Source organism: Coloeus monedula (assembly GCF_965178545.1).
Source record: "Coloeus monedula genome assembly, chromosome: 13".
Lineage (NCBI taxonomy): Eukaryota > Metazoa > Chordata > Aves > Passeriformes > Corvidae > Coloeus > Coloeus monedula.
The window spans coordinates 14,720,127-14,787,958 of NC_138793.1; the positions used below are offsets into that span (position 1 = coordinate 14,720,127).

At 53.9% G+C, this 67,832-nt stretch overlaps 5 protein-coding genes across 10 annotated transcripts in view; 2 read left to right on the forward strand and 3 right to left on the reverse strand.

Moving 5' to 3' along the window:
- Window positions 1–5,575: 5,575 nt before the first annotated feature.
- On the reverse strand, window positions 5,576–32,528 carry CNGB1 (cyclic nucleotide gated channel subunit beta 1). Its single transcript, XM_082290119.1, has 33 exons — window positions 32,396–32,528; window positions 32,068–32,125; window positions 31,879–31,936; window positions 31,643–31,763; window positions 31,371–31,410; window positions 31,150–31,216; window positions 30,985–31,066; window positions 30,580–30,613; window positions 30,114–30,255; window positions 29,933–30,008; window positions 29,352–29,388; window positions 25,811–25,967; window positions 24,929–25,088; window positions 24,366–24,532; window positions 22,793–22,922; window positions 22,399–22,441; window positions 19,695–19,827; window positions 17,014–17,109; window positions 16,454–16,611; window positions 16,123–16,296; window positions 15,228–15,436; window positions 14,328–14,378; window positions 14,128–14,214; window positions 13,708–13,772; window positions 13,156–13,278; window positions 11,959–12,100; window positions 11,573–11,732; window positions 10,864–10,961; window positions 10,691–10,774; window positions 10,206–10,324; window positions 9,461–9,607; window positions 8,849–9,044; window positions 5,576–7,561 (listed from the first exon to the last, which is right to left on the reverse strand). The coding sequence occupies exons 1-33, from the start codon at window positions 32,483–32,485 to the stop codon at window positions 7,349–7,351; spliced, it is 3,717 nt and encodes a 1,238-aa protein (XP_082146245.1). The 5' UTR covers window positions 32,486–32,528; the 3' UTR covers window positions 5,576–7,348.
- ZNF319 (zinc finger protein 319) lies at window positions 32,507–45,651 on the reverse strand. 5 transcript variants are annotated; one of them, XM_082290083.1, is made up of 3 exons: window positions 45,048–45,651; window positions 41,561–43,574; window positions 32,507–32,638 (listed from the first exon to the last, which is right to left on the reverse strand). In XM_082290083.1, the coding sequence occupies exons 2-3, from the start codon at window positions 43,199–43,201 to the stop codon at window positions 32,582–32,584; spliced, it is 1,698 nt and encodes a 565-aa protein (XP_082146209.1). In that variant the 5' UTR covers window positions 43,202–43,574; window positions 45,048–45,651; the 3' UTR covers window positions 32,507–32,581. The 5 variants fall into 5 exon arrangements, 3 of the variants coding, with proteins under 3 accessions (XP_082146209.1, XP_082146208.1, XP_082146210.1); XM_082290082.1 differs by having other exon boundaries at window positions 45,038–45,651; XR_014226786.1 differs by having other exon boundaries at window positions 32,510–32,638; window positions 41,411–43,574; window positions 45,038–45,651.
- Window positions 45,652–45,767: 116 nt separating this feature from the next.
- On the forward strand, window positions 45,768–50,169 carry USB1 (U6 snRNA biogenesis phosphodiesterase 1; the record flags this gene model as incomplete). The annotated part of the gene is made up of 7 exons (XM_082290086.1): window positions 45,768–45,877; window positions 45,973–46,124; window positions 46,264–46,447; window positions 47,079–47,132; window positions 48,149–48,254; window positions 48,897–48,980; window positions 49,271–50,169. The coding sequence occupies 7 exons, from the start codon at window positions 45,768–45,770 to the stop codon at window positions 49,373–49,375; spliced, it is 795 nt and encodes a 264-aa protein (XP_082146212.1). The 3' UTR covers window positions 49,376–50,169.
- Window positions 50,170–50,986: 817 nt separating this feature from the next.
- On the forward strand, window positions 50,987–56,629 carry MMP15 (matrix metallopeptidase 15). The gene is made up of 10 exons (XM_082289865.1): window positions 50,987–51,440; window positions 52,716–52,864; window positions 53,118–53,240; window positions 53,350–53,657; window positions 53,886–54,047; window positions 54,169–54,392; window positions 54,523–54,661; window positions 54,905–55,055; window positions 55,170–55,285; window positions 55,536–56,629. The coding sequence occupies exons 1-10, from the start codon at window positions 51,333–51,335 to the stop codon at window positions 55,970–55,972; spliced, it is 1,917 nt and encodes a 638-aa protein (XP_082145991.1). The 5' UTR covers window positions 50,987–51,332; the 3' UTR covers window positions 55,973–56,629.
- A 6,428-nt stretch (window positions 56,630–63,057) lies between these two features.
- The window catches only part of CFAP20 (cilia and flagella associated protein 20), a gene marked incomplete at its 3' end in the record, with an annotated part of 6,502 nt that continues 1,727 nt past the window's right edge, over window positions 63,058–67,832 (reverse strand). Inside the window, exons 2-6 of one of the 2 annotated variants that reach the window (XM_082290177.1) lie at window positions 67,156–67,235; window positions 65,980–66,091; window positions 65,451–65,639; window positions 64,238–64,348; window positions 63,058–63,354 (exon numbers count right to left, since the gene is read on the reverse strand). In XM_082290177.1, the coding sequence (XP_082146303.1) occupies window positions 63,349–63,354; window positions 64,238–64,348; window positions 65,451–65,639; window positions 65,980–66,091; window positions 67,156–67,235 (498 nt within the window). Of the gene's footprint in view, window positions 63,355–64,228; window positions 64,349–65,450; window positions 65,640–65,979; window positions 66,092–67,155; window positions 67,236–67,832 lie in introns of those variants that run through there. The other variant, XM_082290176.1, reaches the window with a different exon arrangement.

Consider the following 67,832-nt stretch of genomic DNA (forward strand, 5'->3'; position numbering starts at 1 on the left):
TGAGTCACCAAAGAGATCCATGAATCTACCTGCCAAAATTTTACAGGAAAAACTGTGTTTTCCTGTTAACACAAAAATAGATGCACAACTACCACAGAAACTCATCCTGTTTCAAAACAAAAGCAAAATTTCTTGTTCCTGTGCTGATGCTTCAAAGATTCTCTTGCAGCAGACTATAGAATTACAAACTGCGAACACAGTGCCAGGATCTGTCCTCAAAGCAGGCTTTACACCCAGTAAGGGTCTTCTGCTTCCTGGCTGAGCCAGGGGAAGTTGGGGAGACAAGCAAAAGAAACATTGAATTCCAGCCTCCTGCTAAGGTTTAGGGAAAAAGGAGCAGCACAGTGCTGTGCAAGACTATTTTAGAACAGAAAAGTTTTACATCTACGCCCAATGAATATTAAACAGCCACACGCTTCAGCTCTGCCGCCTGCGCCCGGCGCCGCGTGAGCAGACTTAATTTCTCTTTATGGAGAGGAGCAGACCCACACCCAAATTTTCATGCATGTTCCTTAGAGGTCAACGGGATGTGAAGGGTGAACCCAAGTCTTCTCTGCCAGGAGATCCCTTCAGCAATCACTCACAACTGGAAAAACAAGGAGACATTAAGGAAAAGCTGGCAGCGCAGGCAGGGTTTAAGCAGACTGACATGGAATAACTGCCAGCTTGCTGGGAACTTCATGTAAACCTTCCTGGGCTTTCACATCTATTTGCAGATCCAAGAGAGGTGTCAGGTGAAACCATAAGGATGAGATGGAGAAGGAAATGATACGAGGTGGGGCCAAGGCATGGCCAGGGCACTCCAGGGCTCAGGCACCTCTATTCAGTTATCTTCACCTTCAGCCCATCAGACAAAACGTGCTGCTGAATTAACCCCCAAGGAAACAATAGCAAAATAAACACAGAGCCTGTGTGCAAACATCCGGGAATGTCTCATGAAAACAGCTCCAATCCAAAGGCATTCTGCTGGTTTTAATCCTCAACCTTCGAGCTCGACACAGACTATGCCCTGCTTGCCCCCAACCCCTGCCACTGCTCTCACCTGTGGACCCATCCAGGCCAACCCTGGTCCTGGGCACTTTTTCTGGAAGCATCCTCCTCCACAGGCGAGTCTCCTCACAGTGCCCACGGGTCTGCAGAAACAGCCCTTGAGGCTGCGGTGCTCACACTCCTCATGGTGGGCAGGGATGCTCTCTGCAGCCTGCATCCCACTCCTCCTGCTGCTCCCCTTGCTCCAGCCCTGCACCAACAATCCTGCCAGCACCCACAGAGTGTGCATGGCTCAACACAGCCCAGGAAGGGGTGCTGAGCTCTGGATATGGTCCATGGGAACCCCTCCTCAAGCCTCTCTCGGACACCGGGGGTGAGGCGGGCTGGCCGATGCTGGCAGCAGCTCTCTGGGGTGGGATCCTTCACCCTGCTTTTCCACACGTGGTGCCACAGGGCTGGCACGCCAGCACTGAAAAATCGTTGCCTTTTTTCCAAGGGCTTTGTAGACTCTGTCCCAGCCTCAGGGGTCCCTGAGTGAAGCCCCCCTGCAGTTCTCTTCTTCCCTTATCATGGACCAGTAAATGCTGTTGTGAAGACGGTCCCTGACGGTGCCTGGTCCCAGAAGGGTCCCAGTGCTGGTGCAGAGACAGGGTGGTAGGACTCCCCAGGGATGCTCCACTTGCTGCCAGCCTCCCCAGCAAGCCAAGGCAGAGGATGGCTGCCTGCACCAGCGCTGCCTTCACCACCGTATTTCTCAGCCTATGCAAACCTCTTGTGTCTCTGTCCCATCCCTGGCCAGAGATGGAGACAACACTGTCCCCTCCACTCCCATCTGCCAGTGTATTAAGAAAATGAGAGCTGATTAAAGCCCGTCCCCTCCTGAGCACCATTGGTCCCCAGCAGATTGCTGACACCGCTGATTTAGGGGCAGTGGCAGACAGGTGGACTTCCCTCTGTCCACAGACATCCAGTTTTTAGATGGGTTTGGGGTTGCTTGGGTCTGAGCATTTCCTATGGTCACAAGAAGTGCTTTAATTGCAGAAAATTAATGTGTTCATTTGATTTTCTTTTTTCTATCACCTGTTAAAAGGTTGGTTCAGGCAGTGCCTGTCCTTGCAGCTCTGCTCCTCCATTGCACACCATGCAAGGATGCTGAGATGGGATGGGAAGGAGTTTCTGTTAATGGGGTCCCCACAGCACCCCATTAACCCACAGCAACTGGAAGGCCCCTGTAGCACCAAAAACTCTCCTGTTTCTCAAGGCAGGCCAGCTGGAAAGCTCCATTTCCCTCCCATTAATCTCCACCTGCCAGCATTTTCTAGAAGGCAGTTAAGAACATTGAAACTGGGGAGATTTGCAAAATAAACAGCGATCAAACGCAAAGCCCTGGGTTCCTGCTCTGAGGGTGTCTGCCAAGACACACAGATCGTATCAGGCTAATTTACAAAAGGAAAACCGCCCTAATTAGTGCTCAGGAAAGCACTTTAATGAGAAGAGCATTAGTGCAAAAAGCAAGAGTGCCAAGAGGTCAAGCTGTTCCTAATGCCAGAAAAACAGGAAATGGGGCATAGCTGATCTCTGCCCACCCAAGCCGCAGCATCATTTTCTCATTTTTTTTTAGTAATATCTCGGGCTATTAGTGAGGAATTTATAAAACCAAGAGCCTAATGCCCGGTGGCAGAGCAGGGCCCCTGTAGGCAACAAGCTCTGAGCATGGCTATGCCAGGTGTGGATAGGGCTCCCTGCAACCACCTCCCCTCCTTTTTGGGGCAGAGTGCAGGTTTTATGGAGTTTCCCCCTGTGAAGGGAAGAGCAGAAGCCCTGTCAATGCCACAGCCCCCTCTCGCCTCGCCGGCTCTGACGGTGGCCAGTAACCATGGCAGCGGAGGGATTTGCACGTGATATTGGTATTTCTGCAGCACAAAAGAGCCTCTTATCTAGAATGAGTAACTGGTCTGGCTGGTCTTCATTCCTCTGGCTATTGCTGAGGCAGAGCATCATGGGGCAGCTCATGTGATGCTCCCCATGGAGCAATTTCGGACCATCCACGTGATGCTCACGCTGGGATCATCCATGGGGAGACACATGGGAGGCTCCAGGACACCCTGGATGCTCACACAGCCCCACAGCAGCGGTCCCACTGTGGGAGGCAGAGCCAGCCCTCCCCACCACATCTGGCAGAGCAACCTGGGAATGGAGCAGCGGCCATCCCAGTGAGCTCAGGTTTGCAAAATGAGCATCTGCAAACATGATGTGTGAAGCAAACAAAACAAGTGTGAAGCAATTTGGGCCATGCTGGCTGTCCCCAGGATGTCACAGCCCAGAGCTGGCAGTGGTGCTCCCTGGCACCCCCACAACCTGATTTATCTCACTTCTCCTCTTGTTTACATTTCTTCTCAAATTCCTTCCAATTTACCCAAGAAAACAGTTTTGAGACTTTAAGGGTTCGGCTTACAGCTCTTCTCGTGCATCAAGTGACTCCTAAAAGCGGGGGAAACTGCATGAAAGAACATAGGTTCCTCGGCTTCAATTCTTCAGATGACTCAAACGCAGCTCGCTGGTATTGCACAGATCTCCCTTAGACATTCAATTCACCCCAGGGCATGAACCAAAGAGGGCAAGTTTCATCCCAAAACCAGAACAGGTAAATGAGGAAAGAATGAGAAAGGAAATGGTCATGGAGTCTGAGCTCAGCCTAAGCTGCTGCTAATAAGCACAGTTGTGGGCATCCATAGGTTTGTGAACCTCTGTGTGGCCCCTTCCCAAACGGTGGTCTGGCATTTTTTCAGGGTGTTAACTCCAGTGGAACCATTACTGCACTTAAAAGGAGCTGTGTGCTCAGAACAGAGAAAACCAGACTTGTATTAGCTCAATTTTAGCGGAAGGCAAAAGGGATTTAGAGAGATTTATATGCAAGTGTCACTCAAAGCAGAGCTACACGAAAGAAAAAATATATATAGACAGAAAAAGTGGGTTACAGACTGTTCCCAGAACTAGGAGCGTGTCCTGCTGGTTAAGGTCTGCAGGTTTCAAGGTTGAAGTGCTTAATTTTATTTCAAGCTTTCCAATTAAACACCATTTAACTGGGCTTTCCATTTATCCTGCAATTTCTTTCTGGACCTGAGTCTAATCCCCAAACCTGCTTATTTGCTTTTACTTTCGTTACAACCTTATCAGTGATTAACCTGCAACTGCATGTAATCTTTTAAAAAGATTTCTCTGGCTATAAATACAGAGAAGCTATATGCCCTGTTTCTGTCCAGAGGAAAACAACTTCCTTCACTGTCAGATGTCTCTGGTGGGTTATCCTATTCCTTCTGTCCGCTGATTTTTCTAATGGGAGACATTTGTCTTCTCTAACTTCATAAAGATCATTGAATCAGTATCAGTTCTCTGAAAGACACAGGCCACAGGGAATATGAATACACCCCCACCATAAAAAAAAGTTACATATAAAAAAATATAAATATAAACAGTATATATAAAGCCTCCAGTAAAGATGCTACTGGTGACAGTGAGGCAAAACCTACCACATTCCTACAGCTCCAACAAGCTCTGCTTCTTCCTCCAGCACTTCTCTGTTCCACTTCTTTCACTAAAAAGCAGCAACTGCTGAAATATCACTGCAGGAAGACCTGGTTTCTATGGCAATAAGCAGCTGCCCATCAAGATCCCCCAAGTACTCCAGTAATGTTATGAGAGGATCTCATATCAGATAGATCCAAGACTTAAGGACATCAAGTGGAACGAGCAAAAGCTAATAAGGAATGCAGTAAAGGTACATGGAGTGTTACCAAATCCCTCAGGAATGTTCCAAGGGCAGTGGAAGAAACACTAAGTGATGAGTGCCCTCTGCAAGGTATTTACTGCAACCAGCGTGAAGGAGGCCCATTGCAAATACAGCAAAACTGGAAAATGAGTGGAATTTAAAAGTTCAACAGAAGAAAGCCAACCTATGGCAACCCCCAAAACAAGAGGCACTAAAGTCTCTGTCTTCTGTCATCTCTAAATAGTCCTGCAGAGCAAACAGACCTGAGCTCAACTCCCCAGCTCAGCCTGTAAGCCTAGCCCTACCTTGACCTTAATTATTACCTGGAGAATAATCTCTCCAAAGAACTAAAGCCATAAACAGATCACAGAGAAGGGTAATTTCAGATCTCCCCCTGGTTCCAGAATTACCAGTTGTGTATCCATCACCATCTCGTGCTGCATGTTGAAAACTAAGATCTTCAAGCAATTTTGCTATTTAAGAAAGTTTTTTCCCCTCCTATTGGTGATTAAAAACAAATTACAATTCTACTACCTGTATTATGTGACCTCTGAGCCTCTCAATTATTTATTGGGAAATCTGTGAACTGCATGTGAAGATCTTCATGTCAGTGCATGAGTGAGGAAAAAGTTGAAGAACAGCTGGAATTTTGAAATAAATCTACAGCAAATGAATGGTAATCTACATGGTGTTTACTGTAGATACAGTGAATTATGAAAGCAATTACAGCCCACTATTTATTTAAACACTTTTCCTAAACAATATTAAATCATAGCAGCTAATCAGAGCCCCGGTTTGATTTTTGCACGTTTCCTGGTTTGATTATATAAATATTTAAAGAGTGAAAAAAAAAAAAAAATACTTTGCACTCCCCACCAAAATCTTCTACCCAGCAGGAAAACCACTTGCAAATGACTGAGGATGAGAAATATTCAGGCAGGTTTGGGTGAGTGCAGGCTCTCCCCTGCCATGTGTTGCCTTCAGACCCTCCTGCAGTATAGTGGAGTTCATTTAATTTGTTTAAAAGAAAGCAAGACATTGTTAATTAATGCTAACACCTATTATGTCTTTTTCTGCCACAGAAACTCGTCTACTTTGAGAGAGAGAGGGGGAAAAAGCAACAAAAGAAGATCCCAAAGGAGGTGAAGGTCAGCCCCGGGCTGCTGATGGGAGAGGGATCACCCAGGGGGTGATGCCAGCGCTGCCACCATTCACGAAGAGCCTGGCTGTGTCACAGCCAGACCTGTGGAACCTGCAGCACTGCTCACAGCGGTTGCTGAACACTTGGGAAGTCCTTTGGCCGTGGTGATGGGGCTGCTCCCTGCAGCAAAACCTGCCCCAACTTTTCCTCCACAGGACAGGTGCTGGGTTTGAGGAAGATGAGGAAGGACCTGGTGGTGCTGGAAGAAGATGGGACACCTTGAGCCATCAGCTGGGTGCTGGCTGCTGACCAGACGTTTGCCTTCCCCTCCAGCACCCAGTCCCAAGCACGGCTGCGAGAGTGACTTCATGACTTCAGTGATGAGCAACACCAGAGTGGCTTCTCTCTGCATGGGAAGTGTGGCCAAGAGCCTGTCAAGTGACTGAAGGGCTGGAAATTTGCTGCTGGAAATGTGGATGTCACTGAGGTCCAGCAATGAGTGCAGGGGAGCACTCATGCACACTTGTTGGCATGTCACAGGCTCTGAGCTGACTCTGAAACACTTTCTGGGAGAGGAGAGCACTTACAGCACTTCTCTTTCCCCTCCCAGCTGGGAACCAACTCAGCTTCTCCCTTCCTGCTCTCTGTTTATCCCTCCCAGCAGTGGCGGCACAGAAAAATCCCAAGGCTAGAAAGGAGCTCCAGGAACATCTCATCCAGGATTGTGCTTCTCTATCCTTGAAAGATGCTCATCAAACCTCTCCATAACAGCCCCCAGTAATGGAGTGCCCACCACCTTCCCAGGGTGGACAGCTGGCAAGAATTCCTCCCAGTGGCAAAGCCAAGGTGGCCTTGGCACCACCCAGGAACCCTCAAGCATCTTGCAGCCTGTGTACTCAGGGACAGAGCTTGGCCTTCTCATGACAGCTTGATTTGCTCCATGCTTGGCCTGTGAGCATAGTCCACATCCTTTTTGGATGAATCACTCCCCACTGCTGCTGTCAACCTTGAGCCCAACAGAGAAACCTTGTTGTTTTTTCTCCCTTGGTTGTTTCTAGCCAAGCAGTGACTCAGCTGTCAGAGGTGAATAACTCTTCTTGCTTTGTCTGAACACTCATTAACCATCCAGAGCCATAAAAAGCAATTTTTCCATAGCTCTCCCTCCACAAGGCTGGATTTCAGAGCAAGAGGGCTGGCCTGAGATTTAGTGGGAAATATATAAAGATGCTCAATAGCTCTGCAGGGCATAGGAACCCTATATGGTTCTGGGTCACATGGCAGAGGGTTTTATCAGCAGCGATTGAGGGTCTGGGCAGAAAAGAGAAGCAGATCCTACCCACAGCACATAGCAAAGTCTACAGCCATTGCATGGAAATCATTAACAACAAAAATCTGCTACCCCAGGCGTTTGCCTGACTCCCATGCCTGCCCTGGGACCTGCTGCTGTTTCATTTCTCTTCTATTTTTTCATCTTTCTCTGAAATCTCAGCAGCAAGGATTTCCTCATCTTCTTCTGCCGTGGAAATCACCCGAATGGTGACTGAATGATCAGGAGATTCTGAAGAGATTTCTTCTCTCAGGCGGGTTTGTGCTTTGTGGGATGTGACAGGCGATCTCTGGTGCACGGGTGATTTTGGTGGGGTTGGGGTGACACTGGAACCCTGCAGTAAAAAGTAAAAAAAGAGACAAAAGCAACTTTAGCAGATCCTTGCCTACTACCCCTAACATGGCAAAGCCAGGCAGGTGTTCTGTACTTCTACCACAGGATCTCTGCATTGGGATGTCAGCTTGCTGCCAGAAATGCTCCCTGCAAGAGGGGCAGCTGGATTATATCCTGCATGTCTTGAGAAACACAGAGAGAGGAGCACAGCAGAGCTTTCTCACTCCTCCTGCACTAACTCTTGTTTTGCTCCTGAAGCTTCTGGAGAGGCTGATCTTGGCCAACTTGGTCAAACATGGCAGAAGTGCTGTTGTGAGAGAGCAGTCCCAGACTGCCCTGTCCTCCTTTAGACAGGAGCCTTAGAAGCCTGCCCCACGGATGTGCCATGGAGAGGGATGTTAGCAGGGTCCTGCTCACCCATTAGAGGGATTAGTTCCCAGTACATGCACCCTTCAGCAAGTAGGCTTGTTTTCACTCATTCAGAGCCCTCAGTGCCACTGTTCACTGCTGCTAACTGGTTATGAATTAATGTTAAACACCATTTGAAGCCTCTCATGCCTCTGAAGGACTGCAGAAATGCAGCTATGCTTGGCATCAACCTGGTGTTTACCCAGCCCCAAGGCCACCGCACTCCCTACGAGCTCCTCTTTTCCCTCCCTCCACACATCCAGATGTGATAAGTGTGCATGGTTCCATGCTGAGAAGAGTAACAACAAGGTCTGCACTGAGACAGAATTTTCTTTACAAGTTTAGTGGAGACAGTTGGGAAAAAAATGGGAAAAAAACACACAGGGCCATTTTTTCCAGCAGTTTGTGACAAAAAGCAAGGGGGTTCATGCAGAGCTAATAGAATGGTGTTGCCTGCTGTGGAGACCTCTACCCCAACCACATGGGGAAAGCTTTGAAATATTGACTGGGCTGCGAGTGCCAGCATTGCCCTCATCCTGCCAGTACGATTAATTATGAGGGGCTCTGCAGGATGGAAGAGACATCAATTCATCTGTGGCTATAGCCCAGCTACAAATTAGACTCAGGTTTAGCACAGGTAGGCAAAAATATAATGTATTTCCCTTTTGTATAGCAAAACAAACCCCTGTGGGACACTGGCATTCCTCCAAGGGCCTGTACAAGGTGTTGGCTCACCCCTTCCTGTCTGCCCATGCTTTGACAGACCCCAATGTCCTGAGCTCACCCTTTTAAGGCACCTTAACCACTCCAGAGCCGGTGGGGGAGAGCAGACTTGGCATCTAAGGAAGCAAAGCCAAATTGCCACGCTCCCCATGCTGACCTGTGCCTCCTGCATCGCCTTCAGCTCCTTCAGCCTCCACTGGAGCCGCTCCAGGGGCCCTTTGCCCCTCATCCTCCCCGTGGCAGCCAGGGCAGCCTTGAAGAGCTTTGGGGTGTCAGCTTTTGGGAGGATGATCAGTGGATCTCCGGGGTCTCCTTTCTCATCTTTGGGTTTGTTGTTGTTTTTCAGCATTTTCCTACAGCACGGAAAGGGACAGGTGATGTCAGTCTGGGCGCATTCTATTAGCTGGATTTTATAATGCAGAGAAGCCAAGCGGTAAAAGGACAAGGATCTTTTTATGTCTCAGGGAGGGCAGAACAACAAATCTAAGCAATGCTAAAGACTAAACCGAATCTTTTCATGGAATTTTAAACGCAGGCACTTTGGCCACGCTCGTTCCCCAGCCCCACCCACTCTTGGAGGCGAAGGTTCGCAGCCGGAGCCTGCCCAGCCCAGCGGCGAGGGCCGGGTGCCCTCTGCCGAGGGACAGCGGCTCCAGCCCGGAGCTTTCCCAGGGCTTCCCGCACAGGGAAAACTCCGCTGAGACTGCGAAGCCCAGGCTCTGCTGTTTTTAAACCCCCACAGCTTAGAAAGCAGCAGCCCAGCACGCACTTGGCCTTCTTACGCAGCAGTTTCTGAGACTCCGGGTAATGCACCAAAATCTCGTTCAAGTCCTTCTTCTCCAGAATAAAAAGGTTGGCGAAGCCGTGGGCCACGACGTTCGCTGTCCGGCGATTTCCCCCTCCTGCTGCCAGCAAGCTGGGAGAGACAATGCAAGACATCAACACCTCTGTTCACGGGCTCAGAAGGTCAAATCTCCTTTATATGTCTCCATCTCTCTTTTCAGGGGACTCAGAGTTTAATTTTCACTCCCGATGGAATTTACCGTGCACAATTTTTAAAGAATGATAAAGGGAAACTTTTTGTGGAGCACTATATAAAAAATTATTTGCAGGTTTGAAGGGTTAAATATTGCATTTTACACCAGTCTGATGTCTTCTGGGCTGTGAGGAGGCTGCAGTATTGCTGTGTTGCCAACTGGTTCAGGGCTTTCCATGCCCATGAAATGGGTGGATTAATGACTGGGAGACTGTATTTGTGGAGCACCTTTTCTTATCTATTTTCCCATTCCTCCATCCCTATTTCTTTGTTTACCATCACCAGCTCCCCAGGAAGAAGACAACATGATGACAAAAACAGCAGGAAAGCTGTAATTTGTGTACCAGCTGCTGCCCAGTGTTCATGGCTCTCAGTCATGAAGATTAATTGGGGTGCTGCTGATCCTTCCACTTGCCACCCTCCTCACCCAGAGCCCACGAGCTGCATTTCTGTGGCTCCCTGAAAATGCTTCACTCACCTGATTTCTCCAAAGACAGATCCAGCTTTCAGAGTCACCAGCACGGATCTGCCATCGGGTCCCCCCAGCACCTGCACTTGTCCCGCCTGGATAATGTACATCTCGCGGCCTATTTCTCCCTGCAGTGAAGAGGGGAGCTGGGTGGGACACCCAGAAACAGGGAGGCCTTAGGCATGCCCTATGCAGCATCTTGCTGGAAACCCCCGTGATCCTATTGCCCTCTTTGAGCTCCCAAAATGTCTGGATGGTGCTCACTCCTGAGCATTCTCATCCAAGCATCCCAAAGACTCCAGCGAGTTTTCCCCTGCTCTCCTGCTGTTCAGAGCTGCAGCAGAAGAGGTCAGTCTTTGTACAAGACCAGCTGCAACCGAGGATGTTTTTGATCCAAATTCCCTCCCTGTGAAGTGGCTCACCAGGGTGATGGGCCAGGCCTGGCTTTCCTAGTGCCCTGCACAGCCTGGCCGGGACTCCAGGCATCTTGTTACCTTCTTGCACACGTAGTCGTTGGGCAGGTAGACCACTGATCTGAGCCGCTTCAGCATGTCAAAGATCATCTGTCTGTCACAACCCTGAGCCCAAACAGAGCCAAAACATGCCAGCATTAGTCTGTGCTGGTGTGGCAGGCTGTGTCAGCCAGGGCCTGTGCTGCAGAGGGTACCTGGAAAAGGGCCACTTTGCTCACGATGTTGTAGTTCACGTCGATGGCGATGTCCAGCCTCATCTTGTCTGGCAGCTGCACCAGCAGCTCTGACTCATCTGTGAGACAAAGCAGAAAAGTGGCTGCTTCCAACACTTGATCCAAGAGTGTGGGATCCATGTGGCAGTGGGAAAGCAGCCCATGTTCTGGTGGCAGAGGGCAGGAGCCAGCTTGCACAGAAGGGTCTCCTCCAGCCTCTGCCCACCCAGCAGCCTGCAGGTCTAAATGTCTGAAGTGTGATGGAAAACCACCCTTTGCATTATCCCTGCCCTGATGGCACTCAGAAACAGACCACTGAGCCCAGGTCAGCATTCTTCTTGTCCAGGAGGGTGGGCACAGAGGTTCTGGTCCTGCCTGATGACTTAGTGGTAGGGTGAGCTGGTGGCTTTGCTGCTGGACACACTCTGGCCAGTGACTGACAGTCACTGTCCTCTCTCCAGGGCACGTGGGACACTGGACTCAGTGTGCTGTGAGTGACGCCAAATCACCAAAGTGCTGTGACCCAGTGGCAGCCTGTGAACCCTATAGGTGGGCAAACGAGCCCCTATACTGAAGAGTAAAATAAGCCATCCTCCATCCCCAAACTGTAGCTAGAAACATTTCAGCTCTGCAAAGCAACCACAGTAAAACGCAAGATACATCACTGACCCTCGGAGTGGCTGGATCTCACCTAGCATGCCTTGAGAGTGCCACGTGTATTCATACCACGTCTTCACCCGGTTCTGAACACTTTTGGGGATCTTGTAGAAGTTCATGTATTTAATGGTGCTGTCCATGCAGCTCCGATAGTAAGTCTGCCCTGCAGTAGCGGCGCCGACCACGTCTCTCATCTGAATGGAAGAGGTGGAAGAGAACTTTTAGTTGCTCTCACTTATCCATCAGCAGGTTAAGCATGTAAGCCAAGCCCTAACAGCATCTGCCAAATCCTTTTTGTCTTGCACCAATGCTGGGCAGTCCTCCCATGGGGAAAACAAACCTGGAGATGCAAACCTGTGGATCAGCCCCACCAAAACCATCCCCACTCGAGGCTGGGAGCCCCCCTCGATGCCCACTCACCTGCCCTATCATGACAGAGAAAGCAAAGACGCCTGTGAAGTAGTTCAGCAGCTGGAAGACGATCTCAAACAGTGTCTTGGGGTCTGGCAGGCCCCCGATGGTGATGAGGGTTTTGACTGCCCAGTAGTAACAGCGGATGTAGCTGGGAGGAGAAGAGGAGAAGAGAAGCGGAGAAGGGGAGGCAGCTTTGAAGGCATTTCTGTTTCACCCCTCAGCACTGAGCTCATGGCCTCTGGCTGTGGCAAGCCAGAGCCTGCTGAGAGTAATTATGGGTGACAAAGGGAAAGGGCTTCAGACTCCCCACCACACCTGCAGGTGCTTCTGGAGATGCTACAGAAGCAGGGGGACCTATGGTCCCTCCAGGAACCTCCACATGGGAGGCTCAGCTGCTCTGGTTACTCCTGTTTTCTGCTTCTTACAGCTCCACTGCCATAAACCAGCAACACATTTTCAGCAACATTTACACTTTTAGAAATCATCAGGGGAAAAAACGTGTTTGTAAGCAAATTGTTGGCATGGGATTTAGGAGATGCCAAGTGAATTCCTGATTCCCTGGTCCTGGGCATTCCCTTGGGTGTTTTCTTTACACCTGGAGACAGACACAGATTTGTATATCATACAGAATAAAGAAAAAGTAGCAACACTGACAGAGGTGTGGGCATTCATCTTGTGAGCGAAGGACTCTGCCTGTGGCATCCATCACTGACAGCACAGTGGACATTTAACACGTATATTACCATGCTGAGGGCAAGGGCTGGCCACTGTCCCCATCCCACAGCCTGGGAATGAGGGCACTGGGCTGGTCAGAGGGGCCTGACACAGGGTACAAGGACACACAGCATCACTCCTCCATCCCAACCTGGCAGCAGCTCAACACAGACAGAAGCAGGGTTCATACTTCAATCCTGCTTGGTCAGGGAGCATTCCTTTGCTTCCCAGCACCAGGACCCCACCTCTTCAGCTGCTTCAACCTGCCACTGCTTTCCACCTGTGCCCAGCTGCAGCCTCTTCATCTTGCAGCACTGTGTATTACAGCACATCCCATCCCTCCTGTCCTTGCCGTTCTCCCTTCTCCTGGCATTCCCAACCCTTTGCATCAGGGGTTTTATGAATCCAGCTGCATCCCAATACCTCCCTTACTGCTCCAGCTCATTGCAGCAGGCTGTGCTATGTGAGACCCCCAGCCCTGGCTTGTACCTGTTTCCTTCCCCATCATAGACCCAGGTGGTGGAGCCCAGTCCTTCGTAGGCTGAGGCCCAGTAGTAGAGGCAGGAGTTGACGTGCAGGCTGTACAGTAAGTAGGCAGTGGTCCGAATCACTCTGCGGGAAAACCAGGAGAGAGCAGGAATGGAGATGATGTGTGCTGGAGAAGGATGCCAGGTCCCCCCTGGTATTAGCAGGAGCCTTGAAGTGATGACCATACAGGTTCTGCCAATGCAGGAATCACAGAGCACCCCAACCCTGCTGCTGCCTCCTGCAGCCCCAGAAGTGCCAGAAAAAGTGGTTTATCTGCTGATGGGCTCCTCTTCACTGCCAGCACCCCTGTCCCCGTGGGTTGGAGAGAGGTGATCCTACCCATGCAGGGTTTTGGACCCCATGTCCCACTGCATCAGCCAATGTCCATGTCACCCAGCCCAGGCACAGCAGGAAAATAAATCAGGGACCCTGAACAAGTGCAGAACGAAGTGAACCTTCCTCCCCAGTGGCAAACAGCAATTCCATGCTTCCTCTTTCCCCCATGCCCCTCACCTGTAGATGTATGCCTTGGTCAGGATGGCCTCCAGACGGTTGTTGAACTCAAAGAAGGCCATGTACTGGGAGGAGAAGGAGAATTGCATGTTCCAGGTTCCCCATTGGGAGAGTCACCTCCCCATAAAAACCCTCTGCCCCTCCATTTCCCTCCTGCAGCCTGCCTGCAGCATGGAGTGTCACAGACAGATTTGTCTCCATCTATAAGTGCCCTCTAGTCAAACGTGAGTGGTTCCGGATTGAAATGAAGTGTTTGACCAACAGCCTTGCAAAGCCTTTGGGACAAAACTTCCCTCCATTTTATAATCCTCTTGTCATCATCAATGAGTCTAACCAGCCATAGCTCACCCCAGGCAGCACAGGACTCCTCCACGTCCGCTGCAGCTGCTGTTCTGCCTGGCTTTGTAAGCTCTGACTCACCTTCAGACAGCGAGGAAAGCGCAGCAGGGGGTTGACACCGACTTTGAAGTAGAAGAAATCCAGGGGCAGGAGGCACAGCACATCCATCTGAGATCCACACAGGGAGAAACCGCTGTGGGGACCTGCAGCAGCACTGGGGTGGGGCTGCAACCCACAGGGCAGATTAAAGATTCAGATGAATAAAGAAAATTATGACAGACCTTGAAGCGTTGTGAGTGCAGGTAGTTTTTTTTCATGGCCTCTTTGTCAGTCTGGTTGGGAACAGGAAGGAGAGAGAGAGGAATATTGATTATTGCTTAGAGAAAGGAAAGCTAGGGCCAACGTGGTCATGTTTCTGCACCACAACAGGGAAGATGCTCCCTTTGTGTCTGGAAAGGGGAGCAGAGCAAGTGGAGAAGACCTGGCTGTATGCCATCTTCCCATCCTACCTTGGGACATCCCGTGTTGATTTTGCATCCCAGAAAAAGCACATCACAGTGCCAGCACCACAAAAATCAGCATTTGCAGGGGAAACTCCCTGTCTGAGCATCTGCATGGCCATGGGAAGGCTGTACCCTCAAGGTGTGATTTTTCACAGTTTGTTTAATTGAATATGGAAATGAAATCAAGGGCTTCCCTTATCTCAGACATGTGATCTATGTGTTCAGATTGCAATTGCTAATGCATCCTGCCTGGCATGCTCCTGAAAATTAACTCCAGAGTTACGCCCATGCCCAAGGTTGGCAGCTCACGGCTGTGCCAGGGCCAGACAATGAGCACCTCACCACGGGCAGAACCACCCCATGGAGCAGCACCCTGCAGGCATCCCTACCCAGGAACAGGGCTACCACAGACCACACAGTTTCTAGATAGGATGGTATTGATTTCATAGGAAAAAATGGTGTGTTTGGCAGACAAGAAGACTGCCAGCTTATCCACTCCATGTCAGGAGAGATGCTTGTGGTTTCTGAGAGTGGAGAGCCCTGATGGCTATGGCCATGGTGGGAGGGCTTGGAGAGCTCGATTCAGACACCAGCACCACCCATGTCACTCGGGGTGATGAGGGTGGGAGGCCCCCAGAGCTGGCCCCTGCTGGTGGCATGCAGTGCCCTGCCACTCACGATGATGTCTCCCCCCTGAACGAACTGCAGCCGGGTCTGAAAGACGAGGATGTCCAGCAGATAAATGAGGTCACAGAGGTAGTCCACCAGCAGCCAGTAGTGGATGTTTGCTGGAGTCTGGTAGGGGAAAGCCCAACGGACAGGGATCAACCAGCAGTTCCAGTTCCAGGCCATGACAACGAAGAACAGCCACAGCACGTACATCAAATCTGCACACAGGGAACAGCACCAGATCAGCTGGGCAGACATCCCTCCCCTGTGTGAATCCTTTACACAAAGGGGTTTTCATCCCCTGACCTGCCCTCAGCACAACAGGAAAACCTGCAGGAAGTCTCTTGGTCACAGCGTTAAATTGCAGATGAGCTGGGCTCTAGCACAGGATGAACATCCCTGGTCACAGAGCACACCATGCCTTATCAAAAAGCTTCTCCTAACTTTGCTCATTCAGCTATATTTGCTTTTGCTTTGCTCCCACAACACCAACTTCCCTGTTTTGCTTTCTCCCCTCCAGCTGTGCTGAACTGGTGGCCGGCTGCCTGAGCCCAGGGGCTTCCAAAGGACTGAGGAATATGAAAGACTAAGGAGAGAGCTGGGCTTCTGCGGGGTGGCCACAAGGCAGTGGATTTTTCTTTTGTGGTTTTAACTTTTTTTGGGGGGTATCCACACCACGGGGAAAGCAGAATGCCTGGTCATGCTCCTGACACCCACAGCTGGAAGTATTTAGGAAAGCCTGTGCCTTATGGAGGAATTTAAAATTCTGGGCTTTAGTGAAAACTAAGGTGTGCCTTGCTTAGTTCTCCTCCCCTCTTTACACCTGCTCCCCTCCTCCCCATCTCTCCCCCAGTCCCACCAGCTCACCCCCAGCCCAGGCACGAGGCCGTGCTCCATCACTCACTGGTGAGCGGGTCGATGCTGCTGGGGAACTGGTAGCTTTTCAGGCGGTCCAGCCAGGGCCGGGACTTGAATGTGCAGCACAGCATCTCGCAGTAGTGGTCATCCCCCAAAGGCTTGTCCTCTGGCTCCCCTCCTGGGGCAGGCACCGCTGCTGCAGGTGCTGGCTTGGTGGGAGCTGAGAAAGGACATAGAGTTATTTCAAAGGGCAGAAACTCTTCTTACTGCAGTTTGTTTTAAGGTCTTTAAGCTGTTAATAAAGCAGCTGCCTCCCAGAAAACACAGCCTGTGTGGGGACCCACCAGGGGAACACTCCCAGCCCCACCTGAACTCACATGCCACAGGGCTCTCATCGTCCGAGGTGACATCGGGGTCAATCAACTTCTCCTTCACCTTCTCGGTCCTCTCTTTGAAGAGCCTCACGAGCTCCTGGAGCCGGGTGTTGATGACGGCACTGCTCAGGCTCGTGGCCGAGCCGATGCGCTCGGGCAGGCTGTGGGGAGACCAGCGGGAATTTCCTGAAGGTAGGAAAGCCCCAGAGCAGGTCCATGGGATCATAGAATCCTGGAATGGTTTGGGTTAGAAGGGACCTTAAAGCTGATCTCATTCCAACCCCATGCCACAGGCAGGGACACCTTCCTTAAGACCAGGTTGCTCCAAGCCCCATCCAACCTGGCCTTGAACCATGACCCAGTCATGATCCATTCTTTAACCTACAACACCTGAATTAGGATTTACCTGTATTTATTTGGGTATTGTATAGTGAGAAGAACACAAAGCAGCACGGCTCCCTCTCCCTTTGGTTTCCCAGCACTGTAGGATCTTTGCTGTTTCCACCCGAGCCCTGGGATGTGAACCCCTGGCTGACCCAGAGCCCCTGGGTCCCATTACACACCTTTTCCTCTGCTCCTCGGCCCAGCCCAGCACTCGGGTGGGGGACTGGCTCCCCAGCCCCTCGTCCAGACCATCCTCTGGGAGCAGCTGCTTCCTCCTGCAGACACAAACACAGCAACAGAGGATGGGCTTCTCTCCCACTCTCAGCTGGTTCCTCTCCCTCCTCTTCCTCCTCCTCCTCCCAGGTGTCATCTGTTTTCCATTCCCCCTTCTCCTAGTAGGGTCAGTTTCCCCTAATTTTTGACGTTGCCTGGAGTAAATGGGAGTGAACCCCCACTGCTACTTTCCTGCTAAAGCCCTGTTTCTCCCTGAGCACCAACAAGCCCTTGGCTCCATGGACATGAAGCCACCTGGCTCATTTTGCAACCCAATTTGGATACCTGGCAAAATGCACAGAGGGCAGGCATCACCCTGTGCTTGCCCCCAGTGCCATAGGAGCACATCACTGCACTTCAAGAGGCAGGCAAGGAAAGTGCAGTGCCAGCGATACCTAGAAGTTGTGTCCTAACACAGCTGGGCACAGATGGGTTTCTCAGATGACTTCCTTTCATGTGAGCAAGCAAGGTGTCAGAAGGGAAACTGAATATGCAGATAGCAGTCCCAGCAAAAATCTGGACTGGTTTCCAAAGCTGCAGCCAAGCCCAGAATTTTAACTGTAATGAAGGAATGATCTCCTGCCACCACAGCTGCTGATTCCCCTGGCCATGGCACAAAATGTCTTAGTGCTGTGTGTGGAGCAGGAGCAAAGCAGGATGCTGAGGCAGGTCATCCTGCCATCACAAATCTCCCAAAGAAAGCCACATGCTGTGAACCCACCACCTTCAACCTTGCTGGCTCTCAGGTGTGTCCTGCTGGGAGGTGGAGCAGGTGAACAAGACTGATGAACCTTCACTTCCCAAGTGCCCATTGCAGGGGTGGAGGAAAACCACAAACCTCCTTTTAAAGTGCCCTCAGATGTGGATGGAGGGGTTCCCCAAACCATCAGTTTGGAGAAATAGTCATGCCAAGGTCCATATTGTTGTTAGGACAACATCCATTGCCTCTCACCAGTTCCAGCTGCCTTTCCCCTGCCTCTGTCCCCTCAGGGCACCACGCTGCCCTGCTGGCCTGTCCTCATCCCTGAGCAAGCCCAGAAGCCTGCACTGACAGCACCTTTCTCTGTAAAGGGGACTGTGCAGCAGCAGCCCACACACACCCTCCCCGAGCAGCCAGCTGGGATGAAAGGCCCCATCACAGCCTAAACATTGCTCTGGTTTTGGTGCCCTTGGAATGCTGCAGCCAGAGGCCACAGGCACTAGTACTCGTGGGATGCATAGGGTCCCTGCCCATATGGCATCAGCCAGAGTATCCTGGTATTCATCTGCAGGAGCTTGTTTCCAGGCTCCAATAAGATGTGTGGCTTATTTGTGATGAGTCTTTTATGACTCTGTCTAAACTGTTTTAACTTAAATCCTTCACAGACTCACGTAAGAAATAACTCAAGACTGTGGCCAGCAGAAGGGATTTAGGGATAACTGAGTGACTGCTCAATGCAGAGTTATGTCCTCTTCCCCTGGAAACACCAGCAGGAGATGAGCATTTTCCTTCTGGTTCACAATAATTAAATTTTAGCTCTTTGTGTAGGAGAATAGGAGTTCCTTGCTTTTAAAAACACCCAGCTCTACCAAAGGACCTCCAGTGTTGCTTTGAGACACTCCCTGGAGACCCAGCAGAAAGGTTTATATGCTCACACGTGTAACTGAAATATGTTTAATGCTGTCAGTATTTTCCCTGCAGGTATTTCACATGAAGCCTTGGGCTCTGCTGTCCCAGTTTAAACAGCTGTTCAACAGACTGGATTGTGGACATTTTTGCCATTTTATTTGCTCCTCCAGGAGCTTGTTTACTAAAAGATCCAAACTATTAAGTGAGAATGACTACAGCACCTGATTTACAGCACAGAAAAAGCCTCCACTTTAGTTTTCATTTTTAACCCTCTGCAAGAGTGAGCCTCAAAAAATCCTAATGCCACAACAGAAAAAGATCCATCAGCTTTCTCTGGCCTAAATTTTAAAGCTCAGTTTTAATCCTCCCCCTCTCTAAGCATAGAATCACTGAATGATCTGGGTTGGAAGGGACCTTAAAAGACCATTTAGTCCAGCTCCCTGGTATGGGCAGGGACACCTTCCAACTAGACCAGGTAGCTCCAAGCCTCATCCAACCTGGCCTTGAACACTTTGAGGGATGGGGCTTCTACCACTCCTCTGAAAGCACAAACTCAGGGGGGACATGCTACAAACCCTTGCAACAAAAATACAAGAAGAAAATTTTTTTGTTATGATGATGAAGGCTCATATCCAGCACATGGAGCATCTGTGCTGTGGATTTGGGAACACAGACACATAGACAAGAGACAAATGGGCTTTGACCATGGCCTGGGGATTGAGCCCTCTCCAGAAGGACACGCAGACAGGACTAGGGACAGCCCACAAAAGCTTTAAACAAAACATAACCATTTAAATAAAAAACGCAAACAAGAGGCAAAGCTTTCGCCATCTCCTCTGCTGTGCACCAGGGTGACACCCGCTGCACACACATCACTGTCCACATCTGCTGGAAATGGGTATCTCCACATGGTTGTATCAGTTTTCCTGTCCTGGCACCCTTGGGGGAGCCAGGGACCGCGCCTGGGCAGAGCCATACCTGGGGGATGCTGCGCCGGGCACCGCCAGCAGGTTGGGAGCACTGGCGGTGGGCAGTGGTAAAGGGGTAGCATGGATCTCCACAGCATGGCCTGGGCTGTCCACATCCTTGATCTCCAGGGTGGGGTAATTACCTGCTCCGTGGGGAAGGACAATAATGGCAGGTGAGGGGGGTGCAGGGCCCTGCCTGCAGCCAGGATGGCTCCCCAGACCCCATCGCTGCCACAGAGCTGCCCCCAGGCCCTGCAGCATGTTGGGTGGCCTCTCCTTCTCCCTCTGTTCCCTTCTTGCCTAGCACTCCTTTCTCCTAAGCATTTGGAGCACTTCTTTATCTTTTTTTTTGCCCAGTTTTTAACACTCTAAGAACTGCCATCTGCTCCCCTTCTGCTTGCCCAGCTTGCAGTGATTGCAGCTACTCCATCTGAGTGTTGGGTTCCCGTGGTCTGGAAAACAGTGGAGATTAGGATTCCCAGCTGCAGGTGCTATGCAGGAATCCAGGATTTCCAGGAGCAAACCTGGTCCTAGGGTGTAGAAATTCTCCTGGTTCTTCTGAATGTAAACATATGGATCGTGACAGCTCTGAATCACACAGTGTTTGCTTTTCATGCAGAATAAGGCACTATTTAAATAAGCATTTATGGCTTCTTTCTTTTGCAGAGGTAATAACTGCTTCCTGCCACAAGCGAGGTTAGAAGCAGGAAGGTTGGATGTTTATAGTGGGCAAAGAAAGATGCCAGTTGTCCAAAGCAGAAATAGCACTGGGGGTTACCTTGGCCAGACCCCACAGTTGCTCAGCTGTGAAATGTAATCTCTTTTCCTAGCTATTTAACAAAATACAATTAATTCCTGCAGGATTTCTTCTGTGGGAGGTCTTCACACATCTGAAAGTCCCCATGCACACCCTCCTGCTTCACACTGATGTGGAACTAGTGGATCAGAGTGTGACTTGATTAAATCCCTGGGAAAAGGCCTGTTTGGGTTGCAAAGTTAAAATCCTGTTGCATGTAAGGAAAAGCAGCAGAATTTGGCTTGCTGGTTAAAAACAAAGCGAAGCAAAGCTGCAGAAAAGGCAGAAAGCCGTGAACAGCAAACCTCCACCATTCTCTCCTCTTAGTATGAGCAGGTTGCACAAATGCTGGAGAGAAAACTGTGTGCAGTGATATTGCACCCCCTGCCTGCAGGTCCTTCAGGAGAGCTTTTCTGAGCAGCTCTAAACACACAGCATTTGCAAACACCCTCTAGGCTTAGCTAAAAAGGCACATAGTGGTGAGGCAGAAGCAGAAAAACACGTGAATTTTGTTCCCCAGCCTCTGTGCTGCAACATGAAGCGTGCTTTTATTTTTTTAATTCTTTTCCCCCCAGAAAGCAACAAAAAAAGCAACTCCAGGAATCCCCCCCTGCACCCCTCTAATTACGCAAGGCCATCGTCCAAGCCAACACTTCTAATACCTAGTGGGGATTGCTCCTCAGTGCAAAAATTGGGGTTGACAAATCCAGCCTTTGGCTTGCTGGCGACAAGGACGGGGGTGCAGGCGGCAGCGGTGGCTCGGTAGCTGGGGACATTGGGGAGCTGCTCTAGAGCCCCGTGGCCGGGAGGGGAGGGGTCCCCGCCAGCCAGTGGCTTGTCATGCACCAGCCGGTCTAGCTCGACGTCCCGGGCCCGCCTGGCCATGCTGCTAGGAGCCTGCTAGGTGCTTCAAGCAAAGGACAAGGCATCTGAAGCTGCAACAAAACACAGAGTGGTTTGAGAGGGGATGGTTGTGTCACGGTGGAAATGTGGGGCTGACGGGGGTTTGGGGCTGCCTGCTGCTCACAGGTGTTGGTAGCACACGGCTGCAGTGGTGGGCATCCTACCATGTGTTTTTCACGGAATCATGGAAGGCTAAGGGTTAGAAGGGACCTTAAAGATCATGTCCCATGGGCAGGGACATCTCCCAATAGACCAGGTTGCTCAAGGCCTTATCCAGCCTGGCCTTGAGCACTGCCAGGGTTGGGGCATCCACAGCCTCCCTGGGCAATCTGTTCCAGTATCTCACCACCCCTCACTGTGAAGAATTTCTTCCTAATATTCTAACCTAAATTCCCCCTCTTTCAATTTGTACCCATTAATCCTTGTCCTATCACTACAGTTCCTGACAAATTAGCATTTTCTAGCATCGTTGCCTTCTGCAAGGGCTGCATGAGAGAATCCCAGGGGTCAGGGCAAGCCACTCCCTGTGCAACTCTCCGATGTCAATGGAGTTATGCCAGGATGTGCCTTTGCTCAGTCAGGCTGCAACGGGAACTCATCACCTAATTTTCATTACCAACCATTGCTTCCTAAAATGTTATATTTAAATGTGCTTTATGTCACTGGTTATTTCCCAAATAGAGAAAAGTGGGAGAGAAAATACTTTTTATCCCTGTACATTCTCCAGCCAAAGGAGCAACTCTTATTTCACATCAGGGATTGCTTAACCAACAGGACTCAGCATTACACATTCAGAGCCAGCTCCAGACAATGCCAATATTGCCATCGTGCTGTGCCCACAGAATGCTTTACCCCAGTGAAAAGCCCTGACTGCCCATGCAGGCCCACACTGCAGAGAACTCAGCTGCCTGCTCCCTGACAGCAGGAAAGGAGAGGCTGGATTCTCCCCCTACCAGGCACTGCACGCCCTGCTTCACTTCATCCCCGTTTGGCATCATACTGCTACAGGTTATACCTTCAGCATCGGTTTCAGCAGCTTCAGCTGTCTCCTCTTCCACCTTCAAAATGAAAAAAGCCATTTTAAGGAGAAAAAGCCCCACTCTGCCAGTGAAAGAGCAGACTTCGCAGCTTGACTGGCTGCCCCATATCTCCCCTACCCACCAGACTCTCGGCTCGTTGCTCAGTGCCCACTTTTAGGGTGAAAGGAGCCCTCCCTCCATCCACAGCTACTGCTGCTGCCCCAGCTTCCAGCGTGGGGACATCTTGGTAGGAAACATGTCCAGTGCTGAGTGCAGTCCCTGCTCCTCCCAGGGCACTGCATCCCCTCAGAGAAGTTCTGAGCCCCCAGCACCTGCTGGGCAGCAAGAGCCCATTGCAGACCCAAGCCCAAGCAGGGAGCAGTGCCATACCTGGACAAGAGCGCCTTCGAGATTACTTATCTCAGCTTCTTCCAGCTGCTCAATCCTGAGGGTCTCCTCAGCAAGGCAGGCTTCATCCACACCCTCATCATCAGGGAGACAAGGTGGCTGCAGCAGGGGTCTGGAGGGGAGAGAAAAAATGTTGCCTGGGAGACCAGGTGAGAGGTGCATAAATAAAAGAGGGCACTGCATGTGCATAAGCAAAAATTGCAGAGGCAGAAAGATCCAGGCAGAATGTTTCTCCTCCTGTGCATAATCATTTCTCATATAATTAAAATGGGCCAAATAAAAAGCCAAAGCCTAATTTCCAGGCAAGGCTTTCCCACAAGCATTATTCAAATCCCACGTTTGCCTGTGCAAGACACCACCAGGACACATAATTCTCATTTTCCTTCAGCAGCAGGCACAGACCTCAGCTCCACCATTCTGACAAAGGGGCTCTCAAGATTGATTTTATTGTTCTAATATAACTTCATAACTGAAATAAAAGTACCTCACATGTTGCTCTGTGCACTTATATTGATTTGCTCTTTCCTGGCAAGAAATGCAAAGCAGGGATTTGGGATAATGAGAATAATTTTAAGACAGCTAAATGCATGAAGGTATTTGGTTTATTATTTTTAATAATTTTCCCCCTTAATTTTAAAAAAAATTACGCTCCCTTCAAATGCAATCATAAATCTTTCCATCCTGAACTAGAAAACCTGTTGGTCTCTCTCTCGTCTCCCAATAAACAAACATATTGAAGGATGGAGCAGCATCTCATTCACCCCAAAACTGAAGCTCAAGTTTCTATAGTGAGGCTCCAGGAACAGATTTTGATGAAACACAAACATATGGGTTTGACACTGAGTAATCATGTGTTTTCAGCTTCTTCCTCAAAATCTACCTACTTTAGGGGAATTAACAGAAAATAATATTATAGTACTAGGTAATAAATCCCTAAATGTTTATCTCATGTGAAATCAGAGCAAACTACTAAACCGAAGCAGAAAGATGTCTCTCAATACCACCTAGACCAAAGTCACCACAGCTGACAAGAACTAGGCTATTTTCTATAACAGGAAAAAATGTAAAATTGTACCTACTTGTATGAAGCAGCATTTGCAGACACAACACATAATCCTGTCTTTACATTCAGCTCTGTAACACCCGAAATAATCCCGAGTGCCCTGAATTAATGGATATGGTTTAAATAGCAGGGACCATCTCCGAAGCTGGGTGCTCCCGCAAGAGGCGGGAGAGGGGCTGCGGTTGCTACGGGCGGCCGCGATGGAGAAGGAGCCCGTGTCACCAGGAGACACTCGCCTGTCACCAGGAGACACTCGCCTGTCACCCGGTGCCGCGTCAGCAGCGAGCCCTGGGGCCAGCCGGTTTGCCAAAGCATCGCTCCCGCATCCCATGCCTCCCCAGCAGCACCCATTCCTCCCCAGCACACGCCAGCCGCCTGCCAGGCTGGGAGCTCTGGGTGTTTCAGCCTCTCCAGCTGGTGAACACGGTTGAAACAAAAGCTGCAATCACGCTAATTTCCAACAAAGCCATAAAGGCAACGGGAGCCACTCACTCTGCACTCTCGTTCTGCTCCTCCTCTTTCTTTTCTTCCTCTTTCTTCTTCTCTTTATCTCTTTTCTTCGCCTGCTCTTTCTTCCTCACCTCCTCCTTCTTCTCCTCTTCCTCTTTCTTCCTGTCCTCCTCCTCCTTCCTGTCCTCCTCCTCTTTCTTCCTCTCCGCTTCCTCCTCTTCCTTCCTCTGCTCTTCCTCATTTTCACTGTCCTCTTCCTCCTCTTTCCTCCTCTCCTCTTCCTCCTCTTGCTTCCTCTCCTCTTCCTCTTTTTTCCTGTCCTCCTCCTCCTCTTGCTTCCTCTCCTCTTCCTCCTCCTCTTGCTTCATCTCATCTTCCTCTTTTTTCCTGTCCTCCTCCTCCTCCTCTTGCTTCCTCTCCTCTTCCTCTTTTTTCCTGTCCTCCTCCTCCTCTTGCTTCCTCTCCTCTTCCTCCTCCTCTTGCTTCATCTCATCTTCCTCTTTTTTCCTGTCCTCCTCCTCCTCCTCTTTCTTCCTCTCCTCTTCCTCCTTTTTCTTGTCCTCCTCCTCTTGCTTCATCTCATCTTCCTCTTTTTTCCTCTCTTCCCCCTCTTGCTTCATCTCATCTTCCTCCTTTTTCCTCTCCTCTTCCTCCTCTTTCTTCCTCTCCTCTTCCTCCTCTTGCTTCCTCTGTTCCTCCTCCTTCTTATCCTCTTCCTCCTTTTCCTCTTCCCCCTTTGTAGTGTTTGGGGAGCACAAAGACAGTCTGGAAAGGAGAAACTCATGAGGTAAAACGCACAGAGTGTGTGTGAGCCTCACACGAGGAGCCCTGCGTGCTCAGTGTTTTCTGGCTGAGCCAGCGTGGCTCAGGGCATCACTTGTGCTTAGTGAAGCTGAGCACTGCCCTTGTGGGAGGTGGGAACCTCTGTGCTCACCCAGGTGTGCCGGGCTCAGGGGGCATTTTGGGGGGCTCAGAAACCCCTTGTGAGCGAGCATGGACACCTTTCACCCCCCTGCTGCAACACAGCTCGCTCCTGGCTCTGAACTCTCTGCCCAGCCCTCAGGAGAGCTCAGCAGGGCTTTCTTCTGGGAGAAGCAAGGATGGATTATACAGAGACAACTTCCATTTCTGAATGCCATTACAGCTGGGACTGTAATGGGAGCAAGGTCCAAGGCCCCTTGCCTTGGGCCCAAAATCTACTTACAGGAGCCTAAGCAGAGCCTCCCTCACCTGTCCTTTGCAGGGCACTGTGATCATGGCTCTGCCACCACCTGCCCTAACCAAAATCAGAAGACATTTGCTCAAACACCTTCTGGGTCCTAGTGGGCAATGCCCCCCTTTTGGAAAAAGGCACCTCGGCCACCAGCTCCACTGCCAGCACTTTCAAGGATGGATGCCCAGGGACAGGCTCATCCCCTCCCATGGCCACCACACTGTGACTGGAGAACACAGAGACCTGCCTATCAACAGCATCTCATTTCCCCTACCTGTCTTCTTCCTCCTGAGGTTCCTCCTGTATGGTGGGAAGGGAAGGAGCAGCTGCCTCCAGCTCAGCCTTGTGAGCCCAGGCCGTCACCCCTTCGTTAATCCGGTCATCATCGATCTCTTGCAGAATGAGATGGGTCTGCTCCTGCTCCCCAGGGGCTGCATGAACCGAAACAGGAAGGGGGAAAGGGAGGTGGTGAAGTGACAGTAGCACATTCTCAAGAGGCCAGGGCAGATCCCAGGTTTCCTCTGCTCGATGGGGCAGTGCTGAAGCAGCTCTCAGCCTGTGCAGAGCTGGCCAGCTCTGCTGCCCCTGAGTTGTGCTGGACAGATACCTTGGGCCCCTTTGCCAGAAGGAAAAAGAAAATTCATCATTTTGTCCCAAGTGCAGCCAAAATCCCGTGAAACCCTTGAGAAAGCTGGTGTGGTGGAAAGTGTCCCTGCCCATAGCAGGGGGGTTGGAACTGGTTGAGCTTTAAGGTCCCTTCCAACCCAGACCATTCTGGGATTCTATGAAACCTGTAACCCTCTGCACACAGATGACTGCTGGCTTCCCTGCACGTGTAGCCACCTCCACCAGCAATGACCTGGCCCACATCCAGGCCACGTTTTGTCTCTCCTTGCAATTTGGAAGAGCCCAAAGCCTTTCCCCTTGTGAACCCGCAGTGAATTGCTGTCCTAACACAGCCCAAGGGCCTTGGGTCTGCAAGGCCCAGCCCAGAGCCCACATCACAACGCTCAAGCACTATGTCCTGTCCACTCCGAGCACTCTCCCAGGCAAGGAACATCCCACACCCTTGTCACTTCCCAGCATCACTGGGGGGCTGTAGGCCAGCTGCAGAGTGAGGAGTCTGACCCATGATGAGCACTCTCCATGTCCCAGGGGTACCCATTCTACCACGTCAGGCTCATGCCAGAGAAATAGGAGGAGGAAGCACATCCGCTTACTGTAAAACCAGTTTATTTTGAGGTCTGCCTGACAGCAAAACTTACATGTCCACAGCAAAGCTAATAGGAAACGTGCAAACTGAACTACAGAAAGGCAGGAAACCCATGCAGTGTCATATCTGTGGCTTATTTACCCACCCCATGGTGTCCACAATGCCTTTAGCCCATTCCCTCTGGATCTCCGTTAATTAAAACATGGGACAGCAATCAGGGAGACGGCTTTTAAAACACACCATGACTTTTTGATACATGATATGAAAATGAGGTGAATACTAAAACCATGTCCTGGTACAAGCAAGATTCATTATAAACACAGGGGATGGATCTCAGGGAGGTTTCTTGGCTCACAACTCATTGTTACAGATGGTGTAAAGAGATGGTCCTAAAGAGATGTGACAGTGGGAGATCTTAACCTGGCCTGTCAATACATCAAGGGCTTATAGAAAATATGGAAAAAGACTTTTTACCAAAGTCTGTAAGGACAAGAGGCAACAGTTTTAAACTGAAAGAGGGGACATTCATTTTGGACACAAGGAAGAAATAGTGTACTGTGGCTGCCCCATCCCTGGAAGTGTTCAAGGCCAGGTTGGATGGGGTCTGGAGAAATCTCGTCTGATGGAAGGTGTCCCTGCCCATGGCAGAGAGGTTGGACCAGGTCATCTTCAAAGGTCCCTCACAACCCAAACCAGTCTACTATTCCAAGGTCTGTACCTAAAACCTGGGGTGTAGGGGCTCTCACCCCCCTGAGTCCAGTGTGTCTGCACTGGCCACAGCTGGCTGCACACCTCTGGGCTGGAGACAGCCCCTGGAATCCCTTCCCTGCTGGGACATTCCTGCTGCTGCAGTTAGTGCTGCAACCATGGAGATATGAGCTTTAGAAGGGAGCAGCTGTAGTTGGGGGTAAGGAAAGTTTGGGTAAGTTCTCTGAGAAGAGCCCGGGCAAATATTTTTAACCAGTAAGTCCTACCTATTCACCTAGAGATTGACCTCACCCATCTGATTTGCTGCTGCAAATCAGAGCCCTTTCCACTTGCTGGGAGGAAACACTCAGTTATGGAAGAAAAGCAACAAGGAGCTGACAAGAGGTTTATAACATTAAACCTCAGAGGCAGAAGTTGATTCAAAGAAGCCTGGAGATTTCAGCTGGGGGTCTTGGGATGAATATTCAGATGTTGTGGGGGGCCAGGAGTGCTGGGAGACTGTAGCAAGAGGCTTTCTGCCACTGAGGTGTCCTGAGTGATGCTTTTCCACCATGCTATAAATTATAGCTCCCATCTCATAGATATCATCCTGCAAAACCAATAGCTCCAATTCCCAGGGCAAAGAGGGAGCCAAGTGGGACAGCCCTGGGACTGGGTCCCTGTGCCAGCCTTGGGTCCCCACTGCCCCAGCTGGGAAGGAGCTAGAGACCATTTGCAGGTTCCCCTTTGCTTTTCCTCCCCAGCTGTGCTTTCTCCTCAGGTTGGTCTCATTTGGGTGTGGGAAGGGCTGGTTTGCCACGGTCTTCGTTTTCCATTTGTTTCAGAGGCGCTAAGCCCCTTTGCCCCCTGAAACAAAAGGAGAAGGAAAACATTAATGAGCGTGCTGGCAGTTTGGTGCCAGGGCAGATCTCTTGCTCGACCCAATCGTTGCCTTCTTTGGGCAGGTTAAGTGACCTGGAGATGCCTCAATGCACCAAAGCCATCTGGGCACCAAGGCTGTGCCCACCCAGCACATGCAGTGGCATCCCTGGCTTTGCCTCTTTCTGAGGTCCACGGCAGCACACACATCTCCAGTTTGTACAAACACGTGGAGAAATGCCTTCCCTCAGGATTTCCCTCTCTGAGGTTCTGCCAAGGGGCTGCTGGCCTGGCGGGAGCAACTTCCCAGCATATCCCTGGGGTTGTGCATTTTCGGTGTGCCTCAGCAGGTCCCTGCTCCCATCAGTAGCTCCCACAGCCCAACGAGCCACTCCTTTCAAGGGACAGCACTTGCACAGTGTAACCTTGCCCAGACCATCCACAGAGGCAGCTTTGTCCAGCATCCCTCAAAGTGGTTGGTGTGGGGAGCCAAGCCCCTCTGCCTGCAGAGCTGGTGCTTGATCCCCTCCACAGGCAAGCAGCAGTGTGAACCCTGCAGGTTTCCCCACAACCATGCAGACTCCATTCTAAGACATCTAATCCCAGCATTTTGTTTTCCTGGGGTACCTTCCTAGACATCTCACACTAGGCTTGGCTAACAGCCAAGGAGGGAAAGAAAGCAGCAGGTTTGAATTCCCTTGTAATTCTTTGACCAAATCCCTCCAGCTCCAGCACAGCTCTGGACAGACCTTGATATCATCACTAACTTCAAAACCTGGGGCCTGAGGATGTGAGATGCTGCACTTGCAGACTCCCTCAGCCTGAGTTCTACCAAGCCCACACCACAACTCCACGACAGCTGCCTCTTCTTAAGTGTCAACAACTTCCCATAGCTTCCCTGGGGGATTCCAGGGGCTCCCGAGCTGGCACCCAGGGCAGACCAGGGGATAGAAGTTGCCAGTGACCCCTCTTCCCAATAACCTTCCTGACAGGCTTGGCAGTCAAACCATCATGACAAGATGGAGCCATCACTTACTTTGTTCCACAGGACTTGAGGTTGCTGTGGCCACTCCCTGTCAAGAGGAGAAGGGAACCATGAGACATCACCCATTTTCAGTAAACCTTAATTTTTACCCTCAATGCCCCATTTTCAGTAAAGGTGGCCCTTTTACCCTAAATACCCCATTCTTGTGGCAAGGTGGATGGCTTGGCCATGGGCACAAGCATCCCCACACTCAATGGTACAGGGCAGGAGCACATAAGTGAGTTTGCCTGGGGGCCAGGGAAGGAAAGGAGAGCTTTGTAAAGCTTCTCCTTAAAGCTGGGACCACCTCTGGGTGAGATGCCAGAGCATGGACAGCACCCAGTGCTGCATAGAGAGGAAAGGAAACAGTAATAAAAGCACATGCTATGGGATCTCTTGCTGCTTAGAAGCCAAATACTGGCTTTCATCAGCTAAGCAGGTCATGGGGAATTGTTCTCTCTATGGAACTTGGTGACAGCCCAAACCACAGCAGGTCCCAGCACTGGTCTAGGGTCATCTGCACGGCAGGGGACACCCTGCTTACCAGGGATGTGGTGTTCCCGTGCTCTTTCCCTATCCATCAGACAGCATACCTGTGTGTCCCGCGCCTCCCTGGTCACCGGCTGTGGCATCACCTTCTCCAGCCCCTGGACAAACCAGGTGAACATCCTGGAGGCAAGACACCACTGTTAGACCTGGCAGCCAGAGCCTCTGCTCCCACATCAGCCGTCCCTCTGGCCACCGGAGCCCGGCAGAAGGTGCCACTGTGGTTACCTGCCGCTGTCCACAGCCACGGACTGAGGGCTGAGGGCGGTCACTGGCCCCGGCTGCCCCTTGGCTGCTGCTGCCGCTGGGGTGCTCTGTCCGGCTGAAGTGCTGGATTTTGACTTTGCCTGGGTTTTAGTCTCTTTTGTGCCTGCTCAGGTTTATTCGAAAGAAGAAGGAGGATAGGCAATGCAGCAGACATAAGTTGTTGGGAAGAGGAGTAAGCCAGGAAGGGGACAGGCCTCGGGGGCTTCCCTGGCAGCCTCTTCCCTGGGGACCCAGGCGGGGACGAGGACGTGGGCAGTCTGGGGACAGAAGTGGTGTAGGGGCGGTGCCGTGATGGCGGGACCCGTGTTCCCACCCCTGCCAGCACAGTGGGAGTCCCGGGCATGGAGACGAGGGGCAGTGCCAGCAGCGGTGCCTGCCCGCAGCCGGGCTCTCGGAGGCACCCAGGGAGGGGGATCGGATCGCTCACCTTCCACCGCGCCTTCGCTCTTCTTCGGCTCGGTCTGCAGAGGGACAGAGGGACGGGTGGACGTGGCAAAGCACTGCCTGCGGCCTCAGGACACCCCGGGTGGACGTGTCCCCCAGCGCAAGAGGACCCACATGCTCAGCCCCATTTCCCTGACAACAACCACTAAACCCAGACCCCAGCGTTGCTGACACCAGTGGGTCTGTCCCAAATGAAGGGTCCTCCCTGCATGCAGCCAGGTTGAGGAACACCGGGACGGCACCCAGAGATCTCTGTTTGCTCTGCTGAATTCCCTTTTCCTCCCCACGGTCCCAGCTCGGGTGTGCGGGAGGATGAAGGCAAGGAGCTGGCTCCACTCTCCTCTCTACCCGATAGCCCCCCAGTCTTCCCGAGCTGGGCAGTGCTCACCTCCGGCTTTTTCATCCCCTCAGGCTGCGGCACAATCCTCTCGAAGCCCTGTGACAGCCAGTTGAGCACCCGCTTTCCTGCCCTGCGGGGAGAGAGCCGCGCTCGGGGAGCTCATCCTGCGCTCTCCTGCCCTCCCGCATCCCCCCAGGCTCGCTGGGCACGCACCACTCCTCCGCGTCGGCCTCCGCTTCGTCCTCAGAGACGTCCTCCTCGGGATCGAAGGGGGTTATCTCTGCAAGGAGAGCACTGCTGTGGCCATGGGGAATCTGCAGTGCTGGGAGCTTCAGGCCAGCACAAGGGGACAAGAGTGCCGGCATCACCCATCAGGGAGGTGGGATGTGGGAGTCCCAGGATGCTGCAAACTACAAACTCCCAGCTCTCCTTACCCAAACTGTTGTCCTCATCCCCAAGGACCTGGACCTCTGTCTGTAAAGCCAAACAAATTGTCTGAAAACCCGACAGCCAAGAGGGGGATCATCCCACTGAGTGGGGAGGGAAACCTGCTCTTTCCCCAGGGATGGATGAAGACAGAAACCCATGCAGGGAAGGTTTAGTACTCCCAGTTAGCACTGGGAGAGTGATAAGAAGGAAAAAAGAAGAAAAGGTAAAAAGAGATAGAAGCTCAAATACTAAACCATCGCCCAGATCTGTCTCCTACCTCGTCAGCAATGTCGATGCTTGTCTCAAAGCTCTTCCCAAGTGCCTGCAGCCCTGGAGCTGGCTGGGGAATCACCTTCTCCAGCCCATAGGAGAGCCAAGAGAGCACACTACTCCCCACACTGCCAGGGAAGGGTGTGAGTCAGGCTGGGAATGCCATCCAAGGCATCCAGCCCCCAACAAAAAGCAAAATCCCAAGCAAATCATGTTGCACGCTGAAGGGTGCAGGAGCCATACCTCTCAAACACAGAACTTGAGTCCTCAGAGACCACAAACGCCACTTTCTTTTCCGTTCCTTCAATGGCAGCAGGGAAGAAAAAAGGCAAGCTCCTATCACCACTGTGGCAGCCCCCAGGACGCCAGGCAGGAGTTAGACAGGCGGGTAAAGGAGCACTGATGTGCAGCCTGAGCCAGTGTGGGGCTTACCCTCAGTGCGTGCCTGGTCAGCAGCATCCGTGGGGCCGCTGGCCTTTCCTGTTGGTGCCTTCAGGGCAAAAGGCAGAAGGTGTCAGGGAGCAAGGCACAGAGGACACTGTCCCTGTTAGAAGGTAGTTGCAAACCCCAGGGACTCCCCGTCCTTTCCTGCTGCTTGCCAGCAGCTCCGAGTAGGAATACATCCTGGCCCCCATCCCTCCTGGGGATGCTGTGGAGCACCCCTGGGTGCTGCAGTGCTGGGGATGGATGCAGAGGCACCAGGCATCTCTCATGATGCTCATGGTGTCCCCATTACCCCCCAAAGTGGATCCCTGCTCACCTTAACTGGCTCTGGCTCCTGCACAGGGGTCTCCTCTGTCACATGGGGCGCCGGGGGCTGGGGAACCACCCGGTCGATCCAGCCCATCATCCCGCTGGCTGCGGGCAGTGCCGAGGGGTCTCCAGCTGGCAAGAGGCCAGCAGCAGGGGTGCACACTGCCCAGGGAACACTGGCTGCACCAGCTGCTCACGCTGTCTCCAGAGCAGCCAAAAAAGGTCCTTGGTGTCCCTCCGTTTCCACGTCCTGCTTGGGAAACATGGCACTGCAGCACAGCCAGACCAAACCCAGCTCAACTCCTCATCCCTCACTGCTATTGTGAGCAAGCACTCTCTATTTGAAGCTTACAGTTAAACTTGCTTTTCCTAAGGGTAGCTCCTCATTTAGGTGTTTTATTTTCACAACCTGTCTGGACTAGGAAGCCATTGCAGACAGACCACAGAAATTGTGATGCTCTGCTCAGAGTCCTCTACTCTCCCCATCATTTTTCATTCGAGGGAAATTGAACAGTAATTTGAACAGATTTTTTTATGAGGAAGTTCATGTCCCAACACACATATCCCCTCTTTCTGCCCCTATGAAACAACTCTGTTCCACTGCCTTTCAGCCACACCCCAGGGACATGGTGGCTGCTGGGGCAGGTACCTGCTGGGGGCTCTAGCAAGGGCAGCAAAGGCAGCCAGCACCGGCTGCTGTGATGTTGATAGGGTAGGTGAAAGTAAGATGTTGCAAGGCAGGGATTCAGCTGTCCAAAGCTCTGGCTGCTTGGTCTTTTTGGGTCCTTTCCTTCCCTTTGTGAAGCATCTCCAGGCTGGGATACACCAGCAGCAAGCCAAATGATGCTGCACATTCCCATTCTTAGGTACCAGACAAGAGTCTGAGGGCTCTCATCCAGCTCAAACTGGGGGTGTCTCCTGCTGTTGCCCCTCCAAAGAGCTGCGCTCTGCCCAAAATGCCCCTCTAAAGATACCCCACTCTGCTCAATGAAGGGCTCAGGAGCACCTCAGACAGCCCCCAGGTGACACCTGCGAAGGGCAAAAGAAAGCAAATCCCTGAGCTCCTTCCAGCCCGGCCAGGAGACTGCACTGGAGTTCAGTCCCAGTTACACACATGATCCCAGTCCCACATGCAGCAGGTAGAGGCTGGAAGCTGCTCAGCACTGGACTCTTTGAATTAACCCCTCATGCAGCTTTCAGGGATGCAGGACACTTTCAGTTCCCTTGAGATGGCTCACTGGGGGCTCTCCAAAGCCTGGCTCCTTAAATCTAAACAGGCTGGGGTTTGCAGGAAAGGTGATGAGTGTCCTCAGCCCTTTGCTTGCCTGCACCTCGGCAAGGCCAGGAGCCAGGTTTGGATGCAGCCAAAGCATCGCTCCATGCAGCACTTTCAGCCCCCAGCACACCACGGGCAGGGTCAGCTCTCCCAGAGACCCTCACACCCCAAAGGTGGATGGTGTGGTTGTAAAACACCTCCCAAGAAGCCTGACAACCAGAAACCGATTAAATCACCTTTTGTCTCTCACTGGATGTAAGGGATTAAGGAGCTGTGAATGCCCTGGGAACAGCAAGGAAAAGCTGGCAGTACTGTGCAGCAGAGGCATTTCCACCCATGCTTTGGCACTTCACAGGTCCCGAAGAAGCCGAGGGTTCACAGACACAACTGAGCCCAAACAACCCCAGAGAAAGCCCCGTGGGGCTGCAGCGAGCCCCCCTTGTCAGTCAAGGGCTCCTCCTCCCTCGACATGAGCTTGTGCAGCTGTAAAAGGCTGGAGCATACACCTGTCCTCAATCTGGGAAGGAAAGTGGAGGGCAGAAGCCATTCCCCTGCCAAATCTGAACAAGAACTGGGCAGAAACATTTGTGGGTCCCCACAAAATTAGCTGCTGAAAGAAATAGGAGTAAGTAGCCAGGATTTGCCTGCAAAGGCATGAAAGAGTTGGCAGTCTCATGCATCCTGCTGCATTGCAGGCACCCAGCAGTGCCACCACCTGTTGTGGCAGTTCCTTTTGCCAGCCAGCAAAGGGCCTTAGTCTCATTTCTAAGAGCAAGAAGGGCACAGACCCACAGCCTCATTTGGAGCAGGGAGCACCATGGTCTTTCCTTCCCCCTCAGCAGCTGATCAAACCCTCCACGTTACCCAGCCCTCACAGCACTGCTCCCCACGGACCGGCACAGCTCATCCTCCGGCTCTGTTTCCGAGCACCAAACACCCCTGTGATGTGCAGAGGTGGCCCTGCTAAATCCCAGCCACGTCCCTCACCTCCAGTGCTGCCACTTACCCCCTAGGCTCACCACTGCCTCCCTGGGAAGCCACCCCTTGGATGCGTGGGTTCCCTTGGCCACTGCAGCTCGCCACTGACTCCCCCAAACCCACCTCAATCCGCTCAGGGCTCTGCAAGGATTAGCCCTGCGCTGCCTGCAAATGGGATTACTGGCACTCAGCTGTCCCGAGTACCCAGGCTCCCAGCAGCCAGCCTGGTTTCGGTGCAGGGTGCTGCAAAGAAAATCCCGCAATCAAAGAAGCTTGAGCACCCTCAAAATCCGTGGAGCCACCAAAGCTACCCCAGGCACTCACCGGCAGTGCTGTGGGGAAGGCAGTCGTCTCACCCATATGCAGGTGGGTGCAGGGATGTGCAGAGCAGCAGCAGTGGAGCTGCTCAAACCCCGTGGGGTGACACAAGGTGACGTGCTGAGGGTGATGTGCCAAGGGTGCTCCACCCACAGCTCTGCCCCAGCTTCAGAGCAACGAGAGCAAATCTGTGCTGGGTTGAGCTAAGCCTCCCCTTGCTGAGCCTGCCAATTGCTGCTTTGCAATCCGTTTACCTCCAGCCCTGCACGACTGCCAGCCTTTCCCACTGCCCCTAATCTTGGCTGCAGTGACACCCTGGAACCCTGGTACCAGCATGGCTTCTCTGCTCTGTGTCCAGCCTGTTTCCGTAAGTCCAGAGCTCCCTGGAGCAGTGCTGGAGCTCCCTGACCCAGTTCCTCCTTCCCTGGCTCCATGAGTGTCTCCATCCTGGTGGGCAACAAGTACCCATCCTGCCCGGTCCCAGCACCTCTCTAACACACTCCTCTCTTGCCATCACAGGTGGGGGGATGCAACACAAACCCTCTGGAAAAGCCTGAACAGTTGTATGTGGGGCTGGGATCCCCAGAGCACAACATGCATCAGCTTCTGCCCCCCTGAACAGCTGCTCCTTTCTGGCAGGAAGAGACTCCTGCCTGCTCCTGCCCTGAAGCTCCCAGGGAAGAGCTTTGCCCTGGGGAGGGATCATTCCAACCGTAGCAAGGGGCAAAAACCATGCTGCAGACTCTGCTTGTGTTTGCTTTTGGCCCCTGGGAGCCTGCTGATACCCTGCATCTTCTGGTTACGAGGAAGGTGAACCATTAATTCTACTTCAAGAAAGTTCAGGGGAAAGAAAGAAAACATGAAAAAAACCCCCAAGCAGAGCCAGACAGAGCACAAAGATATATGAGGAGGCAGCGCTTGGCACATGGCCTCTGCTCCAGAAATCTTACACACCCACAGGAAGGTATAAATAACTATAAATTTATTAGTAAAGCAAAACCATTTGACACTCACACAGAAGAGCGGGATGTGTTATTACAATATATATACACACATACATGGAGTATCATCTTAGAAACACACGGAGAGCAGTGTTAAAGGCACTGCAAGCCACACAAACCTCAGCAACCTTGGCCGCAACTTCCAACAGCCCTGGGAACTCTACCGGAGTCATGACCACGGGTTGGGGAGGAGCCCAAGAACCTCACTGACCATGAAGTCCCTCAGATCCACGGCTTGGAGGCACTCAGAGACAAGCCCACGGTCCAGCTCCCACCTGGGGTCCTGCTCTCCCCACTGAGCATCCCAGGCACACTGTGAGAGCAGCATCTTCACACCCAGGAAGTGTCAGAGGCAGCTGCCAGGAGATGCTGCGGAGGAAGCCGGGCAGCTGGGGAGAAGATGGGTGCTCACCAGGCCCAGGAGGAGCTGCCAGCCCCAACCCTCACTGGCCTGCCCTTATTGAACCTCAGCATTTCACCTGCATGCACAGGAACCTTCCCACAGGTGAACTTGCCACCCAATGGAGAAAGAGTCAAACTCTGAAGTGCAACAAGAGGGTTTTGCCTATTTTTTAATGGCCAGGCTTCAGCTGCAGCCTGGACTTGATGGTAAATACCCAAGGAAGTGCAGAAAGTGTTGTACTCCCTCCTCTCCTCCCTGCAAGGGCAGGCTTGAGCACCCAGAGATGGTCCCAAAACTCTGTCAGAGGATGCTTTCCCCTTTGTCCCCCAGTCCAGCACATGGGCCCCAAGACCAGAGCATGCACATCTTCCCACCCAGATTGCAGAGATGGCATCTGCTCACTGGAGAGCTGGCTGGGCCACTTGGGCATACCCATGGTCCCAGGGGTGTCCCTGCCAGAGCTAACTCAGCTCAGTCACCTGCTTGATGTACACAGCTGCTCCACAGGCACTCCCAGGGGAACTAACTGTGTCGTCTGAGCCCACCCCAGAGCCACAACATCTCTCCAGGAATGTCTGACAGTCCTTCATTGACTTAATCCCCAGCCTTGGAGACATGACGAAGGCACCCACCATGCAAATGGTTGCTCCCACCCCAGTCCCCATTTCCTACATCTCTGTTCTGGCCCTTGGTCCTGGCTTGGACTCGCTTGCCAGAGCATGGGCAGGATCTGGCCGAGCCAAGCTGCCAGGCCACTGGCATCACCCATGCCCAGTGAAGTGGATGGCCTCTTGTGGGGAAGGACCAGAAGCACCCACTGGATTCCAGCAAGATTCAGGTCCTAAACACCTGATCTCACCATCAGTGGTTTGGTATCACCTGTATCCTGCCTCAGCCTGGGAAAGGAATTTGGGGCTGGGGGAGCGTAGGGAGGCGGGAACGAAGGAAGCGACTTCACAATCAGTATGGAAAAGGGGATGAAAATGTGATGAAAAACAAACCACTGCTTACAAATAAAGAACTGAACAAAGAGAAAGAAGCTGAGAATGTCTTTTAAAAGTATAAGCTGTGGAAGGGAAGGGGCTGAGACAGCTAAAGGCATCCTGTAGGTAGGCTAAGGGGATGTGAAGGTCAGTAAAAGCCCAGGTTACAGACTACCCTTTCCTGGATCCAGGAAGCCAGAGGAAGAGCCCTAGAGAGAAGGATTTACGTCCTGGACAACACCCACACAACCTCTGCCCAACCTAACTCTCCCTGCTGCCTCCCCAGTAGCACCCTATGCTCAGACTGCCTGTCAAAGAGAACCACCCATCGGGAGGGACCACCCACTACCCAGCCCCACACAGCATCCTCAGGTGGACTGGCAACCAGGTCTTGAACCGGCACGAGCACTTGCCACGGGGCTGATGGCACACCAGTTCCAGCACAGCAGCTCTCTTAAGTGCTGCAGGGCAGTGAGGGATGCAAGAGGCCAAGCAGAGGCAGGAGCATGAAAGTCGCTTGAAATAAACACCAGAAGCGAAGTGCAACAGGTACAGAGTAGAAACATGGTTTACTCCCCAAAGGCCTTTGGCCCCAACTGCTCTTTGGTTTGAAAAGGAAACACCAGCAGTCAGCAGAGAGCCCTGCAGTGTGATGCTCCAGGGACATCAGTCCCAGGCCAGCCCCTGTCTCCCCACACAGCACAGCACTCCTGACACATGCTTACTGCTACTTCCACCACCTCCCACCTCACTGGAAAAAACACGACCCAAAGGCACAGCAACAGAGATGGACCTGCTTCCCCTACCCCCTGTAGGCAACACTGCTGCTTCCAACTAGAAAATGCTCCTATAAAAATATACCAAATGCTCTCAGTGGCCCACCCTGCACAGGTCCTCCATCCCCAAGCTCCAGCTGCATGTTCTCCATTGGGCTTCTACAGGATTTGGGTGGCTGCAGGGCAACAAATGAAACAAGAGACTGAGTCATCATGGACTCATGGCCAGTCCTAATAATGATGCTCTAATCCTGCAGCATGCTGCTTTTGAACCTGGAGGCACCTATTCACAGGCACCAGCTGATGACCTGGACCTGGGCTCATCCACCCCCAGCTCTACACAGCATCCCCTCTCTCCCTGGCATGGGGCCCCATGCACACAGCCCTGATGAGACTCTCTGCCTGGGCACTGTTTGGCTGTTGCCACACCCTAGGCAGAGCCACAGCTCCTCACTGGGATATCCAGGGCTTGCCCAGCTGCTCAGCACAAGAGAAACACCCCCCAACAGTCCTTATGTCCAGCTGTACCAAGGGGACAGAATCTGGCAGCTCCGTGGCCACCGCATAGTGTGGAGCTGTGTCTGGGGCTCACCACCATCCTCCTCTGCCCCAAGCACCAGGCGGTCACCCGAGCAGCCCGCCGGGCTCCTGGGGAGGGAAGAGAGCAGGGCACAGCCAGTTAATGATTTCTCCAAACCCTCCTCTAGCCAGCAGCTGCCCCAGAAACAGCAGAGCCACAAAAACCCATGGAGGCTGCAGCCGCCTCCATCTCACACCTTCCTCCTACTGAAGATGAGCCTCCCTGCAAGCTCCAAGCCCTGGGCACTGATCCTGGCTTCCAGCACTGTGCTCAAGTGCTCAGGGCAACCACTGAACCCCTGGCAGCTGTGCTGGGCAAGAGCAGAGTGAACCACGGCTCAAGGCAGGAGCAAAGCAAGGATTCAGGTGGGTGCCACAGTCCTCATCTGGTCCCACACTCTCAGCCTCCATCACCACCAAGCCCTTCTGTAAAGACAGGATTAGCCTTCCTTGGTTTGGACTCTCTTTTACTCCTACAGTAAAGCATACACTGAACTTACTACATACTAAACAGCAAAAACCAGCTACCTAGAACTAAAGAGCTCTTTAAAAATCCAAGTTACCACATCTTTTTTTTTTTTAAAGATCCAGTATGACATCAAGTTAAACTATACAGTATTTTTAATGAATTTTAACAAACTGCTTTTAAAAAAAAGGTAAAACAAAAAAAGAGGAAAAAGAAACACAGATGGAAAACTTGGTAGGAAGTTCTACATCTTTGAGGCAGCACAAAGTAAGATAACAATCATGGGTCCCTCTTCCTTGGGCAGCAGAGAGCAGAGTCTGTTTTAATCTCCTTAAAGTTGCACATGAAGAAGACTCAGCCCCAGGGTCTAACCTGCCACTGCACCGTCCCAGCCCCTGAAAATGCGCTCTGTTTCCCCTCACCATGCTGGAAATGGAAAACTAAAGCCTTTCTCCACCTTTCAGACAGGTGCTCTCCACCAGAGATGCAGGCCCAGTCCAACCCTCTGCAAGGTTAATCTGTCTACACTTGCCATGGACAACAGTTATTAACCTTGTCCTAATCACTTGTGCAGCACATGGGCAACTTACTGGCTGCTGTTCACTACTTGAGGCTCACTACAACCTCACAAGACCACCAGCCAACACCACAGAAAAGCTGAGGCTGGCAGGGACCCCTGAAGACCATCAGGTCCAACTTCTTGCTTGCACAGGGTCAGCTACACCAGGTTGTCCACGACCACATCCAATAAGGGATTGAACATCTCCACAGATGGATACTTAACATCTTATTATCTCCAAAGATGGAGAGGGGAAGGCTGGGGAGAAACCTAGTAAGCACATCTTCAACCTTCAAGGCATCTAACTGACATGTAATGGATCTCTTGGACATGAGAAGCCAGCAAATTCCTGCAGAGGAAAACACCTGAGGCTGCATCAACCTTGCTAGGGGAGATTTATTTTTAAGTGATGTTTACAAGAAGTGTGCAAAACCTGAAAAATACAGACGAGGTAAAGAAAGGGCAAAGGGGTAAAACAGGACTCCTGCAAGAGGGGGAAAAATAGACTTCTCCTTTAGCCACTGCTAACCTTGCCCTCCCCATGGAGCCGAGCCTGCAGTCCAGAAAGGATTCTCCTGGCTTGCTCTGGTTCGTCCAGCAAATCAGACACCAAGCCCCTGGCATGTGCCATGGATTACTGCTGGCCATGGCAACACCTCTGCTGTTGTAGGTTATTGTAGTGTTCATCTCACCTGTTAGTGTTGAAGCTGTGGCAGCCCTTTGCCTGACCCTGCTGGAGGTACTACTAACAGCCCAAGGGGTACTCGAGGGGTGAGGGACTGGATGCAAGGCTCAGCAGGAGGGCTAGGTCCCTTGGGAAGCAGCTCTTGAATGCCAGGCTCTTGGCCAGGAGCAGGGTATGAATGCTGTCACAGAATTATGGAATTGTCAGGGTTGGAAGGACCTTTGGAGATCATCTAGTCCAACCTCCCTGCTAAGTCAGAGTCACCTAAAGCAGGCTACACAGAAGTATGTCCAGGTGGGTCTTGAATGTCTCCAGAGAGGGAGAATCCACAACCTCCTCCTGGGCAGACTGTCCCAGTGCTTCTTGCCATGCTTTCTGGTAGCAGCACAGTGCTTCCTACAGTTCCCTATGCAGCTGGCAGGGACAGTGGGCGGGCAGGCTCACTCAAAATCCTTGCAGAGTGTGACAGCCAGCGACTGCAAAAGCAGCAATGCCAAAGTGCTTTTTGGAGCTGTGCAGCCCCATGGCTTTTCCCTTTCAACACTCTAGAAGAAGGGAGAGCAGGGGAGGTTGGGGCAGTTAATCAACACTAATGATCTGAAATGGTGCCCTCAACGGAGCTTGGACCAAGCTGTTAGACCCCAGCAGCAGAAACCTCCATGCCAAGCAGCACACCCTGGGAGAAGGGAGGGCCTGCTCTGCCTTGCTCCTAAGCCCTCTCCAGGAGGAGAGTCACCCAGCCCTCCCCACCAACCCTGCCAGGCAGGGCAGGGGAAAAAGGCTGGACGCAAAGAGCTGGTGCCTGCAACGGGCAGCTGAGCTCCCAGGACATGCAGGTACAGCATGAACTACAGTCCAGGGAACACCAGGCATCTACAGCCATAGTTTCCTCTCTCCACCTCCCTCCTTTCCTTTCCACCCCTTTGAGATGTTCATGTCGTCTGTTGCTACTTTGATACAGGTGGCATATCAACCACTGAGGCCAGAGGAAAGTTTACCTGCCCATACACCGTACCTCCCCTTTCCCCCACACTCCCTGGAGGTTGCCTACAACCGAGGAGAGGGAAGGGGAGGCCAAGGCTCAGGAGCGTCCCATGCAAGCTGAAAACCACCATGGGGCGGGAGGCTCATGGCAAGCAGGCAGCCACCTGGTAGGCACCCTCGGCCGTGTGCTGGACGCTGTGCTCCTGCAGCAGGCCCAAGTCCAGGAACCGTTCCCCGCACCACATGCACTTATACTGCTGCTCCCGGGCATGCACGCTGTGGTGCTTGTTGAGGTGCTCACGCTGCTTGAACGCCTTCTCGCAGGAGGAGCACTTGTAGGGCTTCTCGCCCGTGTGCACGCGCCGGTGGCGCTGCAGGTCCGAGGCGTACTTGAACCGCTTTTCACAGTCGGGGCACTTGAGGGGCTTCTCGCGGGCCGGGTCGCAGCGGTGCTGCACGAACTCCGAGGAGGAGAAGAAACGTCTCTCACAGAGCGTGCACTTGAGTGGCTTCTCAGCGCAGTGGGCCAGCTGGTGCTTCTGCAGAGCCGAGGCCCGCTTGTAGGACTTGTTGCACACCGCGCACTTGAAGGGCCGCTCCGCGTTCTGCACGCACTTGTGCCGCAGCAGTTCTGAGGACTGGCTGAAGCCTTTCTGGCACACGTTGCACTTGAAGAGGTTCTCTATGCCGTGCACGTGCTGGTGGTACACCAAGTGCGAGGGCTGCACAAAGCCCTTCTCACACAGGTTGCACTTGAAGCGCTCCTCGGCCTTGTGCGTGCGGCGGTGGCGCATGAGCGCGTACTGCTGCTTGAAGCTCATCTGGCAGAGGTCGCACTTGAAGGGCCGCTCCTCGCTGTGCGTGCGCTCGTGCTGCCGCAGGTCCGAGGGACGCTTGAAGGCCTTCTGGCACTCCCCACAGCGGAAGGGCCGCTCCCCGCTGGGCGTGCAGGGGTGCTGCAGCAGCTCCGAGGACTCCTTGAAGTGCAGCTCGCAGACGTTGCACTTGAAGAGGTGCTCCCCGGAATGCGCGTACATGTGGCGCACCAGGTGGGAGCGGTGCTTGAAGGTCTTCTCGCACACCGTGCACTTGTAGGGCCGCTCCGAGCTGTGCGTCCGTTTGTGGTGCACCAGGTGGGAGGACTGGCTGAAGCTCTTGTCACACAGCGTGCACTTGTACGGCTTCTCACCTGTGTGGATGCGCTCATGCCGGGACAGCTCCGAGAGGTGCTTGAAGGTTTTCTGACAGATGGAGCAGCTGTAGGGCTTCTCTGAGGGGTCGAGAGCCTGTGAATGCTCTACCTCGGGAGGCTTGTAGGTCTTCTCACAGATAGAGCACTTCATGGCATTGCCGTTGTGGACATTGTGATGCTGTGCCAGTGAGGTCAGGAGGGAGAAGCCCATCTTGCAAACCCCACACACAAAGGGCTTCTGCTCCACCTGGATACACTGATGTTCAAGAAGGTCAGTGGCCTGGTGGAAGATCTTCAGGCACTGGGTACACTGGAAAGAGCGGTCATGGCCTGGCAAGCACTGGTGCTCATGGGGGTTGGAGAGGTGAGCGAGGTCATGGCCACACACCCCACATTTGTGGGATGGCTCTCCAGCCTGGATGGGGGTGTGCTGGTGGTGCTGCAGTCCGGGGTCCGGCTGGAGCAGGATGCCGTAGACGGCACAGCCCAAGGGGTTGTCAGCAGTGCTGGGAGGGATGGAGTGCTCTGGGAGGGCGGCTGCCCCAGCGTGGTGCTGCTGCGGTGGCGGCGGCTGCTGTGGTTGCTGCTGTTGCTGCTGCCAGCTTTCTGACATGCTTGGGAAAAAAAAATGGGATTTTAGCAGTGATAGCTTCAGCTTCCCGGTTGAAAGGGTTCAAGTAAAAGCAAAACCAAAAGATTCTGAGATCCTGATTCCCTGTAACTGATCCCCTGAAGCTGAGGACAGAAAATCCAGCCCACAGCCAGGATCCTGGGAAGAAAAGAGGTGACAGAGACTCCAGAGCCTCCTCCTTAGATCAGCACAAGTTCTTTATGGACTGATTTGGTCTGGCTTTTCCTTCTTTTGGACAAAAGAACAGGAGGCAGAGGCAAGTGCCTTGAAGTCAAGAGGAGGCCCTTCTCCGTGCTGGCTGCGATGTGCTCACACTTGGGAAGGGTGCAGGAAGCAACCCAGGGAGCAGCTCTCTCTGCAAGAAAGAAAACAGCTCATGTCAGGTCTTAGAAGAAACACAGACAATTCTCTATCAGCCATGACCCATGGCTCTCTTTGAAAACTCTCCTGCATCCCTCCTACCAGGAAGCCAGTGTGGGGGAGCTAACCAGAACTGAAGGCTCACTTGCTGCTGTGCAAAGGGCCTGGGACAAGGAGTTCTCAGCCTGGAAAGGGATGGGCTCTGCCTGGACACAGCCAGGCACATGTTTGGGTGTTGTTCTCTCATGAGAGGCAGCACAACTGCCCAGGGCCCATTCAGCTCAGCCTTGAGTGGGTCACTGGATCTCCAGCACCACTGGGGCACTGTCTGAGAACATTGGTCTCTGCACAGGCCATGCACCAAACACCGTGCAATCAAGAAGCTACTGGGTTAGATTTTACAGGTGTCGGAGCAGATCCTAACATGATCCCACCCCAGCTGAAACAGCTCTGTGAAACAGTTCTGCTCCTCTCTCAGCCTCGATATCTAGCCTGTTACCCAAGCGATGTATACAATGCATTTCCCCCTCTCTGGACAGTGCTTGCAGACTGGAAGAGCCAGAGAGCTCAGGAGAAGATTTGCCCTCAATGTTTTCCTATCCTCAGACAGAACACAGAACCCACAGGGATCACTCTGTGAAGATAAAAGAAGAGTTAAAGCACTGGCTCAGCTGAACGTCCTACCAAACCTTGGAATAAAAGTACATGGAAGTGAAACAACCTATGCCACAGCTGCTGCCTGGCCTTATACAGAGCATCACCAGGCTTGTGCTCACTGAAAAGTTCCAGTCTTTCTAGAGATGTCCAGTAAAACCTGGTGCTAATTTAGAGAACAATAAGACCCACCAGTGAGCAGCAGTGTCAACACACCTCAGGGGAGAAGAAAGGTGCAAGCCCTGGTGAGCAGCAGCCACCAACACTCCCAGGCCTCGAGCCCCCAGCCCCACAAGAGCAATCCCATGTCTGTGTCAAACCACCTGCCCCCAGGGTAAGGAATCCTTGATCTACCACGAGAATATTTTTTATGTCTAAAAATAAGCAATAAAGAGCACCAGAGGATCCCACTTCCCAACATCCCCACCTCCACCGGCACTCAGCTGAGACTGGATTGTGCCCCACAGCTCAGGTAGTGCTGGACCCACCTCTGCCTGTGGGGGACACTTCATTATTTGGTGCTCCAGCACAGTTTCGGACAGTAAAGCCCCCAAAGGCCCCTCCGCAGCCCCGCCGGCACGCAGGACGCCGTCCTCCTCCTACAGAGCTCACCTTGACGAAGCGAGGGCTCGCAGTGACGGTACCTGCACCCGAGCTCGGCGGGACACCAAACTTCAGCCCAGCCCAGGCGCCACCTTCCCCTGCACACACCGCGAACCGTGGCAGGATGAACCCACCGGCGACGCATCTCGGCCTAAAGGGGAGGGAAGATTGTGCCCCGTCGCAGGGAAGGGCGATACCAACCTTGGCTTACCGAGGGCTCTGCGCGGGGACCCGCGTCGGCGCCACTTCCAGCCTAACTCATCCCTCCGTGGGAGGTGGGAAGCGACAACCATTTAGGGAGCGCGGTCGGGAGCGCAGAGGTACTTTCAAACTGGCGAGGCGGCCTGCTCGGCATGGCCCGGCCCGCTCCCGCCGGGCCCGGGCCGCCTCAGGGGCGCGGGGCGCGGGGGCGGCCGGGGAGCTCGCAGGCCACCAGCAGCCGCCGCCGCCGCAGCCCGCGGCCAGGCCCGGCCCGCCGCTCGCCGCTCCCCATCGGGCGGCCCCGCTGGCAGCGCGGGGACGGCGCCCCGAGGCCTTCGCCGCGCCGGGAGGCCCCGCGGTGGGGTCGGGTGTAGGGGGATCGCTGCCCGCCCGGGGCCGCCCCCGCCCCGGCGAGGCGCACACAAAGGGCGGCGGCGGCGGCCGCGCCGCTCACCTGCGGCGGGAGGAGGCCTCGCCGGCGGCAGGGCCGCGGCCTGCGCGCTGCGCCTGAGCCCCGCGCTGGCGTGGAGGCGGGAGCCGGGTGGGAGGAAGGGAGAGAGGGAAGGGAGCGGCGGGCGGGAGCGGAGGGAGCGGAGCGGGCCGGGCCGGGGCGGCCGCGGCGGCGGCGGAGGAGGCGGGGCGGGCGCGGCGCGTGCTGCCCCCTGCCGGGCCGCGCCGGCAACTGCGCCGCCGCCACCGGGGAGCGGGGGGTCCCGGCGGGTGCCGCGCCATGAGCGCCGCGCTGGTGGGGTACAGCAGCTCCGAGGAGGAGGAGGAGGAGGAGGAGGAAGAGGAAGGGGGGAGCCGGGGCGGCGGCGCGCAGGGACCCCCCGGAGCCAGGTAGGTGCGGTGTGGGGGTGGTGGCGGCAGGAGCGCGCGGCCTTCCTCCTCCTCTTCCTCCTCTTCCTCGTTCTCATCCCGCTCCGGTCCCGCAGCGCCGGCCGTCCCCGCCTGCCCGCGCCCGCCGGCCTGCTGGGAGACCCGGAGCCGGAGGAGGCCGTGAGCGATGACAGCTCCCGGCACGGCGGCCGCGTGCGCGGCTTCCCCCACGAGCGGGGCAACTGGGCCACGCACGTCTACCTGCCCTGTAGGTACCGGCAGCGCGATCGGGATGGGACCGGGACCGGGGCCGTGGCGGGACGCGACTCAGCCGCTGCGCCTCGGGGTCCCGCCCGGTCCCGGCGGGGATCCGCGGCCGGCGCTCCTCTGACGGCGCTGCCCCGCAGACATTGCCCAGGAGGAATTCCTGGAGCTGCTGGAGCTCCTGGTGTCCCGCGCTCGCACCTACGTCCCGTCGCTGGCTGCCATGGAGGAGTTCCACCTGAGCCTCTCGCAGTGCGTGGTGCTGCGCTACCACTGGATAGAGCCCTTCGTCCGCTCCCTCAGGGAGCGCCTGGCCGCCTTCCACAGGTGGGTTTGGCAGAGCCCCGGGAGAGCGCTCCTCATATCCTTCCTCTGCCCTCGGGATCCGTGTTTCGCCAGCATCCCCGCCCTAAGATGTCCCTGGCAGCTGGTGCTGGCAGAACATTAAAGCCCTGGGGATTCTTCCTCACTGCCTCAGGATCTGGCACCATACACATCAGGTTTTGGCTTTCCAGGATCAGGCTAGAGCTGTGCCATCCCCTAAACCATGGATGGTTTCTTTGCTTATATCTGGCTTAGGCACCCACTGAGCATCAGCTGCTTCAGGGCTTCTGTCACTGTCCAGGCTTCAGAGGGTTAGAAACAGGAGGGGAATGAATTAATTTGAGCCCAGAAAGGTTCTGGTTGCACCGATTCCGTCCAATTGCAGCATACATTTGCCTGTATCTTTCCAGAGCTTTGTAGCAATCCTGGCCCCTCCTCATCCTCATCTTCTCCTTTTTTCTTTTTCTTTTTCTTTTTCTTTTTCTTTTTCTTTTTCTTTTTCTTTTTCTTTTTCTTTTTCTTTTTCTTTTTCTTTTTCTTTTTCTTTTTCTTTTTCTTTTTCTTTTTCTTTTTCTTTTTCTTTTTTTTTTTTTTTTTTTCCCCTACAGCTGAAATAGGATCTTTCTTTTTTCAGGTTCTTCTGTGTGGCTGACCAAGTGAAGGTGTACACCAACCAGAACAAAACCAGGTGAGGGCACAGTGGAGCAGCCTGCCTGCCCTGGGAGAAGTCTGAGCAAGGTGGTGGTGGATGGGAGGTGTCACCCTGCCTGTCCCACGGTTGGGCCATGTGACAACACAGTATGTGATCGCTTCCAGACATTTCACACCTTTCCCCAGCCATCTGTACAAATTTTTAGCTTTGGCACTGATTCTTTGCAAGCCTTTGGTCTCATTAGCCGGCATGCTCAGCCTGGGGTGAGCAGAGTGGGACCACCTCTTTTGGCAGCAGTGCCAGTCGTGAAATTGTAGTGCAGGTCTTACAAGAGCTGGAGAGAAATAGCTGAGATGGTGCTAATTCTCCTGGGCATCAACTCAGAAGCCTGATTCCAACAGAATGCCATTAAGCTTTTTTGAATGTCAGAGCAAAGGTGATTAAAATTGTGAAAAGTTGCTGAATCTGGCGGGAAAGGCAGCCCAAGATAGTTGTGGGTAGGAAAAAGTGGATGTGGAACCTGGGTGACACTTGAGTCTTCTGCTTCCCTCCTGGAGGGGAAGAAATGATGACTCTAAATGACTCTAGAAAGTGTCATCCCAACAGTCCTTGAGGAGGCACTGACCTCTTTGTCACATCTCTCCAGCTTGGTACTTCCTATTCCCTGCTTCCTCTCACACTGTAAAACCTCTTCAGCAACTTCCACTTTTTTAATGTGGCTCCTGCATTGGCACGGCACTCTGCTGAAGTTCCCATCCAGTGCATCCTTTGCCTGGAAAATTAATGTTTGTGTCCCAAAAAGTACTGGGTTAATCTAGTAAATCTACATGGTTTATCATTCAGTCCTGCTTCTCCCTGCTACCACATCTTTACTTCTGTTTTTCTTCAGAATACGATCAGCATCCCTGGATACTTAAACCTGGCATTCCAAAGATTTTCTTTTGTTAGGGAGTAGGGAACTTGCCCAGTAGGAATGCAGGGCTAAATATTCTTATGGCTGTGCTTTCTGCAGCATGAAAGGGTGCTTGCTGTCTGTTGTTGCCTTTCTTTAGGACATTTATTGGCTTGGAAGTCTCTGCTGGGCATTTCCAGCTGCTGGAGCTGGTCTCGGAGGTGGACGGCGTTCTAGAGGAATTTGACCTTCCCACATTCTACAAGGTGAGGCGTTTCCTCCTTAGTCCCCTGCCAGTCTGGACATGCTGGCTGGCTGGTTCTCTGCGAGATGTTCACTTAAATAAACAGGAGCCAGTTGCAGTCACTGCCCTGCTGTGCATGGAAGCAGGGTTGTCCTAGGATAGAATGGGCACTGTGGGACTGAGGACAATCCTTGTGTCTTTGCCTTGGGCAGCTTTCTTGGGCATTAGTCCAGCCTTTTGCTTAGTACTAGCTTTGGGAACAGGTTTGGGATTGTGAAGGGCCACACCCTAGTTTGTCTGTCTCCAGAGCTGAGCAGGGAGCTCGTGTGGGTTATTCATAAGTGACCCATGTACCTGCCCCAGGACCAGCTCGGAGAGGTTCTCCCACAGCTGCAGAGGTGAGCAGAGGGGGACTGGGAACCAGGCAGCCTTGCCCACTGGTGTCAAAAGGGCTGGGGTGGGAAGCCCAGGACTCCTCTTGCCTCGAGCACTGTCCATATCAGCTCTGCAGCTGTTGAGTTGGCAGAGGGAACTCCTAGCTTTGGGATCCTCCCGCCTTTGTGATCCCAGACAGGGTAGCATCGTGCCAGATCTCCCACTGTGCTCTGTGCATCGAGCAAAGCCTCCTTTAGCCCTCACATTCTTATCCCTATTTTGTCTTCAGGACCCGTCGTTCCACATCAGCTTGGCCTGGTGCGTCGGGGACCTGTCTGGCAGGCTGGAAGGGCAGTGTCTGCGGGAGCTCCAGGTGTGTCCCCACGTGGTGTGGAGAGCAGGGGGAGGGCAGAGCTGGAGTCCAGCCACATCTCCCTGCCAAGAGTGGAGAGTGGGAAATTTTCTTCAAGCAAGACAAACTTCACTGGGTTGAAAGATGAGAAGCTTTTGGGGGGAGCATGAGTTAAATCAACTTCCCGAGGGAAGTCAGAGGCTCCCAGCTGCAAGTGGCCTCATCTGTGACTTGCTTCAAGGAGGGAGCTGCCAACTCCATCCTCTGCCAGATCTGCCCTCCTGGTACTGACTCCTGCCTCTATTTTCCAGGACATTGTGGATGGATTTGAGGACTCAGCATTCCTGCTGCGTATCCAATGGGAGCAAATCCGCTGCAAGTCAGGGAACAAGTACTTCTCCTTCCCCTTGAGGTAGGGGCTGTGCTTTTTGGAGACCCAAAGAGGCTGATGCTTGACTAAGGACCATTGTGCAATGCAGCTCTGTGTGCTGTGGGCTGTCACGCACTTCCACACTCTTCTTGCCTGCTCAGTGTCTCTGTGGTGTCCCTCAAGTCGGGCCACTTCCAGTTTGAGCTGCTGGCTGAAGAAAAGTATGTTTGTAGCAGATTTCATCCTCACTGCTGGATGTGCTGCCATCAGCACCGGTGGTTCCAGACATCCCACGGTCGCTAATTCTGCTGATTTTTTACAAACAAAAACAAATCTACAAAAGCCATAGATGCCTTATGGGAAGGAGGAAGAAGGTAGCGTGGGAAGCTGCTACTAAAGGGAGAGTGTCTCACACAGTGGGAAGTAGCACTGCCAGATTGTTGTTGGGAGGCTCTGGGCATGTTTTGAGTAGCAAGAGGCAAGGACATGGAGCTGGATCCTCTTGCCAAAGCGTTTTCCTACTGTAAGCCAGCTCGGACAAGCTCCTGAGTCATGCTGTGTCCCTCTCACACCGCTGCTGCCTCTGTAGAGACATTTCAGCGTCTGATCCTTTTGCCAAACAACAAGAGCTTGCTGCCAGGTGTGGGTGAGCCCTGGAACGGACAGTGTCAGTGTTTGCCTGAGCTGGGAGGGCAGTGCCCACTGGTGAATCAAGGGGTGGTGGCTCCTGCTCAGGCTCCACACTTTTTCCCTGTGTGATCAGCACCCCAGATGGATGATGACCCAGGGGATCACAAGCTGGACATTGTCCCGTGGGAGAAGCTCCTTTTTAATCCTTTTGTTCCTGCGGGTTGGTCAGCTGCAACCTCTCAGGTATTTGGAGCAGGATGCCGATGTGGTGCCCTGAATCTTTTATTCCATGTCTGTCTGGGACTTCTGAGCAGTAAAAATTTGTCTCCTCGTGTCATAAAATTGTGTCTGTGGTGTATTTCAGCCGTTTCTTTTTTACACACACAACTCCTGCAGGCTTCACATGAGGCCAGGTTTGTAACTGCTCCTGTGAGCTCTGTGCTGCCTGTCCTGGCACACGAGAGTGGCTTTGTCGGTGGGAGCATCTCCTCATGGTCGCAATTTTTGTCTGTGGGAGCATCTCCATACATTTTTGTTGGGATTTGTTGTCCGTGGGAGCATCGCAGCCGGTTGCTGCTGCCAGCAGCCTTTTGTTGAAGTCCTTAACAAAAATCTGTTGAGTCTTTAGCCAGTTAGTTTCCGGGTTGGGGATCTGCAAGATAAGTTTCTTTTGGGGGAAGGAAAAACAAACAAAGGTAGAGATATATTTAGCCCCTGGGGACTTCAGTGAAACCGGTTTCTCTCAGGTTAATGCTCAACCACCGGCCCCAGCCGGGCCTGGCACTGCACCCGGTTGTGTAACACCGAGTGTCAGAGACCCCCGGGACAGGGGACAAGGGCTGTGGGGCAAAGCGGGGGGCTGTGGCGGCTGCCGGCGGGGCCCGACGGGGCGGGGGTGGCGGCAGGGCCGGTGCGGGGCCCGCGGGGGCTCGGCCGCGGCTCCCCACGTGCGGGGGGGCGGCCCCGCCCCTGCCCGGCCCCGCCCCGGTCCCGGCCCCGCCCCTGCCCGGCCCCGCCCCGCCCGCTCCCACCGCGCCGCGCCCCGTCTCGGCCGCCGCGCCCGCCTTTCGCCGCCCGCTCCGGTGCTCCCGGCGGCGGGCAGAGCGCGGTAGCGCAGCCGAGCGGAGCCGGGCCCCGCCGCGCCGCGCCGGCCGCCCATGTGCCGTGCGCCGCCGTCCTGACCTCACGCACAAAAGGCGGGCCGAGAGGCGACGGGCCGCGCCTGGCAGCGCCGCCCATGCACCGTGCGCAGCCCCCCGCGGCGGCTCGGCCCCGGGCCATGAGGGCGGCGTAGCTCCGACACCGCCGCGCTCGGCCCGGCCCGGCCCGGCCCGGCGCGGCCGGGGGCAGCCGCGAACCGGCGGCGGCGCGGAATGGCAGCAGGGCGCGGCGCCCCCTGGCGGGCGGGCGGGCGGCTCCCGCCGCTCGTGGTGCTGCTGGCGCTGCTGGCGGGGGCGGCGGGCGAGGACATCAACGCCGAGGTGAGCGATGGCCCGGGGGCCCGGCACTCCCGACCGCCGCACCGGCACCTGCGGGCTCGCCGCACCGCCGGCCGGGGCAGGTGCAGGCGGGGCGGGGAACGGGGGGGGGCCCGGGTCGCCCCCGGGGGTGGCGGGCAGCGGACGCGGGGCTGGGGGAGGAAGCGCTTTGTGCCCGGCGGGGGAGGGGGTGAAAGGGCTTTTGATAAAGGGTCTGCTCCACCACCCTGCTGGGGGAAAGGGAGTGGGGGTAAAAGAAATTAATAGATTTAATGTTTTTAGAAATTAAATTGTTAAGCCGTTTTTGAGATAAAAAGGGGTAGGAAAAGAATTTGAGATAAAAAGGGGTAGGAAATGAATTGGGATAGGAAAATGATTGGAGAAGCTGGAGAAGAAGAATTGGAAAAGGAAAAAGGCTTGGAAGAGGAATAAGATTTGGGAAAGGAAAAAGACTTGGAAGAGGAATAAGATTTGGGAAAGGAAAAGGGCTTGGAAGAGGAATAAGATTTGGGAAAGGAAAAAGGCTTGGAAGAGGAATAAGATTTGGGAAGGGAAAAAGGCTTGGAAGAGGAATAAGATTTGGGAAAGGAAAAAGACTTGGAAGAGGAATAAGACTTGGAAAAGGAAAAAGAATTGGAAGGAATTCAGAAAAAAGTTTTAAAGATTAAAAGGAAAACCCCCCTAATTTGGAAAATAAAAATAAAGAATAAAAGGAAAAAAGAAAGTTACAAAAGAGTAATAATAAAGATAAAAATAAAATGCAATTAAAGCAGACAAGAGGAGGCGGAGGCTGGGGCAGGAAGGAAGAGCCCTGGCGCGCCCCAACACCCTCCTGCCCCCCGCCCTGGGGCTGCAGCCCTGCAGGACAGAAGCCCCTTTGTGGGTGCAGGCCGGGGTGGGGGTCCCAGGCTTCACATCCGTCAGCAGCTCCCAGGGGACGCCTCCGGAGGAGGACAGGGACGGGCAGCCTGCAGGCAGCCTGGCCACCTGCCAGCTGCCTTGTCCCTGGAGTCAGGGCATCCGGCAGCAGCCCCCCAAGATTACCGGATTCCCCCCCCCGTTCAGGGCAGGGCAGGGACCTTGTGCCCTGCTGCCCTGCCGCTGCCTGCTCGGGGGTGGCATTTGCCACTGGCAGCTGGCAGTGACCCCTGTGACGGGACACAGGGCTGGGGTACAGTCGGGCAGGGGGATGGATCCTTCCCCCTTGGGTGCTGGGGAGCACCAGGTGCCGCCGTGGGGCTGTTCCATGCTGGGGTGACGCTCGGCTCTCTGGCACAGGCATGGCTGCGGCTCTACGGATACCTGCCGCAGCCCAGCCGCCGGATGTCCACCATGCGCTCGGCCGAGACCTTCTCCGCGGCGCTTGCCGAGATGCAGAAGTTCTATGGCATCACCGTCACCGGCGTCCTGGACGAGGAGACCAAGGCGTGAGTTTCTCCACTGTTCCCTTGCTCGAGCAGATGGCAGCTCCACTCCTGGGCTCTGTGGTTTTCTCTGACAGCCCCAGGGCTCTGCCTGCACCTGGAAAAGTGGGCGCTGTCCCCCTTGGGAGCTGCTTCTCCCCTTTTGGGGGCTGCACCTCTGCAGCCAAAACACTGTCCCTGCTGTCTGCGGGTGCTGTAACACCTCAGGGACCTTGGCTGTGGGGGGCTGAGCCCTGGCTCGGTGTCCTCCTGGCAGGTGGATGAAACGTCCCCGCTGTGGGGTCCCAGATCAGTTTGGAGCACGGATGAAGTCCAACATGCGTCGGAAGCGGTACGCACTGACAGGGCGGCGCTGGAGCCAGAGCCACCTCACCTTCAGGTACCCAACACTGCCATGGATTCCCTTCCCCCAGCCTGTGGAGAGCCATGAATCCCCTCAGGGAGTGAGTGCTGCTCCAGGCCTTCCCTAGTGAGTTCTGTATCCCCAGCATCCAAAACTACACGGAGAAGCTGGGTCGGTACCACTCGTACGAGGCTGTCCGACGAGCTTTCCGGGTGTGGGAGCAAGCCACGCCGCTGGTTTTCCGGGAGGTGGCCTACGAGGACATCCGGCAGAAGAGGAAGAAGGAGGCTGACATCATGGTGCTCTTTGCCTCTGGATTCCATGGAGACAGCTCTCCCTTTGATGGCCTTGGGGGATTTTTGGCTCATGCCTATTTTCCCGGCCCTGGCATGGGGGGGGACACGCATTTCGACTTGGATGAGCCCTGGACGCTGGAGAATGCAGATGTGTCTGGTGAGTTGAGGGCCAAGGAGGTGGTAAAGGTGACCAGAGGAGCCTGGTGGCCTTCTAGGCTGGAAGGGGCAGGGAGGGGCTCTGCTGGTGTGGCAAGGAAAGCAGGTCCTCCATGGGTGATGCAGGCAGATCCCACTGGAGCACCTGTGTTGCAGGGTGCTGGGTCCGGGGGTCCACCTTATGTGTTATGTCCTCCACCCTTCTTGCTGATGGTGCCTTTCCATGCAGGGAACAACCTTTTCCTGGTGGCCGTGCACGAGCTGGGGCACTCGCTGGGCTTGGAGCACTCCAGCAACCCCAGCGCTATCATGGCCCCCTTCTACCAGTGGATGGACACGGAGAACTTCCAGCTGCCCGAGGATGACCTCAAGGGCATCCAGCAGCTCTACGGTGAGGAGCTGGTTGGGGAATCAGCCCAGAGGTGGGATTCTGGACATGTGTGTGGGGAAACTGAAGTACAGGTGCTGCTGTTCTGCATCACCACATCCCTTCTCTCACCTGCCCAATCCAGGTACCGCAGATGGGCACCCTCAGCCCACCAAGCCTTTGCCCACTGTGACACCCCGGAGACCTGGCAGGCCAGACCAGAGACCCCCTAAACCTCCCTCTCCGGGAAAACCAGAGCAACCACCCAAACCTGGCAGCCCAGACCGACCTGACCAGTATGGCCCTGACATCTGTGATGGGGACTTTGACACGGTGGCGGTGCTGCGTGGGGAGATGTTTGTGTTCAAGGTACCTGCCAGGACTCCCTCCTGCCCCTTCCTTGGGGATGTAGTGGGTCCATGGGTGGGAGGACCCCTCAGCAAGGTGACTGTGTCCCTGTGTCCTCCCCATCCTCTGCCAACACCCTGTTTCTCTCCAGGGCCGGTGGTTCTGGAGGGTCCGGCACAACCGGGTGCTGGACAACTACCCCATGCCCATCGGACACTTCTGGCGGGGCCTCCCTGGGGACATTGATGCTGCCTACGAGAGGCATGACGGGAGGTTCGTCTTCTTTAAAGGTGAGCAGGGAAGCTGGATGGGAGGGCTGAGGTGGAAGCAAGACCCCAGTGCCCCCCACAAAGCTGCTGAGAGCTGTTTGGCTTCATCCCATCCTGACACACCTCCCCAGCCAGAGCTGCTGCGTGATCCCAAGGGGTTGGGGTGGCCACAGGCATCTGCCGCTATCCCTATCCATCGGTGCACCTGCCACAGTAGCTGGGCAGGACCTTCTCATCCCCATTCTCCAACTCTTTCCCCTCTAGGTGACCGGTACTGGCTCTTCCGAGAAGCCAACCTGGAGCCTGGGTACCCACAGCCCCTGGTCACCTATGGGCAGGGCATCCCCTACGACAGCATAGACACAGCCGTCTGGTGGGAACCTACAGGACACACCTTCTTCTTCCGTGGCGACAGGTGAGTGTCTGTGTAGTTCTCCCTGCTCTGCTGCCTCCTGGCCTCTGTCAGGGGGAGAATTTTGGGCAGTGGGGACCCCTGTGCTCCTCACCTATTCCCCACCTTGCTTCCCAGATACTGGCGCTTCAACGAGGACACGCGCTCGGTGGACCCCGGGTACCCGAAGCCCATCTCTGTCTGGGTGGGCATCCCTCCCTCACCCAAGGGAGCCTTCCTCAGCCCAGACGCCTGTAAGTAGAGGAGAGGGGTGGGTGGTGGTGGTGGTGGGGGTCTCGGGGATGGGATTATCCCTCTCTGATGGCCTGGACACATGGGATGCACCTGGGGAGAGTGTCTGAGAGTCAGCAGTGAATCCCTTTCTGAAGGGTTTCACCAGTCCTTGAGCAAAACCTGCTGTCTTGGGCATCTGCAGGGGTGCCCAGGTTCTGCAGGGTCCTGTGCCCACCTACTTACCCCTTGTCTCCATCTTCTCTCCCCCAGCCTCCACCTACTTCTACAGAGGCACAAAGTACTGGAAATTTGACAATGAGCGTCTCAAGACAGAGCCAGGCTATCCCAAATCCATCCTACGGGACTTCATGGGCTGTCACACAGAGCTGGTCCCAGACCCCAATCCCCGCTGGCCTGATGTGGACCGACCCCCCTTCAACCCTGATGGGGATGGGGGGACTGAAGGTGAGGAGGAGGAGGAGGAAGATGAGGATTACAGCGAGGGAGATGGCCAGCCAGGCAGGGACGTGGACGTGGTGGTGCAGATCGATGAGTACACGCGCACCATGAGCGTGGTCATGGTGCTGGTGCTGCTGGTGCTGCTGCTCTGCATCCTGGGTCTCATCTACGTCATCGTCCAGATGCAGAGGAAGGGCGCACCCCGAATGCTCTTGTACTGCAAGCGCTCCTTGCAGGAGTGGGTCTGACCCTGGCTCCCTCCCCCAACTGCCCCCACCACCATGGTGCTAAGATGGACCTGACACCCCCTCCCCTTGTCCCTCACCGCGGCCTTGGTCCCTCTACCCCATTGTTGCTTGATGGCTCCAGCCTCAGAAAAGGGGGGATGCCCAACCCCCCCAGCCCCTCCAGAGCAGCCGGGCTGGGACCGGGGATGGTCATGGGGGGGCTGGAGGGCATCCAGGCCCTGCCTTGTCCCCAGTGCCTGTGCGTCCCCCCAGCCGTGACCCTCAGGCTGCCACCCATCACATGCCTGCCTCTGCCATGGGGTCCCTGCAGGGTCCCTTCCTCCTGTGCAAGCCTGCTGCAGCTGGGGCAGTGAGCGGGCTGGGGGCTGCTCACAAGTGCTGCGGGCTGGCGGGTCTCAGCCGCTGGCACCTGCAGTGGTGGGGAAGGGAGGGCTGAGCTCGTGGCTGTGTTTCCTGTTGAACCATGGGGATACAGGGATGTGGTGCCTAAAGACAGCGTGAGTTGGGAGATGCCACCTTTGCAACCCTGCTGGTGCTCAGCTCAGTCCGGGCCCTGCTGTTGCCACGGTGGGATGGAGCCCTGGGGCACGTGGCCCTGTGGGCAGGGCAGTGGGCACTGCCGCCTTGTATGTCCATTAAACGGGTCGGGTGTGTGGAGAGCTGTGGTGCCGTCATCCTTCCTGCCGCGGGGGTGTCCTGGGAGAGACTGGGCAGATTTCCTGGTACCGGGGCTTGTCTGGGGGGTCACCCTGCTTGGCACCCCCAGGGGACCGGGTGCCATGTTAGGGGATGTAGGGAAGGGGCCAGCATGGCCAGTGATGTCCCTGCAGCAGTCCCTGCCCTGGGGCTGCCACTTTGGGGGGGTCAGCTAAAGCAACCCCCCCACCCCCACCAGTGGACAGAGCAGCCTTTCAGCAGCTCCCATGGCAGTGACAAGGGCCTCGCTGGGAACACAGGGTGCCTTGTTCTCCCCCAGCCAGCACCGCGCTTCAGCCCTGGGCGGCCACCTCCCTTCCCCGGGCAGGGGCTGCCAGCAGCTGGGGGACCCTCCCGGAGCCTCTTCATAGGGTGCTTCAGCTCCCTGTCCCCACACGGCCCTGGTGAGCTTCCTGGGGGGAAGGGGTGGCCATATCCTGTCTCAGCACTGCTGTCTCGGTAGAGGAAGGTGGGAGGAGTCACAACTGCTGCAGAGATCAGGGAAATAATCATGGGAGTGGGAAAGATTAGACTTCAGGGGTAGGAAACTGGCTTTATCTGGGGAAAAATGTTGCTCAGCTGTTAATGGGAAGAAAAACCAAACCACAGAGGCAGCGATGGAGGTAACCTGGTGTCCCTGCCTCCGCTGGTGATGTGATGATCACAGGGGTGGCAGCCAGAGCCAGGTTTGCTCTGCAGGTGCAGCCTTGGGGTGGGCAGCAGAGGCTGGCACAGTTGCTGCCCTGGTGGGGAGGTTGGTTGTGCTGTGCTGGGCAAGGGGGTTGTGTGAGCCTGACCCATCCCTGTGCGGACAATCCTATGGAACTGGGGAGTGTCCCCATGTGGGAATTGACTCCAGCCATCATCCTTGCTTCCTCCAGCCTCCCGTGCAGCAGGACCAGAGCCAGAACTGTGCCAGCACCTGTGCCTTGCCTCGTTTCCCCAGGCACCTCTGTCTTGGTGCACCCCTGACCTGCTCCCCTTGCCCTGGTGCTCCAGCTGCTCCTTTGCCCTCATCCCCTCCTGCCAGCCCTGGTGGAAGGGTTTCTCTACTTCATGGATGAGGATATGAAGCCTTTGTGCTTCCCCCATCCTTCCCCCTCCCCAGGGCCCAGAGCTGCTGGCTCAGTTCCCAACTGCTACAACCACTTCCCAGCACTGAATTACCCTGAGCTGCCCAGCCACTCATCAGGCACTAATTACTGTAAAAGGGAAGGACTGATGCTGGCTCTCACCCGCTTTCCTGGTGCTGGGGGGGAACCCTGTGGCCTGAGTCACCCATCCCCTGCCCCAGCCTCCATCCCTGCCCACATTGGGCAGCGATTTCCAGCCATGAGCTGATTCCCTGGAAAACACGCTTGGCTCAGACTCAGCACATCGCTGCAGCCAAGCGAGAAGTCAAAATGAGGAACAGAAAACCCCTGAGGAATTGGGGGGAGTGGGTGGAAAAAGGTCTCCAAGTGGCTCAGGGCTGTTGTATTCCATCAGCCAGGCCTTGCTGGGTCACATTCCTTGGCTTTTAACTTTCAGTTCGGTTTTGACCATTTTGCCCAGATTTGTGCTTGTGTGGGTCTTCACCAGAGGTGAGGGAGGACCCACAATTCTGTTGAGCTAGGAGCCTGGCCATGGGGCAGCTCGACACGCCAGCCTGCCCTGAACTGGGGCCAGACTGGCACCAGGAGCTGCCAAAAGCCATGAACCTGGCCAAAAGGCGAGGCAGGAGGAAAGCACGGCTGGGATTCACTCTTTCCACCCCCGCAGAGACTGCTCCAGAGGCCAGCGCAGATGCATTTCCCACGGCAGATGCATTTCCCACACTGGATGCACTTCCCGGGGCAGATGCACTTCCGACAACAGATGTATTTCCCACGGCAGCAGTGTTTCCCTTCTCTCTTGGGGGTACAGAGGGCTTGACAGGGTGCAAGGCTGGGACCCCAGAGCCTGGTACCTGGAAGGCCACCTGGCTTGCAGGGAAAGCTAGAGCTGGACAAAGATGCCCAGGGCCAGCAGCTCATGGTATCCCCGCCATGGCAGGGGAGGGCCCTCCTTGTTGATTCAGGGTGGGACAGGGGCTGGGAGCAATTCTCCAGCGGGAATTAAGGATGCTGGGAGCAGAGGCCCAGGCCGCCACGCTTAGTGAGCTGGGACAGTACTTCCCACCCCCTCCCACTTTTCCCCGGATGCTGCAGCAGGGCTGGTGCCAGGAGCCCAGGGCCATCTGGAAACGCTCATGGACAGCAGTAAGGCACCCCGCTGGAGACAAAGCTCAGCATTTCAACAGCGCCCAGACTCTGTCGGAGGCTCCCGTGCTGCCCTGCACACCCACAGTGGGGTCAGCTCACCTCTGGCCACAGGGAGGGCAGGCAGGCACCTGCTATAAGGGCCAGGGCTGTTGGGAGCACGGGGGAGTGTGAGTCCAGCTGAACCTGGCCCTGGCAGGCACTGAACAGCCCTGGCAGGATCCACTCCCACCAGGCAGCTCCCTGCTTCCCAAAAATAGGTTGGAGAAGCCTGACCTGGAAAAGACCCCGGGAGCTCAGTGTCCTCCAGGCCCTGCTGTGCTGGGGTGTGGGTGAAGGGGTGACCAGGGCTGGCAGGGGCTCTCTGCCTGATTGGCACCATCTCAGGAGAATCCTCCTCTTCCTCTGCAAGCCTGGGCCCGATCCCCTGTGCAGCGCTGAGGAAAGGACCCGGAAAACACAGAGGAAGCCGGGCTCAGTGCAGAGGAAGAACTGGGGCTGGGATACAGCAAGCGGCCACCGGCCAGCTCAAGGTCGGAGGAAGCAATGCTGGGGATGGAGGGAAGGGCTGCGGGGCCCCGGGAGGGGTTGAACCTGCTGCTGGGCATGCTGCAGGCAGGGCAGAGGCTCTGGGTGCTGCCTGGGGAGGGGTCGGTACCAGCACAGCCCCACTGAGGGTGGGATGCACCCACCAACCACACTGAGCTCGGCACATGTGTGTGGGGCTCATGCCCCTCGCCTCCCCTCACAGCCACCGGGCAGCTCTCAGCCTGCTCTGTGGGGTGCTGGGACACCTCATCTCACAGAAAGTCATTTCTGGGGCTGCAGGGGCAACACATGAAGTGATGGTGAAGCAGATGGGCTGCAGGTCATGCTTCAGCACTACTTGGCATCCATCATCTTCTCACCTCTAGCGCCTCTGAGGCTTTTCCTACTGCATCCCAGGGAAGCTCTCAGGGTGCACAATTGCTCCCATATCCTAGTAAAATTGTGCTTGGGTGGTCCCATTTTGCAGCCTGCCAGGGGAAGCTCTCACCCCTCTCCTGCAGGCACCAGCAGGGCAGGAACATCAGCTCTCTCTGCATGCAAAGTGGCCAAAGTCCCCAGTCCCGTCACTCGGTTTTCCTGGGCGGTGGCCAGTGGTAAAACTCAAAATAAATATTTCCCTTGCCTCCAGCACTGCCTGCCCCACATTAGACAACAGCTGCAGAGGATTAACGTCGCCCTGGAGGTGTAATCCCTCTATAAAGATGACAACATTTGGCCCAAGACATCCAGGGAGATGCAGAATGGACAAGAAGCAGAGTTTGGCCCAGTTTTTTTTATTCCTGCTTATCACCTCCATGATCACAGCTCTGTGCTTCTGTGTCAGGACCCACTTGACCGGAGGGTGACAAAGTGCAAGGGGACAAGCACAGGCCGGGACAGAAGCCTGTACCAGTGTCCTGCCACTCTGCTGGGCTGGACACTCACACAGGATTCTTCTGCCCCAGCAGCAGAGCAAATAGAGAAAGCTTTCTGGAAAGTCCTATTGCCTGCTTGCCTTGCCAGCAGCTGCCACCTGCCCAGGCAGAGCCACCGGAGCCACGGGATGTCCCAGCCTTGGCTCGCACCACAGTGACTGCCAGCTGCTCCAGCCCCAGCCTGCTGCTGCCTGGCCCAGCCCAGGGAGTATCCCTTGCTCCGAGGAGCTGCAGCCTGTGCTCTCACCGTACTTCAGCACCCGCGCTTTCAAAGGGAAGCTTTGCCTTTCATGTAGAAAGCAGCTCCCAGCATTGAGGTCCTGATCAAAGTGCCCAAGTGCAGGACCTTGCCCCAGCCAATGGAACACAAAGGTGAAAAGCTGGTGCAGGGAAGGAAAACTGCCTCGGTTTGAAACCAGGGCTCCCCACAAAGATTCTTTTCTCTCCCACTAGACATGAACTGCAACAAGGACTTATGCAGGAAGGAAGGTGCAGGCCACCCACACAAAGGTGAACGAGGAGATATTTAAGATCTTTTCTCCATAGGCTGCCTGCACTGAACTGGGACTCCCCTGTGCCCACCCCTCATACCCAGCTGGGGCTGCCCTGGCAGCAGGTAGGCAGTAGCCATCCTTGACTCCCATCTCTGCCTTCACCTCCTTCCTGCATTCCTCCACTCTTTCCACGTAGGATGATGTTGCATCCCAGCCAGATTAAAAGCCATAACCAAAGCAGTAAGAAGCTGTGTGCTCCACCACAGGAGTTTTGGTTGTAGACATTTAGGAAATGGCTGCTGTCAGGATGCCTCTGACATTCTCGCCCATTTGCCAGCAGCATCCTCTTCTCCCACAGGGAGAGCATCCAACTTCACCCACCTTCAGTGAGATGGTTAAAGTTCTGATGGGAGAGAGGAATTAAAGAGAAAGGTTTTGGAAGAACACTGTGTAGATCACCAAGCATCTGGCTGTAAAGGAAAGAGCCAGTATCTGATGATGCTCCACTTTGTGCAGCAAGTAAACAGGAAGATTCAGTATTTTGTTTCGTATTAAAAAGTACACAGAAGGTCCATATGGATGTAAGGGTTTGTGGCTGGGAGTTTATTCCAGCAAATCCGCTGGCACAGCTCCTAGAGGTCGAGCAGGAATTGGCAGCAGGGCCCATCTGATCTCTGCAGAGGTAGCCAGCTTGGGGCCCAGGGGAGCCCAGCCCTCTTAATGCATTAAGACCAGTCACTCAGAGTGAGCTCAACTCCTCAAGGACCAGGGGCAACTCCAGCACAGGCTTCAGCAGGGCAGGGAAAGGCAGCAGCAGCTCCTGCTGAGTGTTCAGCTGCCAAAGACTGCCCAAAACACATGGTGTTGAGCAAGGGCTTGCGGGAAAGGATGCACATTTTACCCTGCTGTGGTCTGATGGATCCGCTCAGCAGCTCCTCCAGCTCTGGCAAGCTTTGCAAAGATGGAGAAAGCCTCACCGTGGACTTCATTAAGGCCAACCCTTGGCACACGATCCAGTGCGATTCCACTTAACTAATCAAGTCCAGCCAAGCCTTGACATATGTCAGTGCAAGATGCACGGTGCTTTCTCATGTGGGCTTCCTTGGCTGGTCTCCCTAGAGCTACCAAGCTGTTCAGCTGCTAGAAGAATTGCAAAGGTCTTCTCCAGAAAGCCTTCTGCAGGTGCAATCCAGCCCCACGTAGCAGCACCTCCAGTTCAAAGCCCAGCAGCTCTAAAGGTGCAGGTGAGGCAGCTCCATTACAGGTGTCCTGAGAGCTTTGCCACAGAGGTGCAGAGAGAGGGTGCACAGGCATGCCAAATCTTTAAACCAGGTGGGGACTCCGTGGACAGGATTAAACCCAGAATTTAAGGCAGATGTCTCTCAGCAGGCTCTCCTCCTCCTGGGAGGGACCAGCGTTATTCTACAGAGCAGTAACAGAGGTGAAGTCTTCCCCATTCACTGCACAGCCCAGGGAAGGATCAGTCCCAGCCTTTGGTACCTGCCCTCCAGAGTATCCATGGGGGGCTTGGCCCTGGGGAGGAAAGGCAACAGCTACTCCCAGACTCACCCCGTTGCTGATGGAGTCTCTGGCCTCCCCTTCGCAAGCCTTTCTACAACAAAGGCAGATTGGCTTGAGGCAGGGAAGGGCAGCTTCAGCACAGGAAAAGACTTCCGCTCCTGTTACGTTGCTTTGCTAAACCTCTCCTTTGATCCTTGGGGAAAGGGACAATTTGGCAGCTGGAAGGCTATTGTGTGCCTTGTGCTGTAAGCAGCTGCTAAAGGCTTGGCTGGGAGCTGGAGAGAGTTGGTAGCTACACAGCCAACAAAACTGTGCCCTAACAGGCAGGGAAACCTAATTTGTCACCGCTGGGGAAAATGGCTTCAAGGAAAAAGAGAATGAAAAACCCATTTCCATGAACAGCATGAGTTTTTGTCATAGTACCACAAACTTCACGGATTGGAGACAGATTCTGTCTTCTCTGTGGAAACCTCACTAATTTTCCTCTCACCAGATTGCTGCTGTTCACGTCTATGCTCTCCTTTAAACAGTGTGGGTGCTGATCGAAGTCAAGTTCAGAGGCAAATTCTAACATCTGGGTTCTCAAAGAAATTCTCTGGCACTTTCTGAAGCACTAAAATGTGCAAGTTAAGTATCCATCAAAGGAGGAAGAAGACAGAAGCAGATTTACAGAGCCAAATGTTTAATAACTTTTCAAGAACAAGTATTACATCCATATTTAGAGCATATATAAGAGATGGAAAACAAGGAAATAAAAAATAAAATTGTTAATTTCAAGAGGATACACTTAACTCCACAATTCCTGCTGAATCCCTTCTTTGGAGGCACAATGGCCACTTTGAGCAACACAAGACTGGGTACCAGGCCACCTGCAGTGTTTAGGCTCAACACATTAGGAGCAGCCAGGAAAACTCCGACTCTGTACAATTTGCACGCCAACAACGTCTCTTCCCAACGTGGTGTTATTGCTGGACAGAGCAGGGAGAAGAAAGGAGACACTTACAAGACTTGGCAGTACAAGACAACGGTACTGGGAGGGCTCCAAGCACTCCCCAGATACCTCTGCTACAGCCCAGAAGGCAGTGACAGGTTCCCCAGAGGTGTTACCTACAGTTAACACTGCCTTCTACCGCCCACTACGATCAGCCCCCAACATCCTCCCTCTGCAGCTTGAAATTTTGCCCAGAAATCGTCTCTGCTAAAAGAAGTGTCTGCATTGGGACAGGCTGGCCCTGGCAAAGAAGGTGCTTCCTTACAAGCCTCAAAATTGCTGCATGTTGCTCAAGATTTCTCAATGTGCCAGCATGTTCACTCCTCTCCCATCACTGCAGGAGCAGAGCTTGGCATCTCCTCCTTTGGGCAGCCATGGTGTCTCCTTGCCCCCTCATGGCACCACCATGGGTGGGGAAAAGATCACAGGGGACTCATTTTGGGCTAGAGGGACACAAACAGCATCTCTCCTGGAAGACGAACGTGGAACTGCAGCTGCTCTGAAGAGCAAAGTTGCTGAGCTGAGTCATGGATGAAAGCTCTGGAGAGATGCCGGGAGGCCGCAACTGCCCAGAGTCCTTCAACACAAACAGGGAGGACACGGGGAGCAGCTGAACAGCTCACCCTGCTCCTAGATGGGAATGACAATTTCCATGTGTTTTGGCAGGAAAGCTACTCAACAAAGCACCCCAGACAGACTGCTCACCCTGGCAACAGAGAGGGTGCTCCCTGGCTGGCAGCCAAAGCTGGCAAGAGCTCTGCTACCAGAAGAAACTCCGGGTCGTGAAGGCAGCAGGAGGAGGAAGAGGAATGCTAGCCTGGCTCACTGTTCTCCCACCCTCCTTCCCACATCTAGCTCACCTTGGCCTTGTTCTGGACAGGCAGGTACAGCTTGAACTCGGCTGGGAGCTCATCCTCTGAGTACAGCCGGTCAGAGAAATACACCCGTCGGATGCGACAATTGGCATGGATCTGAGAGTCAAAACAAAGAGTCAGTCCGTTTTCCATATGCTCTTTCCACATGCAGCTTTGGTGTCATGCTGCAACATGGATTCTTTGGCTCAGCAGCTGGAGATCTACCTCACTGTCTTGCTTTTCTGACAGGCCAGCAGAGAAATGCTGGTCTGTGCCCTCTGCTTTGTGTAAGATGCTCTCTCAGTGATGAATACTCACTCAAAAGATTTGCCAAGCTCTGGCACCTCTGCCAACTGAGATCTGTCTCAGTTGCTAAGGGGATTCTCTACTGTGAACCCACCTCCGCTTTGCTGGTATCAGCATTTGCCAGAACACCCACAGCCTCAGCCTGCTGCATTTTTAACACGCCCACTTCAGGGCCTCCCTGAGGTCAGGAATGAGCCTGTCCAGTCTGTGCTGCCTCCACTATCAGCTGGCAGCAAAGGAGTTGCTCTGGTCCCCCTCATGGGTATGTGAGACACAACTCTCAGCTGACTGACTCGGGGCAGTCCTGCAAGGAGCTGCAGCACTCCCCTCACACTAAGAACAGGCACGCTCCACGCACAGGCATTCCTCAAAATAACACACACCACTGGACACTGTGAACATGACTCCCTAGCATATGAAACAAATTCCATGTCCTCAGCAAGAACAAACACTGCATCAGCGCTCTTACAAGGGACTCAGTGAGGGCAGGGTCACTCCACTACCACTAGGAAACAAGCTTGACCAGGGATACAAATGGTCTGTACACCTTGGGTCTTTCCCATCCAGGCTCCCATTCAGCCAACCACTGTCCGGCCTATCTGGACAGTAAGGCAGCACACACCTAATTCCCAGCAGAGCTCCACCTTCACGGCATGCCACAGGGAACTGCAACTCTCACCCTAACCAACAGCCAGCCAGAGAAACAAGATGGAAATGGGCTCCTTCATCCCAGTCTAGTCAAGTAAAGTGAGGCCTCAGTCGGGCCTTTGCTCTCCTTCCACAGTGCTCTGCAAAGAGCAGGGCTGGCAAAGAATCCACGCAGGGATAAACCCAGATTCCCATGCTGCAGTCCCAATGAGCAAGAACATCACCAGCTGCTGGTTTCCCAGGGCAGGTCATGCCTGCCTCTCACCTGCACTCTGAGGGTCTCGATGTAGTTGGTGCCGTACGCGCGGCGCGTGAAGTCGGACAGGTTGAACTGGATCTGGTTCCAGCCGTCGTCCAGCCGCATGGGCATGGTGCAGATGAAGGGCTTCACCCGAGTCGTGCTCTGGTAGTTGCTGGCCCGGAAACGCCGACGGACATTCTTATCATCCAGCACCTGGGCAAGGAAGGCAGGCTACTCACCCAGGTGCCAGGGCCCCCAACTCCCCAGGACAGTGCTACCCATCTCCAAGAGGGCTCTCTACTCCCAGCCCTCCGTTCCACAGCAGAAGTAATTTTAACACAGGCAACAGACCCATTTTCAGTAATAGCAATGATGTATTTGTGAGCTGACTGATGCCCCCATACCAGAAGACCTGACACACCACATGGCCAAGAAAGCAAAACTGTTTTGGGGATCACTCACTGCCTGGGACAAGTTCCAACACAAGACTGCAGGCTCTCTGGCGCCTTCCTCAGTGGTCCCTGGAGGGGCCTCCCCACTGCACACTCCTCACCTGCACTTCAAAAGTGAAGTATTTTTTCAGGTTCTTGATGATCATCACTAGGAAAGGTAGTTTGATGCCCAGGGTCTTCTTTGGGTCAGCAGGGCACGTGATGTACGTGGTACTGAGAGGTGAGAGAAAAACATTTTAAGATCTCACACAGCAGAAAGTACACAGCCCGAGGCAACCCAAGACTCTCCCTCGGCCCAGTACAGGCTTGGAGGACAGGCAGAAATGGATATCTGTGATCAGCAACAACCAGGGCTTCCTGTAACAGCAGGGAGAGTTTCAGAGGTAGCTGCAGGCAGAAAAAGATAAAAGGCACAAAGAATGCTTCTCAAATCTCACTTTTCTCACCCATGGCATGAAACACCTTCCTGACAGTTTCACCTCCCCAATTTCAAGGCTATGTCAGTGCTGTTTCTCAACACAACCTCCTCCTACCCTTGATTGAACAGGTAGAGCACTCCAGAGCACAGCAGAGACCCTGTGTGCTCGATATGGCTGGGAAAACAGAGGTCATGAGCCCTAGAAGTACACGTCATGCCTGGCAAGTTCTGTATCAACACTTCTTGGAGGAAGAGAAGCATTGGCTCTGTCTGCAGGAGAGGACTCTCCGCTGCCCTTATAAGGAGCGCCCTGCTCTGAATCACCCCTGGAGAAGCCTTGGAGACTCTGAGCCCGCTCACGGAGCTGGCGTCTGTCTCCCAGGGCGATGGAGACAAGGTTGCTAAGAGAAGCTCCATAAGCAACTCCCCTCATAAATCTCCCTTTGATCTTCCTGCTGTAGGGAGAGCAGCTGTCACGTGAGGAGAACAGGCCCAAGACAATAGAATAAGCAGCAGACAGTGTTGCTTTTTCAGTGACTGGCAGTGCTGACTGAGGCTGGGTATTAAATATTGCTTTTCTTCCCTTCAAGTGATGGAAAAATAATGGGAATTTATTTTTATCCCTTAGCCTCATTGAGGACGAGAGAGAGCGCTCTACAAACACATCCAGGGAAAGGCCCAGTACACTGCCACAGAGCAGTATCAGTGACCTGACCCCAGATTCTTCAATTTATTGACAAAGACATTGCCATCACACTGCAGTAGAGTTTGAAGATGATGTCTGCTGGGCACTGATCTTTCACTCTGCTCCAGGGCAGAGTCCTGTCCCCCCAGAGCAGCAGAAGAGCCCTTCTCCTACCTGACATTTGTTCCTTCAATCTCCAGCACCAGTGACTGAATGTCATTGTCCGTGATTCGCTTGATGTGGCCATTGCGCACCTGGAACAAAAGTGGGGCAGACAGCACAGACTTTACTGAGAGAGAAAAAAGAGGCACATGCACTCCATTAGGAGAAGGAAAAAGACCCCAGGAGGACCCATCTACATTCACTTGGCTCCTACTCTCCTGGACCTTGCTGTTTCCAAGGCTTTGATCACTGCCCTAGAGTGCCAGCAAGAGTTTATGGCCCAGCATGCTGCACATACACTGAGTGCAAGACTTCCATCTATCAAAATACGCTACAGTGAACACAAGGGACTCAAGCCTCATGTCCAAGGCCCAAATAAACAAACATAAAAGAGCAAGGATCAAACTTGAGTGGACTAAGGGGTAAAAACAAGGACAAGCAATACAAAGGAGCCACCAGCCAGCCACTGGTCACCAAGGGAACTTGATCTATACTGCTGGGCATGGCTGACTGCCTCTGGGGAAGGGCTGGACTCTCACACACACACTCAGACACAGACACACTCATGAACACCCTTGCACACACTCTGACACACTCACACACACACACACACACACACTCTCTTGCACACCCTTACACACTCACACACACTCTCTCCACCAGCACAAGCAGTACACATCCTACTAAGA

Bases quoted from the DNA above. Each gene is read 5' to 3' on its own strand.
- CNGB1 (XM_082290119.1), bottom strand. From the start codon at position 32,485: ATGATGGGCTGGATCGACCGGGTGGTTCCCCAGCCCCCGGCGCCCCAT. The intron at 31,217-31,370 runs GTAAGGAGAGCT...CTCTCCTTGCAG, and splicing joins GGATGAGGACAACAGTTTGG to AGATAACCCCCTTCGATCCC. The intron at 15,437-16,122 runs GTGAGTGATGGA...CCCTGTGTGCAG, and splicing joins CAGCATCGACCCGCTCACCA to ATTTGATGTACGTGCTGTGG.
- ZNF319 (XM_082290083.1), bottom strand. From the start codon at position 43,201: ATGTCAGAAAGCTGGCAGCAGCAACAGCAGCAACCACAGCAGCCGCCG. The intron at 32,639-41,560 runs GTGGCTGCCTGC...TTTCCCAAGCAG, and splicing joins CGGCCGAGGGTGCCTACCAG to GACGTGGAAACGGAGGGACA.
- MMP15 (XM_082289865.1), top strand. From the start codon at position 51,333: ATGGCAGCAGGGCGCGGCGCCCCCTGGCGGGCGGGCGGGCGGCTCCCG. The intron at 54,662-54,904 runs GTGAGCAGGGAA...TTTCCCCTCTAG, and splicing joins GAGGTTCGTCTTCTTTAAAG to GTGACCGGTACTGGCTCTTC. The intron at 55,056-55,169 runs GTGAGTGTCTGT...CTTGCTTCCCAG, and splicing joins TTCTTCTTCCGTGGCGACAG to ATACTGGCGCTTCAACGAGG.